This window comes from Scomber japonicus, chromosome 12, assembly GCF_027409825.1.
Source record: "Scomber japonicus isolate fScoJap1 chromosome 12, fScoJap1.pri, whole genome shotgun sequence".
Classification (NCBI taxonomy): domain Eukaryota; kingdom Metazoa; phylum Chordata; class Actinopteri; order Scombriformes; family Scombridae; genus Scomber; species Scomber japonicus.
The window spans coordinates 23,493,392-23,564,249 of record NC_070589.1 but is presented as its reverse complement, the minus strand read 5'-3'; the positions used below and the strand labels follow the sequence as shown (position 1 = coordinate 23,564,249).

Genomic DNA, 70,858 nt, shown 5'->3' with positions numbered 1-70,858 from the left:
CAAGGCCTGATATCCACTCTTCTCAATGATCTTCAGGTAACGCACCTGTCAAACAGTGAAGAATAGAACACTTATTTTGCTGACAATTACAAATAAATGAAAACAGGTTTGCACATGTGCACAAAATAAGAAAAGCTGGAAGGCTGAAGTGTAATATGTAAAGCGATATGCACATCATTCGTTGACATTAACTTGATTTTTAAGGTAAAACTTGTTAATCCTAATCATATAATGCATTATTTAAACATGACATGTATGGTGGTACTCAAAACTGACTCAAAAATAATAGTGATGCAGCTTCAAAAATGATACTTACTTTGCATGTATTGTGTCATTTGCTGGTATTATAAAAACAATAAAGCATGCTCATTTCTTGCATAGAAAACTGTCCAAAAAGTATACTATAAAATATGAGTATACATAATTACATAATTATTTTGAATGGAATTGGGGCAGAGCCTTTGTTTTCTCATTATAGCAAATATACAGTATATCCATGCCATCACCTCTTCATAGCTCCTCTTACAGTTGTTCTACTAGATGAAGCGTATTTAGTGATTTAATTGAAAAGTGAGAGTTGTTTGGAACATACTACGGATGTGAATCAATGGTAGAGGAGTGAATTATGATGCAGGACTGTTTTGAGAAGGTTTCATGAATGTTTTCATACAGTTTTTGCGGTTGCTCTAGATTCGCAGTTAGAATCTATTCTAGGTGCGAAGTGATCACTGTTACACCTTTCGAGCCATTAGATACTACTGAAGATGGTTATTAGTGGAGTGCGCCTTTAAAAGGTGGTAGTGAACTCTAAAGTTATAGTAAGAGTAGTGTTGTTGATGAGGAAGCAGTAGTATGAGTCACACTGAGAAGAGGGAAGCAGCTACAGAACAGCTTTCAAGGGACACTTAAGTTAATTTACATAACTGTATTTTTCAAGGCCCAAAAGGGGAAAAAAGTGCACATCAGCATAATCAAGATACAACTTTCACAAGCCATTAACCGATATATATTTCACCAGACCAGTGTTACCACACGACAGAATTTCGAGAAGACACACTAAAAATACCCTGCCGTACTGAACAGCACCCAACATGATTGCACATAGTTTTTCCCTTCAGGTGGGAGAATTTTTGCACCATAAATTTACTACACCAGAAAAAAAACTCTGTGTTAACTTAAATGTACAGTGTCTTGCTCATAAATGATTGTAGATAAATAACTGTTTCCATCACAGTGTAATTCGACCACAATAAAATCGAGAACTTACTTCTCTGTGGTATGTCATCTCATCTTGTGGTGATAATAAGTATCTGTCAGGGTTTTATATAAAAGGAACTGCACTACAAAAATAACATGCGTCCTTCATGCCTCAATGTGTTTCGGTAGTAATAATTTTAACATGTATGCGTCTTCTTACAATTAACAAGGATGAGTTTTACAATTTTAACACTGACACGACCCTCTCTTTTGGGAGAGAAGACGCCGTGCCATGTCTCCACTATGCCGGTTCCCAGCTGCACGCAGGACAGACAGGGCAGGAATTTGTTGGTCGAGTGGCGGCGGGCCTCGGTAGTGGCCGCCTTGTTATTACCTTCCACTACACAGTGAGGTCAGAGAGAGAGAGAGAGAGCGCCGTGGCCACCAGACTCATGACGACAAACACATAGACGCGGGATCACCGAGTCTGCCGGCGCAGCACTTCTCCTTGAACCCAGGAGCCAAACATGCAGCCAGCCTGACCGTGGGTACGCAGTCAGCAAAAACGGCATCAAAAGCCATCATCCGCAAAATATCATTATGGCTTGTAAGATGAGAAGGGGAAAGGAGGATGTTTGTTGTATCTCGTTTGGTAAGTACAGACTACATGTGTGGTCTGGATTTATCAGGCTTTCGGTAGAAGCTATGGCAGAAAATGCATCTACCGACTTGTTTGGGTTTCCTCGACATCACCTAAGCAAGGGGAAGATGAAAATGTAACTGCAGCTCAGCTCTTCTTGCCACCCGGGCCAAAGTGTGGGGTTTCTGCTTTTCTAGTTACATTTACAAGGTGTAGTTACGTGCATCATACACGCTTCGCATGTGCGCTCCCCTACACTTAGTGGTGGAGTGAAGAGAAACTTTCTCATGCTTTGATATTTACATGTGTCTAATTAAACTTCACGGCCTCTTCTCACACGTAGAGAGTGGTGTTACTGGATGCATTAGAGGCTGAGAACCAGTCTGCTGTGGCCCTGTAATAAGGGAAAGGTTAGGAAAGGCCTGACGCAAGACTTGGATGGGAATATGGCTCTAACTAGTGCGCCTTCGAGAGGGTGGGATCATGAACACTGAGAAAAGTTTCAGTTTAGTCACCAGACTTTGTTATTTGTTGTTTTAGACTTTATTTGACAGACAGCTGTGGTGTGGAGGTCTATAGCAACTCCAGAACTAATGACATGCTGCAATTAAAAGCATTGATCTGATTATTTTAGGGTTGATTATAAATTGTAATGTGTACAGCAAAGCATGCCATTATTTCTAATATCTAGTCAAAACCCTTTAATAGTTTAATATTAACCATTTAATAGTCTTCCTAAACATTTGCTAGAGCACATATCTTGTTGATAAAATGATTGAGCCATCTGTAGCGTTCAGTTTATGTGAATTAGGTCAAAAAATAATCCCCCGGGGTGCAGTGCACTTCTCGGAAATAGGCCCTTTAGGTGGCTTTCTTCCTGGTAGTTACTTAAAGACAAAATGGTTTCACAGGTGGTATTTTGTTTAGTTTCATAAGTCTAACTGAACAGAACGAGGTAAATGCAAAACCCCCCAAAAGATCTGATGGCTTTGTAACATTTTTTTTAAAACTTGCTCACCCAATTGGTTAATATGGTGATTGTGGTTAAGATAATGTTCTTAATAATTTCCATGGAGGTCTGATATAATATATATATATATATATATATATATATATATATATATATATATATTGTGGTTATAAGCTGTCACATCCAGTCAGTATGATAAACTTAATATTGCACTGCGATCCTGCTAAAACTGGTATGAATGATTCAACGAAGTCAAACTTGAGGCACAATGTTTTGAGGATATTTACCGACTCACTCTGATCACAGGGTACATGACACTTCAGCACATCAGGGTGTGTCCAGATTGACTTGAACAGGAAATACTCGGTTTGTTTGTGTTTGAACGCGAGTCAGCAATGGTTTGTAGAAAACCACAAAAAGAGGATCCATCACCCAAACTGTTGTGCAGTTGGTCCACCACACAGATGAGCATGTTTTATCTGCATCTAGACTGCACTGCAAAATATAAAGACTTTTTGTTTTTATATTACTCTTTAAAACATCATTTCATTTTATATAATAAGCTTTAAAATATTTCTTTTTTATGTTATATGTAAAATCTTTACGCATTACTCCTGTTGATAAAAATAGATGCTTTTTTTTTGCCTTGTTGAAAGTAGATCTGAAACTGCGGTCAGTTTAAAGTTAGTCATTTTACATTACATTATACTTTCAGCATTACATACAAAGTTAAAGCCATTTTTAAATCAGATATTATTTAAAAGGATCTTAGCTGTTAACGTCAGCCGACTCAACAGTTTTATCGCTTGACTGTGACTTAATTGCACACGCTCTTATTCGAGCATCTGCTCATTTAAGGATTGGCAAAGATTTGGATGGAAGGAAGGGAAAGGACATTATTTCTTTCAGCTGCCAAATTACCTTGGAAAATGGCAAGCATTCTTATACTGCTGAAACCGCCCCAATTAAAAATATCATATATTTCAATTTGAGCTTCTTGTTTCCGAGTGGGCTGCATAATGTCCATACAACTTAATAATGTTTTATTGACTATCATAGGAAATGTGGAGATGCTGGAAAATATGACCTCTTAGCCCGCTTAATGAAAGTCACACAGAAAGTATTATTAAAAGTTGAGTAAACAAGAGTGTGTTAGCAGGAAACAGTCAGGCACACACCAGTTATTATGAATAAACTTAATGTTGGTTTTATTTAACTAAGATCGGTTTATTTCAAATTTTAGTGCTTATATTGTTAAAAAAATAATTAAGGGCATATTAACAAGCATGGCTGATCTAAAAAAGACATTTACAAATAGAATTCTTCACTAGCCCTTGGGGAATATTGTTTCAGAATCAATCTTGAATCTTTGGTTTCAGAAACAAATGATTACTAAATAAATATCTGCTGCTTTTTTCATACATATGTCTCCACAGTGTGCTGGAGTTCACTACTTTCTCCAAGAAACTGATGATTTGCAATTGTAATAATCAAAAGTTGAAGGGCATGACTCCAATGTTTTATTGTTACTCAGACTTAAACTGTGTGAACCCGCTTTTGAATCTCTTTTCATTTTAAGAAACAGTCTTTGTCTTCTTGAGGCTGCGATCTTTATTACTGGCTGAACGTTCTTACAAAACTAGTATTAAAAAAGGTACTCATGAACATTATGATCATCGAAATCATCATTTCAAATGTAACTACTACTACCTAGTTAAGCTGTATCTTACAACTTCTATGAATGAGTTCTGGTTAAGTTGAAATGATAAATGTACCTGTATCTGGAAAACACTTAATTTCCTTTAGTATGATATATACAATATTTTTAACTAGTTTGTCAAGTTGCCATTGTTTCCTCACATCAAGACATGGTAAAACATCATTTTGTGTTACTGTGGAGCCCTGGTGCTTGTAACAGTCGAATATATGAAATGTGCCTTTAATGTGTGTCGCTCAACAGTGATGTCATCAAGCAGTGTCTATTGGTTATTGAGCTAGTTGAGAGCGCGCACTATGCTGGTCGGATTGTGTATATGCCAGTTCCTGCTTTCTTCTCTATCTCTCAACTCAAGTGACGATAATAAGTCCGTGTGGTAACTATTTTTGTTCATGTATGAAGATATAGTAGCCGTACAACCGGGCTTGGTAAGGTTGGAGTGTTTTAAGTTTGTGTATGAATAAACGACGAGCATTTGTGAAATCCCACACACGTGAGTCCCTCTCACTCCAAGCTACACACAGACCCAAAATCGTCACAAGTGGCGCCCGAACATCTTTTTCCTGGACCTTTCATCGACGACCAGTTAAGTTATACGAAGCAGGTCGAGTTTCATCGAGTTTTTCAAACTTTTTGGACTTAACTACGTTGCCGGCGGCGACATCAAAGTCGTGGACGAGCCAGCGCGGCGTGCTGCAACGCGGACGGAGAGGGAGACACTGCTCTCATCTGAACTTGGAAGCTGGAAGCGACGGTTCGCGGGGTTTCTTCGGGAGGCTGCTGCGGGTGTTTCGGCCGAGACGGATGCGGCTCCCGGTATGTTCAGCTTCGGCTTGCGGCTCCCATGAACTGTGTGTGACAGCTTCTCCGGTTCTTCATAAGGGACTCTCCTCGTCTCTCCTCCTCCCATGTCGCCTGCTGCTCTCACCGCCCGCAGATTTCTTCACGTGCCTGGACTGTCTTTGCTGGAGCAGTGTCAAGTGCGCAGACTGTGAGATTTAACGAATTTATTAAAAAAAAAAAAAAACTGAACTGTACTACTGCTACGGACCCGTCAGGGTTACAACAAAAAAAACAACAACATGCAGACTGTTAGTGGTATGATGTGTTTGTGATTTGCACCTTTTTGTAGCTTTATTCATCACCTACAATTTGAGTATCAGTATTTGGTTGCAAGGGAAGTTATATCGATGCTAATGCTATTTTTCATTTTCTTCTTGCATTAACTGTAGTGGGTATTTTGAATTTCAGGTTTCTCCTTTTGCATAGGATTATTTCTAAATGAGTACTGCTTAGTTGTGCCTCATCACATTATACTACTAGTCTAGGTGGTTATGTAAACCCAAGTTACAGTTATTGATTTACAACAAAAAGTGTATTATGACGACTCATCCTGACTTACCGGACCTTGACATTGACACTGAATATGTGCCCCTCCCACCTCGAGCTGCCCCAAGTCAGCCTACTGCTGGCCTTGAACTGACTGTAAAGACTTTACAAGCTGAGGTGGAGATGCTCCGAATGTGTCTGCGTGACTCTCTTGAGTTACAGGAGAGCATCTTACAGCACTGGGACCAAACCAGCAAGGCAGCCCCCATGGCGCCACCTACTGCTCCTGCTCCGCTTGCTGCTTCTACACCTTATGCACCTGATCCCCCTGCCAAGATGCCTCACTATACTGATTCTATGACACCTGTCCATGCTCCAAATGTGAAAGCTACACCTCGTCCTCAGTCAGATTCCTTCGACCTGAGCAATACATCTAAGGTCCTCGCAGCTGCTCTGCATCAGGCTAAACTGGAGCCCCCTGTGTTCGCTGGAGACGGAAAAATACATCCAGAAGACTGGTTGCATTCTGTTAATACATACAGACTCTCCTTGGACTTAATAGATGCCCAGATAATCAGAGAGCTACCACGTTTCCTAGCTAAAGAACCAAGAAAGTGGTTTGGTGTGCTCAACACTCATGTCGTCACCTGGATTGACTTCTGTGAACTGTTCCGAGTGGTTTTCCTACCTGCTGATAATCAGGAGCAGATCATGAGAGGCATCTTAGACCGCGTCCAGAGGCCTGAAGAGCCCCTCCCTACATTCGTTGCCCATATGCTCAGTGAATTCAAAAAACTGAAAAGTCCACCCTCTGAGCAGGAGCAAATTGAACTAATCTGTAAGCATGCACTCGAAAGATACAGAGTCGCACTCTATGGCACGCCTGTCAAATCTGTCATCGAACTGATGTTGCGAGCACATGAACTTCACTCTGTCCTTGGTCCCAGCACTACACAGCCACCTCGTGCTCACACTAACAGTAAGCCAGACAGAGAGACTTATTGTTTTAAATGCTCCATGCCAGGTTTCACGTCCCGCACCTGCCCTAACTGCTCTACAGCCTCCAGGGGTCCCCAGCATTCTTATGGACCCGCCCCTGAATCATCGTCAGCCCCGCCTTCTGACCAAAGTCCCAACACTGATATGGCGAGGGCAGGTAATGAAAATGCTGTGACACAGGCAGGGCCCTTCAGTAGGAAGCAGGGAAACTTCCCAGGGGGGAGGACATTTCGCAGAGGCAACCCTCCCCCCGGTCACTAATTCCGCCTCCCCCTGTTTCATCCACCACCCACAATCAGCATGAATTGGGTCATGTAGAAGATGAGACTTCAGAGTCATCATGGAATACCCCACTCAAAGCAAAGGTGAACTTTAGGGGCACAGCAATAGAGGCCACATTTGACACAGGTGCCACACTGTCTGCCGTGAGGGCGAGCTTTGTCCCTGAAAGTGCTCATATTCGATCCCCAGCCACCTCATGGTCAGGCCCACCTGTCAGACTCGCTAACAGTGTGCCCTGCACCCCATCAGGAACCACGTGGTTGACTATCGGGTTTAGAGGTAAACGTTTCTATCAGAAGTTTGCCATCATCCCTGACCTCTCTTCACCCTTAGTTATGGGGATGGACTTTATGAAACGTGCGTCGATCGTCATACATGTACCCACTAGAACTGTGCTCATGGACGATGAACCCCCCTACTTTGATGAACTTGAGGAGGACAGTCTAGATGCAACTTACCTGGAAGGGGGAACCATGATGCCTCTCACCGATTCACCATCTGCCCTCCATGACAAGGTGGAGCAGGCAAACTTAGCAGAAGATGAAAAAACAGAACTGTTAAAGCTGATTGATGATTACAGCGACCTGTTCAGTAGTAATCTTGGCCGCACCTCCCTGACTGAGCATGTCATTGTAACTGAAGATGCAAAACCGGTCAACCTTCCCCCTTATCGCACATCTCCTGTCAAAAAACAGATAATTGAGGAGCAGATTGAAAAAATGCTCCAGGATGACATCGTCGAGCCAGCATCAGGGCCCTGGGCCGCCCCAGTGGTCATTGTCAACAGGCCCCCTCGTGACCCCCGCTTCTGTGTTGACTTTCGAGGCCTCAATCAACTAACTGTGAAAGACTCCTATCCTCTTCCTCGAGTTGATGAGTCCCTTGACTTCCTGTCCAGGGGAAAATTTATCACCACTCTGGACCTCGCTCGAGGTTATTGGCAGGTGGCTGTCGCCGAGGAGTCCAGACCAAAGACTGCATTCATCACACACTGTGGGCTGTTCCAATTCAAAGTCCTCCCCTTCGGTCTTTGTAATGCGCCAGCCACTTTTCAGAGGCTCATGAACTCAGTCCTCTCCGGCCTCATATACAAATCCTGTGCTGTCTATCTCGACGACATTGTTGTAGCCTCGCCCACCTTCGAACAACATCTGTCAGACCTGGATGAGGTCTTTGCTAGGCTGAGATCGGCCGGCCTCACCCTAAAGCTCAGCAAGTGCCAGTTCTGCCTCAGCGACCTGACTTTCCTCGGCTACCGTGTCACTCCATCAGGCATACACCCTGACCCCGACAAAGTGAGAGCTGTGACAGAGTTCGAGGTGCCATCCACTGTGAAGCAGGTGCGTCAGTTTCTTGGCCTGACGGGTTATTACCGTCGCTTTGTGCAGAACTATGCTAAACATGCAGAACCACTTTTTGCCCTCACAAAGAAAGACGCCTCATTCAACTGGAACAACGACTGCCAAAAAGCCATGGATCTTCTGAAAAACAGCATAACCTCAGCACCTGTCCTTCGGTTCCCTGATTTCTCTCGGCCTTTCTTCATTCACGCAGACGCATGTGACGCAGGCCTTGGAGCAGCTCTTATGCAGAGAGACGATGAAGGCAGAGATGTAGCTGTAGCATATGCCAGCCGGGCTGTGCACAAGTCTGAGAAACCGTATTCAACTCCGGAGAAGGAGTGTTTGGCCGTCATATGGGCTTTGGAGCACTTCAGGCCGTACGTTGAGGGCCTCCATGTGACAATATTCACAGACCATAGCAGTCTCAAGTGGCTGATGTCTCGTCCAAATCCTTCTGGCAGGCTAGCCCGTTGGTCTCTCCGCCTTCAGGACTTCGACTTCACCATAGTCCACAAGCCTGGTGAGCGTAACAAAGTGCCTGACGCTCTGTCCCGAAACCCTCTCCCTGCAGTTGACTCTCCCATGGATCTCTTACCTGCATATGCTGTGATAGGGGGTCTGGACCTCCGCTCGCTTCCCCCAGTGGTGCTAACAGACCGCCCACAAGTGCGAGCGCTGCAGTTGGAGGACCCAGTGACTGGTGAGCTGCTCCGTCACTTGGAGGATAGCAGTCACAATGCAGACGGCAGCCATGAGTCTCCACAGTATGCAGTCCAGGATGGGCTCCTCTACTTTCAAGACCCCAAAACAAGATGTGGCCTACATCCACTAAAACAGATGAAGCTTTATGCTCCTACAGCCACCCGAGGTTGTCTACTGAAGTACTACCATGATCACCCTACAGCCGGTCATTTAGGGATTGCTAAAACCCTGGCACGCCTACGCCTCAGATTCTTCTGGCCCAACATGGCCTCTGATGTCAAGAACTATGTTGTCTCCTGTGCTGTTTGTCAAACCACTAAGCCATGTCAAAGGAAGCCTGCTGGTCTAATGGTCCCCATTCACCCTCAAAGGCCCTGGGAATACACCGGTGTGGACTATGTTGGCCCGCTTCCCCGCACACCAAGTGGTAACGCTTACATCCTTGTCTTTGTGGACTATTTTTCTAAATGGATTGAGGTGAGCGCAGTGAGAGAAGCAAATGCTCAGGTCGCAGCTAATAGGTTCATCACTGACATCTTTGCCCGCCATGGTGCTCCATCATACCTCATATCAGACAGAGGGACACCATTTGTTAGCGACCTCTTTGAACATGTTGTGTCAACGTTAGGGACTGAGCACAGACTAACTACGGCTTATCACCCGCAGACAAATGCAACTGAACGTGTCAACCGTACTTTGAAAACTGCCATTCGCGCATATGTGGGAGATAAACACACATCATGGGACAAATTCATCCCTCAGATCTGTTTTGCACTGCGCACGGCGCCTCACGAGAGCACAGGCCTCAGCCCCGCCATGATGTTGTACGGACGGGAGCTGGAGACTCCACTTGACATCGTCACCCAGCCCACACAAGAGGGAATGGATGACCCCGGTGTCCCCTACCCTGAATGCTTAAAAGCCTCACTGCAGGATGCACATGATCATGCTCGTGCAGTGCTCTCTGAGAGTCACGATCGTCAGAAACGTTATTATGACCTACGTCGCCGTCAGGTCTCCTTCGACATTGGAGATCTTGTCAGAGTGAAAACCCACCCAAGGTCAGATGCATTGACTAACTTCACAGCTAAACTGGCCCCACTGTTTGCTGGCCCGTACCGTATCTCCCGGAGACTCTCAGATGTGAATTACAGCCTCACTAAAGCAGACACTGGAGAAGAAGCTGGAGTTTTTCATGTGGTCAACCTGCAGCCGTTTCATACCTGGGCCACAGCTTCAGCCAATAAACGCAAGAGACATACTCATCCTGATGGACAACTCCCTGAATCGTCAGAGAACACTCTCGAGCCTGCTGTCGGACATGTCCATGATTCTGAACCTGGCTCCAGCCATCCTGCTCAGCACTCTGCTCAGGAGACTGATGACATGATTGTGACTGACGACATGATTGTGACTGATGAACTGATTGAGACTGAAATGAACACTGATCTTGACCCACCACCGACCGGCCCTGGCTTTTCTAGTCACTACAGCCTGAGGCCCAGACAAAACCCCAGAGTAACCTCAGGATGGTCAGACAACAGGTGGACCAATCCTTTTCATACTGCCAGATTTGACTTTAAGTAAACTCAGTTTTTGTGTTCATGTGATTGTTAAACAGTTGTTACAGTGTTAGATGCCGCCCTTCTGTGGTTAGGGTTTTGCAGTATTCTGCTCAACAAAAGCAGTTGTCTTATTTTATGAGACATTAATGGGTTAATTTTATTACTATGTTCTTTAAAAGAAAATTTAAATAAGGGAATTTCATAAGGTACTTGTCTTTAAAATTTGAGTTTAGTTTTTGACTAACTGTGGCCTTTCATTTTACTTGGTACTGACATGTATGCCAGTTATCTAAATGATTCACTGTATCTCACTCTGGTCCCGACAGCTTAGTTGCATTGTCATGTATGACAAGTATACTTAGTCCAGACTGTATCTCAGTACGTACGGCTGGGGACAGCCTTTGTCTTACCAGGGGGGAATATGTAACAGTCGAATATATGAAATGTGCCTTTAATGTGTGTCGCTCAACAGTGATGTCATCAAGCAGTGTCTATTGGTTATTGAGCTAGTTGAGAGCGCGCACTATGCTGGTCGGATTGTGTATATGCCAGTTCCTGCTTTCTTCTCTATCTCTCAACTCAAGTGACGATAATAAGTCCGTGTGGTAACTATTTTTGTTCATGTATGAAGATATAGTAGCCGTACAACCGGGCTTGGTAAGGTTGGAGTGTTTTAAGTTTGTGTATGAATAAACGACGAGCATTTGTGAAATCCCACACACGTGAGTCCCTCTCACTCCAAGCTACACACAGACCCAAAATCGTCACATGCTACACATATAATCACAAGACAACTGTGATTATACACTGTGTGCAGCACATCTGTGGAAGTCTGAAGTCAGCAAGAATTTCCATTCAAACATGAAGGGAAAAAAATCATTCCCATCTTTTTTGATGTCATGGGATCACAGTTGAAACTCTGTGAATCTACTTACCTGACACTAGATAAAAATATATCATATTACTGTGATTAAGATAAAGGCAGATGGCCAAGTCCATATTGATAAGCAGTTACTTTCTGCTTTGTTCAACAGCAGAAATTTTCTCTACCACAAAAGGAATCTAACAGTCTTAACAGTGCTGCCTTACTGCCCCCTCTGGCCAAAAATGGGAACAAATATGAATTGTTCAAATTCCTGCTGTGGAGGGCAGACAGATGAGCAACACTACTACATACCATACAGCCTAAATCCAGGATGACAGGGAAACAACAGAAAACCACAAGTTATTTGAACTATGCATGCATGTGCACTGGACGTTAATCAAACAGCAGGTGCAAATTAACTGCAGCATTTGTTTGTCTCTGCTTGCAGACAGCTTACTAAAAAAAAATGTGTATACAAATTCTCCTGTGATTAACCCTTTATTCTTTATTAAACGTTTCCTGCTGCTGCATGAGAGATAAACAAATTACTTGTAGAACTACTTGCAAATACTGTTTGACAGAGGTCATGAGCTTCCATGTGTGGGACGTACCTGAATGCCTGAGGTGGTGAAGTACGGAATCTCAAATTTGACACTAATTGGTGGCTTCCCCTCTTTATCTTCAGCCTCTACACTTGGCAACCCAAAGTGGGCTCTCATCAAATACTCTTTTCCACCCTGTGACAAGTCAGGACACAAACAGTTAAGTACAAAACCAAAAGTCTGAATGTTTTGTAACCATATGTGTGATACTCATGAATCATAATTTCTGCTCACAGGGAAGGACTTGATCGACCAGACGATCTCACTGTTCTCAGGCACCCACTTCACGCTGCCTACTGTGGTCTTGAATTTAGGTGAGTCAGCGTCCGTTGGCACAGGAATGTGGATCTCCACATTGTTGGCTGTGGAACGCCTCTTGAACTGACTTTTCGCCTGCGATGCAAAACAAGCAGGTCAAGTTTAACACGATGTCCCGCCTAAACAGGATATCAAACCAGATCTGAATGAAAGTTTTGAATACATAGTTTGAGGTTGCCACGTGTTACAACAAGACACACAATGTAAACTACAAAAAAGCCTGTGAAAATCCTTACAGCGATGACTGCACTACAAAAATGATTAAACCTATGTTATATATTTTGTTCAGTTTTGTACTTGAATGATCAGAATTGTTTCCATCAGGTTTTGAACCCAGAGAAGTCTGTAGTCAAGGTAACAACTATTTCATTTGGTTGCCTGTCAATGGCGTCATATCCCATTTACCCCCTCGACCAGAGACTATGTATTGATGTTGCGGTCATCTGTCAGAACCTAAATGGATTTATTGATCCAGTTTTAAGCCACATTTATGTAATACACTTTTTAGACTACATCTTTGAATAGGATCAAGAGTTTCAGTCATAAGTTATCAGAGAAACAAGCTGAGCAAATGCTAGCAGCAGCTTGGCTCGTAGACCCTCCGGATGCCAGAACACTAATTTTTAACATGAAACTGCTTTATTCACTATTTTTACTGGCTTTAATCACCAGGTCCATTTGTTTCGGAGAGGTGGAGACCTCTGTGGATAATGAATAGCATATAACTTAATGTGGGGTAGTGTGAGGAAATACATATAAGAGAAACACTAATCCAATCTTCATCCTTCAAAAGAGAGCCATAAGAATAGTAAACACTTAAAGAGAACCAATAAACCCGCTCTTTATTAAATTAAAGGCTCTAAAATGTAAAGATTTGGTTGACTTTAAAAATACCTCATATCATGTACAAAGTTAAAAATCCATTATTAACTAAAAGCATCTAAAAGTTGTTTCAAATAAGAGAAAGTCCACATGGTTTGAAAGGAATTTGTATGTTAAAAAAGGACTTATGTAAAATATCTTTGTATGACAGTCAAAGGAGTTAATTTATGGAGCAACTGTAGTGAGGAACTGAAAATATGTATAAAAATAAAACAATTTCAAAATATGCTATTTTTAAAACAGAAAATGAAATGGGCGATCAGAAAGAAAGACAGGCATAGAAGGATGGGGGGACAGGATATGCCAGTTGCTATTGATTTGTATTGTTTTGTTTGTTTTGTCTCCATTGTTTTATTTTGGTTTTGATTGTTTTGTTTTTGTGTGTATAAAAAATTGAATTTGTATAAGCTCGCCAGAAAAGAAATTCTAAATAATTTGACTCCTGAGCGATGAACAATGAAGGAATCCTAACCAGACTGACTGAAATGACGGCAACGGTGGTTATTTAACTCCCATAATCCCACATTGTGACATCATCAGAGTTTGTCTTTGGTTACTGTTTTGATTGAGAAACCCCTAGCAGCAAAAATTACATATTGTGTGTTTAAGGTAATTTGAGATACATTACATATCAATCATTTGTTACTCTCTCTGTCTACCTTTTTAACAATAACTATGGAAACCACATGATAACAATGATGCAGCTATAATTGATACCAGCTGAAGACGTGACCTACCTTGATCATGTACTCAATCCGACTGTGAGAGTGCTTCTCGATTACAGATTCAATCCAGATCAAGGGCTTCACCTAAAACATAGGAAAAACACTTTATACCACAAGCAAATTCATTGTATCACATATCACATACATGTTAGTATAAACATGTGAGACTATCACCCTCTAGTGGACAACAGACATTACTACAACAAGAAAAGTTCATGTTCATTGTTGAGTGATATAAAAATTTAAGAGGAAAATATGAAAAACACAGAATAACAGAGGTCAGAGTTCAGTCATAGTAAATGATAATGAGTCTTATACATTCAGAAACATTTCAAACTGGATGTCAAAAGTAGACCAAATCTTTTAAATCACTTTTTAGTCACTTCACATTTTTCAGGACCTCACATTTATCTTATCATCATAAAACCAGACAGTTCAACTTAATGAAAATTTAGCAGACACATATTATATGGACTAGGTTGGTAATTCTGCATCAAATGAACAGAATTCAGACTGTGATAAGTTAGTTGAGGCTAAATTGTTTCCTGAACAGCAAAGTTGATGTAAATTTGTGGTAGAAGTAGCTGCGACTGCAAAAACCTCTGCTCCACTTGTACTTCCCTTCCCACAAGATTACTGGCAACCCTGTTGTGAAACATTTATTGAGAATTTGATCGCAGTTTAAACTTTCTTAACCTAAAGTCCTTGCCTAAAGCCTTCCCCATTACACGTTTTATATGATTTTCCACTTGCTTTCATGGGTCTGCTTTCGGTTTTAGAAATATTTTGCCTAGTTGATGACTTAAAGAACATTTACTTCCTCTGACCGTATCCAAGAAAGGTTTTTTCAACAGTCATTTCTGGGTTAGGAGTTCAGTATAAATATTTACAGAGTGTACTGACTGTGCCTCTCAAAACAGTCGTAAACATACTTTCTAAATGTAAGCTTCTCAAGAGGACAATCTTTGGGATTTACAGTTACTATTAACCAGAAATCGGGGTGAGATTTTCTGTCAGGCATACCAGGTGTTAAACATATGGCTGTGAGTCATGATCATGTATGCTCACATAACACTCTGTGTAATTGAAGGAGGTTAAAACTCCTTAATATTCATTCATGGTGCTGATGAAGTTAGTGTTACGAAGCACTTCACAGTAAATAATAGTCCAGAGGCCTGTACTACGAAGCTGGATTTTCTCCTATAGAGGTAACTTCAGGGTTAACTCTGGGTTTTCCGTCCTACAACGCTGGTTCACCTCTTACCAGAGTAAATCACCATGGTAACTTATGTTGAATGGCTAACCTGCTCTGGAGTAGGTTATGTTCTGGATAAGACCAATCAGTTCTCTTGGAAAATGGCCTGCCCATTCTAAGAAGATCCTGTCGACATTGGTGCGCAGATCGTGAGAGGAATTTTTTTACAATTACAATAAATAAATAACCTTACCACCACTCCAACTTGTGTCAGGAAAACCTGACAAAAAGTCTCAATAAGAACATCTTGAGAGTGTTCGCTGCAAAAGTGCAGAAAAGCAGAATTCTATTTATATTTTTTAACTGACCAAAATATATATATTTAAAAAATAATCCTTGAGGCACATGAGAGATATTATTGTGTATGTTATGCAGTTAGTTTGACATCACTCACTCAAATGGTTGAAGCGCATAATAGGTTTGTATTTTGAATGTCAAATGAATGTTGAATATTAAACTAACTTAATGTCTCTATGAAAGGAAGGGCACTGAGGAAGCACTCTGCCCCAAACGTCTGTGCCGTGATAAAGTGCCATTGTGTGATCAGAGTGCTGTCCGCTGTCCGTTTATATTGTCTGATAAATTAATATTGTATAATCTACAGAATTTACGCATTAACTGAGTCAGCACTTTTCTGCCAGCATTCCTTCCTGGCTTCTGCTGCAGCATCAGTGTTGCTTTTGGCCTGGATGATGCGTTTGAATTCTTCATATTGTTGAAGAATAATTGTCTGCTCCTCCATGGTAAAGTAGTCGGCTCTGCAGGGTTTCTCCATGCTTGCGATTGGTCAGACGCTGCAAACACCTCCCCTTTTAAGTGAGCGTGCAGTGATCCAGATTGGAAAACCCTGGGTTCAATTACCAAGTTGATAACCAGCTTCGTAGTACCGCTTATCAGGATTGCGAATATCTGAGTAAATCAACCCAGGTAACAGAGAGATATCCTGGGTATGTTAATCCAGCTTCGTAGTACAGGCCTCTGGACTTATAACAGAAACTCGAACAAGATATATGAAGCTATTATTATTATTATCATTTCATTCACATTCTCTGCCAGAGTGATTTTATTTATTTATTTGAATCCCTATTAGCTGTCACCAGAGCAGCTGCTTCTCTTCCTGGGATCCACAGGAATAAACATTAAGGCCATTAAGAATCACAGGAAGGTGAAAAGGATATGATGTTTGGTGAGAGGCTTCTGGACTCAGCTGTTGGCTGTTACTATGGCCTGTGCGGACAATGTTTGCAAAGTCAAAAGTGCTCTGTGGAACTGAACTGGTGTCATCTCTGAAAATGAACAGTGAGTATGTTGGGATATGGTGAAATACAGGTGATTTTTGGTCTGTCTACGTTACTACGACAATGTTTTTCATGAGGGTGTTGAGATGGCAGTACTCACGTGAGTGTTGAGGCGATAGGACATGAGCTCAAACTCTCCATCAGGAGGAATAAAGGAGATAGTGCGGTCGTTCTCAAAGCGAGACAGACGGACACACTGGTGAAACTTGACATCCTCCAGCTCTACTGATTTACTCTTCCCTCCTGAATGAAGCAACATAAGAAACAATTTTAAAGACACAAACATGAGTTTACATCTGGTATAAATGAGGCCCAACTCAAATAGCATGCAATCATTTTTATGGTTTTCCAATCAGCTTTAAAAATACCAGAAGGATGTGGTGTATGATACAGGACAGTGCCAGGAAAAAAAATGCAGATTGCCATTTATGTATACTTTGAAAACCTAATTTATTATCATCAAAACTTCTGTCAGACTCCTCATCTAGCTCAAATCATTTGTAATCACGATTTAACCCAAGTCGGTTATTAGAAGGAACTCACGTCCAGTGTTTTCAAACAGAACCTTGTCGTTAAGGCCCAACCGCAACTCAGGCATCCCAGACAGGAAGACACGCATCTTAATGGAGCCCACGATCTCACTACGTAGAACGTTACCATTGGCACTAACCTAGAAATAGAGGGAGTAAAACTGTCAATGGGTGACAAAGACATAGTGACACGTCAATAATAGATTTCATAACTTAAAAAAAGCCCATAACAGCAAGATCAACTAGTTAGACACAGAGAATGTGACGCACAGAGGAGGGAAGTTTACAAACAGTATGTCTGTCATTCCTGAAGCAACACTGCACTTCTAAAAGAAGCAGTTCCTACCAGGAGATTGACTGACTCAATGACGTCCAGGAAGACTTCGTTCTTCCTGTACTTAATGCCCTCTGACCTCCAGGAGACAGCGTTGGTGACTGTTGCTGGGGGGCGGGGGGCTCCGGTGTCTAGTTTGTGCCCCTCCTGGGTTATGTATCTGAGAGACAAAAACATCAACACTCAGGAGAAAACAGAGAAAAGGGGAAACGAACTGTCTGTTGTGGTGAGTTTCCAGAAAGCATCAAAGACAAACCCGTGGTTACCGACAGATGATTTCCTGACTTATTGCTGTAGTCAGACAGAAGAAGGGGGGGGGGGGGAATCCAGATATAGCTAACTTGTCTGTGTCATGTTCATTTACTTTAAGCTTAGGAATACAAATAAACACAAACACAAATATATGTATGAGAAATTTAAATTATAGGACTGTCAAAAAGCTGCAGTTTGCAACATCATGAGTATCATCAATGAAAGAAACCCTTCATTGTATGATTAGCTGAATTAATGACAACAACTGTCTCCATTCATTAAAAGGTACCCTGTGGGGGCTTTCAACCTCTGGCAGTTTTCTCATGAGAGGGAGACGCGACTAAAGTTCATTATTATGAATTAAAGTGTGTCTATAAAATGTCTCTGATCATTTCTTGGAACACAAAGTGACGTCTTCAAATTCATTTTACTATCATATGAGACACAGAAAAGCTTCAAATCTTCAGTACCCTGTTAATATTTAGGATTTTTGATCAATCATCAAAATATTTGGCAATTAATAGCAGTGTGACGAGATCTCATGTCGCGAGCTCTCACGAGATTAAAATGTGCCGATATTTCTCGTCAAGGTCAATGTTGTCTCACAAGGCAATATTAAGGGTGTGCACCAAAAAACAATAAAAAAGAAAAAGACGATCGGTTTTCTATCGCTCATTTGCACGTCATGTCATGAGCCTGAGGAAGGAGGAGCGGAGGAATCTAGCTGAGCTATGGAAGCCTAATGATGCCAAAAGTTAAATGAGTCACCAAATTATGACACTATTTATATATTGTTCTACTTGTGTATGTGTGTGATATAGAATTTGTGCAATTTACTTTTATTTCTGTTTTTTATTAGCAATATGTTATATGATCATTTGACTCTTCATTTATATACTAGGATTGTTTCTATTCTTTATAATCCACTTTTTGGTATTTGTGGATGTATATAATTTAGGTATTTATGGTTGTTATTCCCATAAATATCAAAATGATCTATCTATAAAATATCTATGGGGAAACCTTTCACAGTGCTTCCATATTGCTTACTGCGTATGATCATTCATAGTTAGAAAGTAGAACTGAAGTGATTCATAACAAGATGATTAGTTGAAACATTTCAAGATGCATTTTGTGACTTTCAAATAAAAGAACAGTCATATATTTCCTCATTGAAGTTTTCTTGTTAAAATCCTGTCTCGTCTCGGTCTCGTGAACCCAATATTGTGTCTCGTCTCGTGAGCTGAGCGTATCGTCACACCCCTACCAATTAACTCTCTGTGGATTGACTAATCGACTGATCCGCTAATCATTGTAGCTGTGGTTTTGTTTGTTTTGTGCAAGACGATGCACATGCATGCAACTGATGCAATGCACATCCTGCCAGTGGTTTCACAATCTTACAGTAATCCACAGGTGGTAGTAATATGCCAGCAGAAGTAGGGGTGAAGATTACTGCTATGTGGATGTAAACAACACAGGTGTCAAAATCTTTAAAGAAAAAAAAAAAATCAAATCTCTGGAAATGTTTGATGAAGGAAACGCATTCAACATGTTTGTTAGACCTCGAGGAAACAACACATTTAAGTTGGTGTTTTATCAGGTTAAAAACAGCAAATGTGTGCTCACTTCCTGCTTTTCACTATTTCAAAGTGTTATCAAGTGAATGCATCAGTTTGAGTGTTTTTGTGGCTAATTAGTTATATAAAAACAAATATGACATCAAATTGGACTCTGGGTTTTAGTGTTGATCATTTGTTGCATTTTGTGGAATGATCAACCTGATATTAAATTATTGATACTGACATGAAGTTATTTAATCACTCTTTATCATATCATTATATCCCTCAGGGTCATGCTGCTGTAATGCCTCTCAATCTGTGAGATCTAATAGTACACTGCACTGCTCACTTTACTACTTATCTTACTTTATTTCATTTATCTAACTTCTGACTCATTATGCCTATTGTGTAGATGTTCTTTACTTTATTTTTATTTTTTTACTATAATCACCAGGACCTGAGTACAGTATTTTGTTATCTTTCGTGTATCTACATGGCTGGGAGGACAATAAAAATATTTGACTCCTTGAATCCAGTGAGACAAGACGATACTCACTCTTGCAGAATCTTGCTGTCGGTGGTCTGAGGGTAACCGAAGTCCATCAGCTCGTCCATCAGCTCGTATATGATGACAAAGTTATCTCTGATGCTTTCTTCCTCCAATTCTTTGAAATACTCTGAAAAAACCTGAAGAAGACAAACACAGTTTGATAAACCACAATAAAGCTGTTGTTGGTGTTGCTTATAAACCAAAAGCAAGGGAAGTATTCAAACCTACCTGGACTATTTTGTACAAAAAGGAGAACACCAAGGAGACACTGGAATTTTTCTTGGATGTTGCAACCACTGAGGTGATGTGTGTTAAGATATTTAGCAATAAGTGTCAGAACAGCACAAAAACAATTTTGAAAAAGCATACTGACAAGAGTGCTTGAGTACAAACACCACACGCAAAACAGTAAGGATACAGTAGAGGTTATTGTGTTTGATCCACATGAAACGAACACCCCCATGGGCCAGGATTGGAGAGAGCGTCCCCTCCTCCTCTTTGTCCATCAGAAGGCTCATGAAGTGCTCAATCTCTGACATGTCCACATCTCCACGGTAGTTTCGGCACACCAGGACCTGAAAGGAACAGAGAGTATGTCACAGTGTCTATGCATCTCCAGCAAGCAATAGCAATCAGAAACACCTGAAAACTTGCTGGCTGTCATAAATAACGATAAAATGATTATCAAAATGCTGGCAGTAATGTTAACAATATAAGAAAATACATTTTATTTTCATGCATTTAATTCTAAGTAAAGTTAAATTTTGTGCTCCCATCTTTGGACGTTTGGCTTCACTGTGCAGAATGATGTATGTGCCACATGCGTGACACTAGAAAGCTGTTTTCACTCTTTTAACACTTGTTTGTTCAAACATGATGTTGTGACATCACAACTACTTTGTAAGCTAATCCTGGTTTCAGTACACAGCTTACACAAGTGTGATGTGGAAACTTGAAGCCTCTGGTAAACACACACTAAGAATGGACATTTCGGTGAATTAGGAGACTAGAGCCGCAATGATTAGTCAGTTGACAGAAAATTCATCACTGATCATTTTGATAATTCATTCATATTTTTTTATAGTATTTATTATAAGGGGTGGATGTAATTTTAATCAGGGTAACTAGGTAATTGCACTTTGTGGAAAACCATATTAGGCAATCATTATTATTCAAAGCAGAGTGCTTTTCTGAAAGTATGTCTGGAGGGGATCTTTAAATACTACACATTTACAACAGTACTTCAAATGTTTTATAATTAATAGGATTCTACAATTCAGTGTACATTAAACAGCAGTGTTACACTATGTCAATGATGCATGTGGTACAAAAAGGGGCGGGGGGCAGTAGCAAGAAAGACATGTTAAAGATCCCCTCACATATCATATTAAGACATAACTATACCCCTGACAATAATGTGTATCAGATATTTTCCCCACAAAAACGACATCATTAACACTTGAAAACCCTTAAATTTACATCTGGACCCCTCTCTTAAAAAATCATATTATTATTATTTATCATATTTATATACTATATTTCATTTAAGAAGTTTAACTACTTTATAGAAGATATGTTGTACTTCACCAGGGGTATGGGTACTCAATACCTTTAAGGTACCAACCTATGAATAGACACCAAGTAGTATCAAAACCTTTTTGCACCTAGAGCTAGATTTGTATGGACTTGTATGGACAGCCAATCAACGCAAACGTTCTTTGATTTAATGTGAGGTGTGATTGGCCCACTGTATTTAATAAACATGAATAGTTTGACGACTTTCAAAATGCATTTGTGTGAAAATCAAATCATGTAGATGTGGAGGAGTGGTGGCATTTAATGTAATTTAATGCTTCTATTCACATGATGGGTATTGAATGAAGTACTCAGTTGGTATCAGTATCATTTTAAGGGTACTTGGATTTGTACTGTTATCATTTTTTTTTTTAAACGATACCCACACCTATACTTCACTGTAGAGGTCATCATCAGTTTGTATGAGCACTGAATGATTCAACTTTCCAAATCACACTTCTGTAAACTGAATATTGAACAAGGATCTATTTACTAATTAACAACGTGATTACTTCTGATGTCACAAATCATGCTGGCAGACCCTTCACCTAAAAACTGGATTATCAGTGAGTGCAGACAAACTTTACACTTTTCAGCAGATGAATATCCTTCTAGTGTCAAACTTTGCACAGACACTATATTTCCGCTAAAGACATGAAACTGAAGTAACAAGGAAGGAAAACTGGATGTTTCCTGAATGTAATGTATCACTATTATTATTATCATTATTATTAACATGTACGGCTTATTGATAATAATTGACTCTATATGCAAGGAGACGTGAACATGTAGAGGTTTACAGGGATGTTTTGTCATCACCTTTGACACTCAGTGCTGATGTGTGAAACAGCTGTCCACCTGTCTGTCTGTCATTGTGTCTTTAGTACATTTGTCATAACGCTACGTGGACTTACACGTCTTCACCTTCACCTTCGTTTGATCAACTGATAACCTAATTTGCCTTAGTGGTCATCGTGAGTTAAGATTCGAGCCAAACCTCATTGCTGCATATCAACCGGTTTATAAGCCACATCATAATCTGTCAGTGAGGAATGTGTTAGCAAAGCCGCTAGCTAGGCTAATGTTAGCTTAGCAGCGTCGCGGCTCGTCCCGTTATCTCACCTTTCCTTTTAAATCCAAGACATACACGGCGCTCGCAGACATCTTGAACTAATTTTGAGCTTAGTTCAGCTCCTTTTCCGCACCTCGTTGATTATGTTGTTGTTGATGATAAAGCTCTAATGTTACAGGGCTAAAATCAAAGAACAGACACTCATTCATAATACCAAGAAGAGAAAAAGCCACCCTTCCCTGTTTGTCAAAGCAGGCAGTTATCGTACGAGCGCCCCCTTCTGGCCGGGAGGAGGTACTACAGTCAGGAGCGTGACAGGCCTGTTTTCTCTCATTTAAACTGACTTGAGTGCTATTTATTTGTAAATGGCTGTAAAAGTGCGTGTCTGTAATGTTTTGACTCTAGAAGGAGTAAGGGAATAGTTACAGAGCCTGAGAAAAATTTGCACTCTCAGTGCTCTCAGCAGTTTCCATTAGAGCTCGACCAATACTGGATTTTTGGGGCAGATGCCGATACCAATATTAGACAGTAAAAAATCTAAATTTCAATATCCATATATTGGCTGATGATCTTAGTCATATAGAATACATATATATAAACACACTTTTCCCCCCAAACACTTGTTATTAAGATAATGGAGCTTCACTGGGAATTTAACAATTATAAATAACCAAAATAACAAACAAAAGACACACACACAAACAAAAGGAAGAAAATAATGCAAATATTTACATGTATATTAAACTATAATTAATGAAAAGATATACATGAAATGCTGCCTTTGTAACTTTAAATTTAAAAAAAAACAGACACAACATATGCACTGATACCGATATATCTGTAAAAGGCCAATATTGGCAGATAATATTGGTTTCCATACCAAAGATATACAAGTGAGAAACAAAAAGAAAACATTTAAATAATATAATCAATCACTGAGCTTTAATCACTTATATTTGTCAGCATAGTGATTTCTGAATACGCTGATTTACTGCTGTTATGTCCACTGACTTTTGTCTCTTTTCCTTTCAGGTCGGTCTATCCCTCTCTGACTGTTGGGATTGTTACATCTGACTCTCATCTCATCTCTGGAGCTGTATCAACCCTCTGGTGCCAGTATTCCTTGCCATTTGACCACTGAGCTGCCTGTTGAGCTTTGACACTTTGTCTTTTAATGCTTTGATATTTGGCTGGTGCAGCTCAGATTAGTTTCTGGAAAACTGTTAAGGAAGCTTTGTAGGGGTTCTCTGCTGTTTAATTTTCTTCCATTTTTTCTTCTGTTTTGTGGTTAGTAAGGGAACCTAGTTTTGTGTTTTTATCTTCAGTAGTAACTGTATTAGTGATCCTTTATTTTCCTGTTAATAAACACAATATTGGAATATTTGAAGGTGTTTCAGCTGTCTTTTTCTTTGAGGTCATTTTTCTCCTGTGATCACAACTTAATAAACTTTAGTATGTTAGTTCTTGTGTTCCTCTAGACTAGTAAACATTGTAACAACTGTGACATAAAAGAGAGAGCCTGGCATTCCTTTCACACAATGATGTGGTCAAGGATAAACGGTATTATCTGAATACACACATGCGCACAAAACACACACTCCCTCCCTGCACTGTAAATGGACTGTGAATTATCCACATCTGGCGAACAAACATCTAGCTTGTTTTATTTAGACAAAACCCTTATTTATATAACATGCTGCTACACTCTGGTGCAATATCCATACTTTGCCTGTTTTTCTAATGTGCAATAGCTCCCTCTAACTGCTGCTCCAGTTCTTCATGGGAAGTCCTGTTGATATATTGTTGGACAGCTGTTCATAACTCTCTCAGACCTCGCAACTCTTTTCATTTTCTTTTCAGCTTCATTTTTTAATTCACTGTAAAATACTTGACCGATTGATCTACACAAGAACTCCAGTGTGCTTGTATCCTGTGCCTATGCAAATGGCAATAAAGTCTCTTGAACTTTGAATGTGGAGTTTAATTGTCTTTGTCAATGCATCAATCATAGATATTGTTCATTCATCTCACTGTTAAAATGAAATGAACAACTCCAATATGTTTTCCTGCTTATAGTGAGTTGTGCACTGTAGCACCACACAGATTAATAAAGAACTTTTACATTACATTTCTGACATGAACAAAACAAATGGCAATCCTATCAGCATGTTTGATAGTAAATCCCATCAGATATCCACTGTGTTGTTCACTGTACTGCCTGAACTTTCCAGTGCTGCATGACTAAGTGCACACATGTGGACTGTACTGATAGATGGATAAACATCACCTAATTAATCACCTTTTTATATCAACAGCCCAAAAAGTTGTTTTATGTTTCATTTCTCATCTTTAGATATGAGATTGTTGTGTAGACTGTAACAATCAGTTTCAATATTCATATTATGTAATGTTTTTGTAATAAAGCTCACATTTCATTGTGCTAAATTATGAGTTCACGGGTTTATGATCAGCATTGCAAAATTTACAATGCTCATTTGTTCTCAGTTTCAAAACACAAGATACAGATCAGAAATAAACACACATTTCAATGATCTCAAATGATCTCATGGTTTATGAGTTGTGTTGCTTCTCTCTGTGTTCATCTTGTCGCTCCCCCTACTGGAAGAATGGTTAACCTGCAGTTATGAATTTTTAGGTAAGACTTGCCACCTGGTGATCACCACAAGATAGCACCATTTCCAACTGTTTAGATACCTGACGCATCAAACTGCAATACAGCTGATGTCTCTGACATGCCTTAATACAAAATATTAATAGAACATTATATATACATTATCATACACACTAAACATTAATATTTCTACATTGTAAACCAGCCTAATGATTAAAACCCATCATCATTTGGTCATTCCTTTATTTCTATGTTTCTGAATGTCTATTCACTAGTAATTTTCTTTCTTTGACCCTTTTTTAAAATTGTATGTGTGGTTCCACTCTTCAACTAATCACATGCTCACCACAGGCTTAGTAGGTGTACACAACAAAGTCACGTGGACAACCAAAGATTGCATGCAGACACCTGAATATTTGGTTTTAATGTGGGCTTTCCAGGAGATTATGGACCCTGGCTGCGGGGATTTGCTCTTATTAAGACACCACAAAACAGAAAAGATTTAATGCAGCCAATAATGATTATGGTCAAATAGTTGAGATTGTTGATGATTTTTAAATACCTTGTTACATATATCAACAGTAGTCTTACCTTCAAGGAAATTACTGACCACATTAAAAAAAAAAACATTCACAATGCCTTACCTTACTATGTAATATTCTGGACACTGTGCATAAGAGCCTGGTGGAAAGCACCCTATCTTTTAAAATGATCAACATGGTCATGTGGTGCGGTAATCTGAACATCGAGAGGAGGAACAAGCTACAACAAATAGTGAGCATGGCCTCCAAAACCTTAGGAAAGCTGCCAAAGTAGCTGAGTAGTATGTATGAGGAAATCTGAAGAAGTAAAGCTGACAGCAATTATTAACTACCCATCTCCCCACCATATAGTGAACATGAGCTTTTACCAGCATGGAAATGATATCAATAGCTAACAGAAATATGTTTTAGAGATCTTTTTCCCCAAGTACTGTCAAGCAATTAAACAAGGGTTCGGTAAACTAGGACACAGGGTGGTCCTCCTTTTTATGAATATGTTTGCTTAGGTAATGTATTGTATGTATCTTTTTATGATATGTCATTTGATAAAATCGAGGGCAAATTTCCACATTGTGGTCAATGGGTGTTTCGCATTCGTATTCGTATGTGTGAGTTTGGGCACTGATGTTGGGTGATGAGGTCGCAGTCGTAGTCATCCAAAAGTGTTGGATGATGAATTGAGGTCAGGGAAACTTGTAAACTGTTTGTTTACGGACCGTTACTTGTGCACAGTGGAATAGCCAAGAGTCATCAGTTTAAAAATAGGGTCTAATATAGTTTTGTATAGCATTAAAATTCCCCTTAACTGGAACTAAGAGGCCAAGCCAAACCATGAAAAATAATTTCTATTGGTCAACAGTGAAAATGTGTGTCAACTTTACTGACGTTGAAATCAGATTTCTATTCTCCTGCAGTGGATTTGTGCAAATCCACTGCCAAAATGCTGATGTGCCTAAACTCAATACTGAACCTCAATAAACTGGATCATCCTCGGTATTATAGGTGCTGATGTGTGAGGCTCAAATGGCAGCCAAGCAACAAATACTGACTTCATAGGAGGTGAAAATACTCCTGAGACATAAACTCCTACTGCTTCTTATACCTAAAAATACACCACTTATGAAGATGCTACTTGTGGTAGCAGGGGCTTAACATTAAAATAACTCTAACAGATGGTACTGCTGTATTGTGACGCAGAGATTGAGATGTGAATTGATGAAAGACAACTACTGACAGGAGTGCTGTGGATGTGCATGTGGAGGAGGCACAGTGAAATGAGTCTTATAAGTTAAAATGTGATGTCCATGCAAGTCTTTTTCTTGAGGAACACCATACCCTTTAGGTGTGAAAAGCCTTTCAGCACTGGGCTTGACCAAGACAACTGTGTCTCATCAAGTTGACAGATCTCTGATCCCTTGGCTGTCAAGATGGAGTTTAGACATTGTCAGAAGTCACAGATACAACTGGACTGAGTTACAGAGCCAAATATAACAAATTACCACTTCCCTCAGCCACTTCCATACACTATACTCTGTGTTTGTATGTGAGACTGTTGTTCACTGCATGTTATTGCGTAGTTAACGGACATGTTTGTGCAGCTCAGCACTGCTGACGTGTTTACTCTGGTTGACAAATGGGTTTGTCTCAGTAAATATGAGTCATTGCATCACACAAGTGTTACATATTTGATTAGTCAGATGGGCAGGTACTGCCACAGCCAGCCTGGGAGTATTAAATGTTCACTGTTCGCTTCTGTAATAATTCAACTACGGTATGGAGCTGCATGGAAATGATGCTCTGTGTTGACCCAACTCTACTATCACTGGCTACATTTCCTTTGCATGACATCAAGCACTTAAGACTAAAATTGTACTAGTTTGTATTCTTCATGGTAGGATTCATATACACTCTAATCTGTTCCACCATTCCCATGGCTTTGTGATTTATACTTAGCAGGACTTTGACTCTACTCCCAAGGCGATCCTGTGGCTTTTGGGGGAGTTTTTACCATACAAGGAGAAGAGGAGTTTAGCTCGGTTTCCTGTGGGAGGGTTCTGATTTCTCTCACTCTGCATATGATTCACTCTGCCTCTATTTCTCTCTCCCTTACCCCCCTCTCCCTTTCTCCCTTTCTCTTTCTGTTCCCCTGTCTTGGCTTCAGACTCCTGTCTGTTTACTATACTACCTGAACAACTAAAATCATTTTATTAAATGAAAATATTCGATTTCCAGAATCAATATTTCCTGCATGAAATTGTCAGAATTGTATCCAAGCAATCTGTTATCATAACATTTTGAGCAGCCAGCATCCTGACAGACCAAATAAGGCATCCACTGCTCTTTTCCTTACAGGTCATGATGTAAGTTTGTATTAACTTTCATAAACATTTGCAAAAAAGGCTGCAGATTCTCTGACGCGTTGAAAAAATTCATACAACACATTCTCTGTATGTGGTGGTCTCTGTGTTGGGGTCTTTCTCTTAAAGGGAAGAGTGAAAATTTCTGGTTTTACACAATTGTTCTTGTTCAGTTAAGTTTCCTCAGATAATAGTATTTATATTACACACAGTGTAACTTGCATTTCTTTATACAATTGGAATGTGATGCGTCACACCTAATGATCTTAAATAATTTAACATTTTGTGTCTTCAAAACATCTACTTTTCATAATAAGCTTTGTGACTATGCATTTTCCAGATGATTCATAGCTAATTTGTCTTAAAAGGAGGTGAATTGTCTCTACCTATACAGAAACATTTAATCCTTTAATTTACCAAGAAAAATATAAATTATTAGCATATTAGTATAGACGCAATTATTATACTGATGACTCTCTCCTCATAAATGCAGAAAACTTAGCTGTGGTGTCAAGTCAGTCTTTGTACACAGTGATCTAGTAATTAAAAAAGGTAAAATGTGTGAATAAAGACAGAAATGGGGGCATGTCTACATAATCTGTGTCAACGCAACATAAAATGGAAAACAAATGCATTCGTTCAAGTTTATCTTCAGATGTTGCTTAAATAGCCACTGTACGCATCACTGTTCTTTGACTTTCCTTGTAATCTTTATTTTTAGCCGGAGCAGCTGGCACATGTGAGTTAAGAGCAAGAAGACAGGTCCATCGGTGCTAATGTCACCAACACACACACACACACACACACACACACACACACACACACACACACACACACACACACACACACACACACACACAATACTCAAGAAGTCAATACTACACATGAACCGTTTTCTAACATCTCATAGGTTGTATAATATCATATTCCTGGAAACCATCTCAGTAAGTTGTTGTATTCCTCGTGCTTTTTATATTGCATGCCTTACAAATTATGGAAAACAGATCTAAATAAAGGTCTGTCAAACCAGTAGCAATTAAGAGGATCTTAATTGCAGTAGACCTTTGGTTTATGTCTGTGCAGCTCCACTATAAAGCTCCTGCTGCCTGGTGTAGATCACATGCAGACGGCTCTTTCCCCAAATTTTCTTTGGCTGGATCATTTTCCATGCAGCCTTTTTTCATTCAGCGGTAGAATGAAAACTATGTCCTTTCTAACCAACTCTGGTATTAACATCAATTTGAGCATTCCTAAGTAAGAACACAGGCATATAGATATGCAGCCCAAAGGGGAAAAAGTGAACCTTGAGTTACTCATATTACTAATGTGAACAATGCCCTTTTGATGTCTGAGAGCTTGATCTTTCTTCTTATCTGCTGTTCCTCCCCTGTTCTGTCCAAAACAAAAAGACTGTGATCCAAATAAGGAGACAGGCTGGATACTGCCAAAACATCGACACCACATCATTCCTCTAGGAGCCTTTGAGAGGTGAAGTTTATATTAGGGAGGGGGGCACAGTGAGCTCTTGAGTAGCCAAGGCGGGGAGTGGCGGAAAGGGGTAAACGGTGGGAAAGGGCTGTCACTGGGGACTGGGGCTGTCTCCAAACCTCCAGTCAAGTTTAAATCACACAGAGCTCTACCGACTCTCAGTTTGCATCCTCCTCTCCTTTGCTCACTCGCTCTCAGCTCCCTCTGTCTCTCTCCTCCTCTCTGCATCTACCAGTTGCTTCCTCTATCAACCTTGCAAGGACTCTCGTGACGGGTCTTCGTCTGAACATCTGCAACAGCTTTTTACCTACAAAGAAATAAAACCTTTTTTTTTCCTTTCCAAAACCTGCAAGACACTAAAACCCAACTGTCACCATGGAGGCCATCAAGAAGAAGATGCAGATGCTGAAGTTGGATAAGGAGAATGCCATCGACAGGGCAGAACAAGCTGAATCCGACCAGAAGGCAGCAGAGGATAAGTGCAAGCAGGTGAGACATGGCTGATGGTTTTTAAGGGGAACAAAGGATGGATGCCATGGATGACAATGTGTGCTCTTATATAGCACAAGTCGTACTGAATCTGGAGTTAGCTGGGCAATATTTTAATACTATCTCAATATTTCTATGGATAAAAAGATAAGACAACATAAACTTTATTGATCCCACATGAAGTGATGAAATACAAAATACATTAATAACCACGAAGGGAGAGCTGCTACAACAACAGTTACAATCCATTGTCCCAATAAATGAATCCTGAGAAATTGTCAGTTTTAAAGAAACAAAAATATATATATTTTTGTTTTACATTTAATTGGTTTTATGTAATGTATGCATATGGAAACTCTTGTGGATTATTATATGAGTAAATGTATGTACATTTTGCACAGTGTAATATCAGAAAGTATTTTAAAAATGTTGTTTCCAGCAATATCTGGAAAAAATTATTTGATTGATTGATTTTTAGTCCAACAATGGCTTAAATTGAATTCATATTCATCATCTTTTGGACAAAGAAGCGAATATAAGATTAACATACTGGTGTTCTTTTTTATACTGGTGATTATACTGGTTATTGAATGGTCTCAAACAAAAACCTTCGATACTAAAACACTTGTGTTGACTGGCGAAGGGCTCAACACAAAATGTCAACTATTTCCCAGAGTACCAACTGCTGAAGTACAGAGAGCAGCTGATCCTGAACCCTAGGGGCTTGTCTTCTTGTGAAGAAGGTGGTTTATCCCTTCAGGGAGGCACAAAGAGAATACCAGAGTGAAGACTACTAGATATATAATCCATAATGAACCTGAGGAATTAATTGAAGCTATCAAGTGGTACTGCAGGACTTAAAACAACCCATCTAAAGCAGCTGTTGCTCTGAATCTATGGGGACTGCATTACCCAGCATCCTTATCTGATGTTTTTCTGTACCATTTCAGAGGAAACCTCACAAATTCTCTACATCCATATTTGGTGCTGGAGTGCTAGAGCCTCTGGCAGCTTGATATTTCAAGGGCTAACTTGATGACAGCGTACTTGTACCACTTGATACGAGCAAAGTAGAATCTAGAGATGTAATAGGATATTTGAGGTTTCTAAAAGAGCTAATTATTGCACAGTGGGAGGTGGTGTCTTCATCTTGGTGGAACGAGTGGAATGCCAGAGAGCAGCAAGTTGGAGAGGCACGGACAAAGCTAGGATCTACATTAAAGCAAGTGAAAAGAATCCTGTCTTGGGTGGCTAATGCCCTAATCATACCCCCAGAGAGTACAGGGAGTGGCAGTTGTCAGTGGCACTGAACATATGGACCCTCAGTATGTCTTCCACATCAAGAACAGTCAGCAATCCTAGAAGATTATTCAGAGCTCTTTAGTTTGTTTGGGTGGCAGAGATACAAGCTGTCCGAAGAGATGCTGTTGTTGTTGGCATGACTAAATTAACATCGGAGTGTATTTAGGCTGACTGACGGCACTGAAAATACACAAAAACCAATACTCATGTATCAACATCTATTAAACATAACACCAGGTACAGACCACAGCTGCAATTAAAGGGCTAGTTTATCCAAATTATAAAAGAATTTAAACATTCGGCAGCAATGAGTAGTTTCAGAAACAGTGTCCTGGTTAGTCTCAATAATCCACAGTCTTCATCATGAAGGATTTACTTTGGAACTACTTTCTACAGAGGAAATGGTCCTGATGAAAGCCATTGACAGCATGTTCTGTGGATCATCAAGAGTAACAGAAAACATCTCTTTGAATTTCTTAGCCACGCTAAAACGTTTTACTCCAGGGATGAAAGTGAACATTGGTGGAACAGTTTGGTCCAGACTCAAATATCTGAAGTGCTGGATGTATTGCCATGAAGCCTAAAGACTTTGGTGATCTTCATTGGCCTCTAGTGCCAACATGACTATAATATTTGTGACTCTTAGTGAAATGTCTCAACTATTTGATGGTTTGTCGTGACATTTGGTACAGACATTCATGTTCTTCTCAGGATGATTTATTATACCTTTGGTGATCCCTTAACCTCACATCTAGTGCTATTATCAGCTCCAAATATTTCATCCAATATCCTCCAAAATGTATCCAAAACTAATGACATTCACATCAGCTGTGTAGCAAAATCTAGCATGTAAATAAGCTAAACTTCAATGATGAACATAGTAGACATTGTACCACTAAACATCAGCATGTTATCATTGTCATTGTCAGCATTCAAGATTCCTTTATTGTCATTTTCATGATGCACTTTCTTACATAAGGAAACAAAACGTTTCCCTTAAAAGACCAGGAAGAAATTGCATCTAAAAATGTTAGCATGTTGATTCTTACTTTACATTCTTATACATTTCCACAAAGTTGGTTTGGCTTTGCTGTCTGCTTTCTGACTATCCTTCATAATTCTCTTGTTTCAGCTTGAGGATGAGCTGCTCGCTCTGCAGAAGAAACTGAAGGGAACAGAAGATGAGCTGGACAAGTACTCGGAGGCCCTGAAGGATGCTCAGGAGAAACTGGAACTGTCGGAGAAGAAGGCCACAGATGTGAGTTCACCACAAAGACGCCATCTGAAACACATTATCCACATTACAGTGGAACACCACAACCAAAGTTTCAGTCGTATAAAGTATCAATATCCACTCTCTCAGATGGACTGAAATATCGCTGCATGAGTAAAACCAAAATAAGCAGAAATAAGTTATTTTCTATCAAATTAGAGTGAAAAAAACTAACAGTATTCAGTTCAGTATTCAGACATGAGTGTTGCTTTCACTGCTAACATTCCCAGAACAGGCCATGTCTGGACTCGCCTTAATAGCTCAGTTTGGTTGTTCCCACATAGCAACAGAGTGATTAAAACATTAACCCTCAGAAAAGATAATAGTTTAATACAAAGATGAAAAATGTAATCACTGAAATGAAGAAAATTTTCTTTAATAGTTTTCTTTGATAGCAACGAAACAAAGGAATGATAAAAAAATAATAATAATATGACCAAAATTATACCAAAGGTTTATCATTAGATTGAAGGTAAATAAGCCGGATGGGTCATTCAAGCCCAAATCCCTTTTTTGTGTATCAAACACAGAGTGGCACTGTTCAGTATATTTGTCAGTAACTTAACTTTCAAGCCCCTCCTGAGCACCTTAGAATCACTGTATGAAAGAAACGATCGTCCAGGCACGGTATGAATAACTTGCATCTTCTAACCCGTTCAGTCAGTGTTGGGAGCAACTGAGTTTTTGGTGGCTTTCTGAAGTCTGAAACAGAGCTATTTCTCAAGCACAGACAAAACTTGGCCAGCCTGTAGTCGACCTGGAATCTCAGGAATGCAGCTTAAGCAAACAGAGAACCCCATACTGCAGTGTCTAATGAAATCAATGCTCTGGCCTTTTTTTGGGCGGAGATATCACACTTCCCTCTGTCTGGCCTTACAGTACATACCTTGTTGGTGTACAACAAGATGACCATTCACCTTCAAAGAGCATCTATTTGATTTATGGTCTTTTCTTTTGGTTTCTTGGTTCTCTTCTGTCTCATCTTTTATCTAAAGCAGTAAAAGGTTCAACAAAAGAAATGTGGAGACAGACACTGACTCAATTTAGATTGTTCTTCTGGGCAGTCATGTCCAATATTGTTGACATGACACACAAGAAACTTTTCCACAATGTTTTAAAAGACGCATTAAACGTCTTTTTTACTTTTAGGAAGAAGCCTGTTTTGTTGTACACACATATGACTACTAAAGGGGTGACTAATGATTGTTTTCACTAGCTTATTACTTTATTTTTCTCGATGAATTATCTGGTCTAAAAAATGTCAGAAAATATAAAAGGAACCCACAATTACTGTTTTCTTACATGACGTCTATTGTCTGACTAACAATCAAAACTTAATCAAAATAGCTGCTGATTAACCTTCTAATAATCCATTCATCAACTAATTGATTCAGCTCTAACAATGGCTGTGAATTTGAATTGAATGAATGGTGTCAAAAGAAAGCAGTCAGTGAAGTCATCATAGCTCTTAAACTACCAGTGAAACGAGGTTAAGATAAGGCCCTCAAAGGTTAAAGGTCAGATTTCTGTCTCAGATGGCTTATCAAATGCTTTTGGCATCCACTACTTCTTCTTCTAATGTGTTTCACACTGGTTTTACAGACCACTGATACATCACATACATTGTGTAATACAGGAACGCAAGAGAAAATAAACCCAGGAATTGCTATGAAAAACGGGGAAGAGGAGGAGGGGGGTGAGGAGGAGGAGAAGGAGAAGGAGAAGGGGGGCGTAAAAGGAATGTGTCGCCACCCGATGGCTGCGGGTCATGTATGCAACCAAATCAATTTACATTCCTAGCCACTGCAGGTCAACAACCCTTGTTGGAGAGGATTATTACGGCCCCACCCCACCCTTTACCCTACCTCCTCCCGTACGCAGAGGCAGATCGTTGGACCTTTGATTTCCATAAAGTTTACAACAAGACTCCCTCGTTCAAATCTTTACTTATCTATCTAGCTCCTCACACCAGTAATATGTTATGATCTACGTTAGATATGATTCATACATTTATATATGAATCAGATAGATGACTCACATGAGACAACTGCTCTCTCTAATCACAGCAGAAAAATGCAGCCTAAGCAACACCTTATTTGCCATATAAGTCCACAATAGAAAATCCAGACACACTTACATACACACACACACACGCACACACAAACACACCTCTTTTGTGAAGGAAAAGAGCAATGCCTTCCCCCTCCTAAATCCTGTGATGTCATCTGAGACAGGCTTCTTCACAGGATTGGAGGATCTCGCCATAAATTTCCTGAAAACTCCCAGCCCTTTTTTTCCCCATCCCTACACTGCACGTCCCTTATTTCCTGCCCCGAGAAAAAGTTTCCTCGGTGCCTGCAACTTTTGACGCCAATTAGTAACTTTTTTCAAGGATACATACTGCTCTATACGGGTTTACATTTTTACCTTTTGTGAGAAAACAAAGTAATCGACATAATGGAGATGGTCAAGAAGAAAATCCAAGCCCTCCAACAGCAAGTTGATGAGGCAGAAGATCGAGCATTGGCAGTACAAAGGGACTTGGACACTGAACGGGAACTGCGCGAAAAAGTGAGATTATTCAACATTTATCCAATTTAAGAATCAGATCTGCGGAGTATCTTTAACCTCGTGCTCATGTTAATTGGTGACTATAAATAATTGACGCGAACACCGTCAGCGTTCGACTCCAGGTAGCGATAATAATAGTCATATAACACTCCCAGAAGAACTTCAAACCCAACCTCCAAAAGTACATTTGATACTTTTGTGCTCTCGTGTTTCCATAAAGTCATTTTAGAGGCTTATCGGAAAATGAGGAAACATTGTGGCGACATTCCTTCGCAGACTTTTGTTCGGTTGCGTTATCTAATTTAAACACGCCCTATATCGTGTTAAACTGTTTTCAAAGTGGGGTCCGGGGACTCTCAGGGGGTCCTTGAGGGGGCCCCCAGCAAATGAGGGAATATATAATGCCCATTTTAATCATGATTTCATCCATAAGTAACCTAGTGACTGAATGTATGACTATGCTGGTCAGGGGTTTCATACATTTTATACATCTAAAAGCCAAAAGCTTATCAAATTGGGGTCTGTGGTCTAATTTTCAGTTTCTTTATGTGAAAAAGTTTGACAACCAGTGGTGTAAAACACCCAGAAGTACTCCCGGCACTTTAAGTATCCAATATAATGTCAGTGTGGTTGTATGAATACAGATTTATAATGTTTTATAAGCTTGGATTAGTTCCATTAGCTGTTTCAGACATTTGGAAATGCCAGTTTTGTCCAAAGTATTTGTTCTGCTCACCCTTTTAGCTGTTTGCCCTACTAAAAATGGGCACAACTCTTAAATGAGGAGCGGCAATCCACCCTGCTCCTCCTTGGCCTCTTGCTACACAGGAAGAAGAGAGCAGAGGTGGTTATCTGTGACATCAGTCCCACAGGAAACAGGCAGAGAAGAAGCAGTCTGTCGTCTCCTAAGACATACACAGGCTAACAGTACAATAGTCAAGCTAGCTGTGCCACTTAAAATGTGTCACAGGGTTTAAACGTTGCCAGACCATGAGTCTACATCAGCATGTTTTTATTTTAGGCCATCTGGTCAAAGTACAGTGTCTGGTCAAGCTGCAAAGTTCAGAACATCATCAAATTCATCACGGTTGTTAAGAGTGAAATGGATTACACTTAAGAAATCTGTAGCAGGGGGGAAAGAAAACAGGAACACATGCGATATCAGTGTGTTGCACATGATTCCTGACAGTAAGTAGGGATAAAATAAAAAAAACAGCATTTAGGTAATTTCACTGCAAGGAATGAGTATGCATGACTGAACAAGGAACTTACATCTGCTCCAAATCTTCCAAACAGACACGAAACATTTTTGAAGCTTTAACAATACTAAACCGCATCCTTCCTCTTGAAGCAAAAACATGTTTCCTGGCTGACCTATGACCTCTCCTGCTGTACTGCTATAGGCCGAGGGCGATGTGGCATCCTTGAACCGCAGGATCCAGCTGGTGGAGGAGGAGCTGGACCGTGCTCAGGAGAGACTGGCTACAGCCCTGCAGAAGCTGGAGGAGGCTGAGAAGGCTGCAGATGAGAGTGAAAGGTGACCATCAACACAGACCACATGAGAGGAGATTTATCTTCACTCAGCAACGGAGATTAAAGTTTAGAATTGATTGCCACCATAGATGTTTTATTAGTAGTCATAATGTAGTAACTACAACATGTAGATCAACAGTTCATTAACTGCTTATGGCTGTGGAAGTTATAAATTAGCACTTTGTCTACATAAAATACTACACTACAGTCAAAGACATAGCTGTAACTATTAACAGTTTAGTAACATAACACAAGTAAGTGAAGGTAACATAGTTTCCTTGAATACTGTAACATCCTTTTTAAAATTCTTTAAAAATGTTTGTGACTAAAAACACCAAAATCTTGATTATATAGAAGAACTGAAGAAGTTCATCCAATCTTAGTGTTCATCACAGTTTTGTCCTTGCATGATGTCTTTTTTTAGTGTTTTCTTTAGTATAAGTTTTGAAATATGTAATGACAAAAATGGGAAATGTAATCTGTCAGTCAAGATCAATGACTGTTGAGTTTCTGGTTCTGAAAATATTGAACCTCAAACAGCCCAGGATATAATGTTTGGACCAAAGCAGGATGATTTACCACATGAACTGTGTATGTCATTAAATAAATGGTATGTTGAATTGAAATTGACACCTCATACTGATGAAATGTAAATGTCTGATAATCCTTTGTTGCATCAGTAATGTTAGAAATGTGTTGCACTAAAACGTGTGTATATTTCCTGTCATTAGAGGCATGAAGGTGATTGAGAACAGAGCCATGAAAGACGAGGAGAAGATGGAGATTCAGGAGATGCAGCTCAAAGAGGCCAAGCACATCGCTGAGGAGGCCGACCGCAAATACGAGGAGGTGGGGCGGAACAGAGATCACATTTCAACTTAGTTTCGTTTTTTAGATGAAGATGACGCTGATGTTGTATTTTTTGTTTTTCCCTGATCGTGATTTTGTGTTTCTTCTACGTCAGGTTGCCCGTAAACTGGTCATCCTCGAGGGTGAGCTGGAGAGAGCAGAGGAGAGGGCAGAAATTGCTGAACTGTAAGTTTCAGACAAGATTTAAACATACTAAATACCAGAAAGCGTTATTGAAAAGGGTTTATAATGTTTTCCTCTGTTCCTACAGCAAGTGTGGTGACCTGGAGGAAGAGTTGAAGAATGTCACCAACAACCTGAAGTCTCTAGAGGCTCAGTCTGATAAGGCGAGTTGTTTATCTATACTAGCTTCTTTCATATCAGCTTGCTGCTTGACCTGACAACTTCTCACATTAACACTCATAGTTTTAACCCAGTGCAAGCACTCAGCAGTTCACTTGAATATTATATTTTCTAAAAGTAGAAAAATCGTTACTTATTCATTTAACCTGTCCATACCTGTCCAGAATGAGCTTCAAGACTGTAAAACTAGCATCTAATTAAAAAAAAAAGACAAATGTAATGTAAAATCTGTATTAATAAATTCACAACATAACTACTGAGCATGAAAAGTAAACATCATAATGTTACTGTTTTTGATATTAACTGATTTCCTTTATCTATCTCTCTGTTCATACAGTACTCTGAGAAAGAAGACAAATATGAGGAGGAGATCAAAGTCCTGAATGACAGACTTAAGGAGGTAGGTGGATCTGCTCGAGCTACACTTTCTGAAGTGAGTGAAGCTGTTTCTGTACGATTAACATGTGTGTTGTCTTTCCAAAGGCGGAGACCCGTGCAGAATTTGCAGAAAGGACAGTGGCTAAGCTGGAAAAGTCCATAGATGACTTAGAAGGTACACTTTTAATCATACTTTTAGTTTCTCTTTACTTTCATTGATGTTCATTTCCTCTTATACTCTGATCTGACCTTTCTGATTTCTCTCTTTTCTTCTCCTTGTTTCCCTGCACAACTTTGCATTTTCCTCTGAACCTGCTTTCCTTTTCTGCCCTGCCTGACCTTTGACCTGCAGACGAACTGTATACTCAGAAGCTGAAATACAAGGCTATCAGTGAGGAGCTGGATAATGCCCTCAATGATATGAACACCTTGTAAACCTTGCATTTGGCTCATGATGTTTTCACTTTCCCTGTTGTCTCCTTGCCACCTGATTGGAAGCACTTTGTCTTTTCTGCCTTTCCTTTTGTTTCTTGTTTTCCACTAAACTAAAAAGCTCAATAAAGATATTTTCTCTTTTACCTTGTCTTCTGTCTTTTCAACTGAGCCTGCTTTTCACAGCTCTGCCACTGTACTTTTCCTCATTTATGGTTGAAGGTTAAACACTATGCCTTAGTTATACAGTCAGTAACACACTTATACAGCATAAAGTTTTTATATTTATTGACCACAATAGAAAGGTCAAATTTATTGGTTTCCATATTGTGCACCAGTGAGTTCCTTTCGATTTACCTTCAATAAAATCATTCATGTTTTTTTTACTGCTCTATACTACTGCATTTTATATCTGCTGTCACTTCTTTTATTGCAGAGAACCTATCGCATGCTAAAGAGGAAAACATAGGAATGCACCAAGTCCTGGACCAAACACTGCAGGAGCTCAATAGCTTGTAAAATGCGAAGAAGAACACCAAACGATCAAAAAAAGCCCCATTGTTTTGTTAAAAGATATTTTCTAAATGCCATCCATCTTCTGTAATGTCACTCTTATCCCTGGTTGATAAAACACATGTACCCCTTTTATATATTTATGTGTCTTTTGTTCCTTTCCCCCTTTTTATAACATTTTTGGGTCCACATGATTTTCAATTGTGTTATTGACCAAACTGAGAACAAATAAAACTGATGATGATGATGACGGTGTCCATGTTGCTGCTGCTTCAACTAATTTGATGAGTTGACCGCGTGTGTGTGTGTGTGTGTGTGTGTGTGTGTGTGTGTGTGTGTGTGTGTGTGTGTGTGTGTGTATCTATGTGATGCTACAGACGGGTGACAAATTAAAGGAAAACTTTTAAGTGCCTTAGTAAAGTGTTGGGCCACCACGTGCTACTTCAGTGCTCCTTGGCATCAATTCTACAAGTATCGGACGCTACTGGAGGGATGAACAACATTCTTCTAAAAGATATTCCATCATTTGGTGTTTTGATGATGGTGTTTATTTGGATTGAGAAAAAATGGATTGTGACTGTGAAGGCCAAAACATGTGATTCACATAATTTTCATACTCAAGCCATTCAGTGAGCCCTCGTGCCCTATGGATGGGGGCCACTCCCATCAGGATAGAAATGTATCATCATAGGATAAAGGTGATCACTCAGACTTTGTATTGATTTGAAGTAGTCAAACGATGCCAACAGAATGCCCCCCACAACATAACAGAGCCACTGAATGTCCTCACTGTAGGGGTCAAGTATTCATGCCTGTACCTGCTTTTTTATTTAACTTGTCATCCATCTGTATGTACTATCTGTGTTTGTGTATGTCTGTAAGGCAATTTCAAAACAAAGCCAAAGATTCGTAGCCTGAGAGGAGCTCACCCTTTAGTTTACATGTGCTGACATGTAGTGTTTTCAGTGCACTCTGCACAGAAGGTGAATTCTTCAAATGCAAGACTGGAGATATGGCTCAGCTGCCGACCCCTTGGCTGCACATAACAGTAGTGTCAATGAGTATAGAGATTGTATGTTTTCTTAAGATATATGGAACTTATAATTATCTCCTTATTAACCAGCAATTGAATTCATCTTTATATAAGCACTCTACAATTAAAATGTATTATTACAATGGAAACACAAATACTTTTTACGAGCCTTGTTAATACATAATATGAATAATCTATGTAGGATGGCATATTGAAAATTGGTACCACTTTTAAATATCATGTAATCAATTAGTTAACGGAGACATTGCCACGTAGATGACGATAATGTTCATCAGCTTTTCTGGTTTCTGTTTCTAACTGAAGAAATAACCCCTTGAATTGAATTGAAGACCACAATGTGAAAACACTCTTGTTATAAGCAGGGTCATAAGAACTGAGGACACTAAGGGATAGTCAGGTGCCCAAATGAACACTGAAATAGGTTTTCTGTAATAGTTCATCTGAAGTTTATATGAGGCTTCAGCAGTCTAAGTTATCATATCAAGTGGATATCTTACACATTTACTGTCTAGCAATGGCTATATTGGAAAGTAGATTTTTGTTAACATTTGTCTGGAAACCTGTGAAGACAAACACCATGGCTCCACTGTAGTAGGCTGTCGTGATTTTTCGGAAATGCTGTATCCCTGAAAAACACATTCACATCTCATAGTTGTCCGTAGATATTTACAAACTGAAGAACAAACATGAAAGGCCCTTAAGATTGTTTTTGGCATGTGGGAAAATTTTTGTCATTTCCTCTTTTTTTAGGAGTATGAAAGGCATGTACAGGAAGTTGATTTATCTGATTTTAGCTTTTGGCCAACAGGCTGGTGTAGGCCAAAAAAAAGAAGACATTTTGAACCAGAATAAAGTAAATTTCTTAGGAGAAAATAATGGCTGTGGTATTATAGTCGCAGAAGACAGTATTTCACCTTGTTTCCTTAATCTCTGATAACATATTTAGGTTATTTTAGGATACAGTTTAGTAGCCTAAATATAGTACATACTGGTTCTTTAACCGTAAATCTAATTATGGGTCATCATGGCTCATCTGATGTGAAGCATTGGGTTGCGTTTCAATCAAATTTGTGATCTGGCTGCTGAAAACAAACTGAAATGAATTGAGAAAAAATAGATTACATGATAGCTTCACAATTTTCAAATATGTCATAAAACAACAGTCAGGTGCCCAGATGACAGTGAAAGAGGTTTAACCCCATGATATCACTCCTGCTATTCATACTGAACATTAAAAGATCCCCATCAAATGTACTTTCAATTTAAGTGACAAAATACACAGCGTGTCCACACAGTAATTTTGTGTAAAAATGCTTTTAAAAGTTTATCTGTAGCTGGTATGAGGCTTCGGCAGTCTGAGTTAGTCACATCAAGTGGTGGCTTCTAGTAATCAGTGAACAGGAAGAATGATTATGGCATGTAAACCTGTGTCAGTACTGTACTTCAGTATAATTTCAATGTACTTGTGCAGTGTGAAGTGTGCAGGGTCACATTTCAGATGTCTATGAGTTGTTCACAGCTCCACAAAATAGTGATTTTCCCTCTAAACTTCTCACATGGTTTCATTGTTCACATGATCCAATATTTCAACAAATATCAAACAATAGAGAAAAAGTAAAAAAAACTGACAACAGATTTGTGTACGAGAAAAGTGTCAGAACCACCCCTCAAGTATATCTGATGACCCTTTGGAGGGTTTTATAAAAATATTTTGTAAATAAATCATGACCTGGACTTATTTGGAGCACACATCGGCTTAAATGGTGTCACAATACCAATACCATGCCAGATTTTTGACTTTTTTCCATCAAATATCTTTATTTTACATTCCAAAATCTACATGAACTAATGAATACATTTCCAAATAGGGGATAAATCTTTCTTCATAAGAAATGATCTCCCTTATAAGTCATGTCAGTATCCATGAAAAAGAACTGAACATGGATTTAGGTGGGCTTAATGGGTACACTTACCCTAACACTGAAAACATTTGAAAATTAGAAAAGTAATCAAAAAGTAATCAAATGTAATAAATTACATTACTTTGACTAAGTAATTGAAATAGTTCCATTACTTATTACATTTTAAATATGATAACTAGTAATCTGTAATCTATTACATTTCCAGAGTAACATTCCCAACCCTGGTTATATAATACTTTAACTACATTTGGCTGCTAATCCTTACTTCAACATTGCTGTATTGGTTCTTTCATTTGAGTAAAAGCTCTGAATACTTCATCCACCACTAATAGTTTCTAAAATGTAGTTGTTAGAGCAGGAGTGTCAAACATACGGCCCGTGGTCCAGAACCGGCCTGGCAAAGGGTCCACTCCGGCCCACTGGATAACTAAGTATGAAAATTGCAGAATACTTAAGTCCAAATTTTCAACAAAACACATTGCTGTTCTCGCTTATTTTTGCACACCATTCTCAGTCAAGTCTTCTGATCTTTCTGTAGATGTTAAACTTGAGATAAAGGCCTTGCAACATGATTCAGATTTTAAGGACACATTTTATCAGTATCTCTTTCCAGGGTAACCCCAAACTGACAGGCCTGTCTGCAAAAATAATGTACACATTTGGGACGACTTATCTAATCTTTTTAAGGCATCTTAAGGCCTGTTCATCTGCTTAGTGAAAATATGTTTTATTATAGAAAAGTCATAATATATTTTATATACATTACTTATTATTCATCTATAAATAATAGTTGGCTCTCAACTCTGTCATTGAGAAGTCACCTCGGTCAGATGGATATTTTCTGTTATATTCATCAAATATATGTTCAGAATGGATTTATAAATGAGTTTATGTCAATAAAAAGTTAAAAAGGTACACCTAATGTTTGTTCTTTGTGTTACAGACAATATTAGATGTGGTTTATCACAAACACAAATTACTTTTTCAACAGAAGTTTACATTATGATGGAGTTGAAAAAAATCAAGCCCTCAGCTGCAAAAAGTGCAATTTAAGTAAAAGAAAAAAAATAACTGGTAAATTTGCCCATTACAGGATTTAATAGCCAAGACTTTAATCTTTTAAAATATATTTTCCCAGCAAAATTAAATAATAAAAATCAGAATCCCCAAAAAATAAGGTTTTGTCCCAATTCTAAAGAATCACTGAACACAGTTATTATGCAGTGGATTTTAATGGTTTGGCCCAAGTGAGGTCAAATATGTCTGTAGTCCTTGAACTAAAATGAGTCTGACACCCCTGTTAGAGGAAGTGAACGCCCTCTGGTCCCAGACATAAACCTGCTGACCAGCAGGCGGCGCCTCTCTGATCAGCAGCTCGCTGCTCCGCCGCGCGGGATTTCCGCAATAATATCAACTATGGCGAAGACATACGACTATTTGTTTAAATTGCTGTTAATCGGGGACTCCGGTGTCGGCAAGACATGTGTCCTGTTCAGATTTTCGGAAGACGCCTTCAACTCGACCTTCATCTCCACTATAGGTGTGTTTTTATTATTTAGGTGATGTGAAACTGTGTCTGTTTACAGTATTGTAAATGGGCTCTGCGGTCCCGTCTAATTGCTGGTTTTGCTATGCTACGTTGGGTCTTTATTTAAGAGTATTTTCTCTTTTCTCAATAATACAGTTCGTTGTGCGTTAATGTATAAGTACTATGAAACGCATGTATCTTGGATTACACATGGGGATAATTGTTTCTTGTGTGTTTTTTGTATGAGGCTAATTTCTGGAGAGCAGGAAGTAGTCATGCCGGTAGCATTAGCTGTTAGCCGCTAGGCCCCGTCTACAGCCTGGGAAAGAACCGGAAAGTCATATGTAACACGCAATTGCTGATTCATTTCAACATTTAAAAAAGCGCTGATGTTCTTTTATGACTTTATTATTGCTGTCTGCCGTGACAAGCAAACTGACCGCCGTATATTTCCAGCATAAGTGTCATTATCGTGTCATACCAAGCTAGGAAGCTACGGTTATGATTGACATGTATGATCCTCTTTTATCCCTCCAGGCATCGATTTCAAGATTAGGACAATAGAGCTTGACGGCAAGAAGATAAAGTTACAGATATGGTGAGTTCCTCTTAATGATAATGATAATGCTGCATGACGTGGCGTTTTGCTGTGTTTTTGCTAAAAAGCATAGATAGCACTCTAGTTTTATTGAGTCCTTGATGTGCCATTTGACAGGATGTGATCCAGAAATAAATATCCACACATCTTAAATTCAGTTGAGCAGAAGGACAGGCTCACATTTTTAAAGCCTATTTTAAAACAGTCATGTCCCTAAATTAACATATAGGTTTTTCATGCCATAATCATACCTCTTGTTCATAATGGCCATTAAAAAGATCCATTCATAATGCACTTACAATGTAAATGATGGGGTGCTAAAATCCACTAGGATGTGTTTAAACGTTTATCTAAAGCTAACAAAGCTTCAGCCATCCAAATGAGTCAAATTAAGTAGATATCTTTTAAACAGTCTTTTTAGTGCTACAGCCCCTCTTTTTGTTACTGTACTTCCGCCACAGCTCAACAGGAAAACACAAAGAGGAAATTTGATGCTAAAAAAAACTAAGTGTGACAGATATCCACTTGACGTGACTAACTCAGACTGCTGAAGCCTCATATCAGCTACAGATAAACATTTAAATGTAAATGTGTGTGTGTGTGTATATTTTATGACTTAAACTTTTATTGAACATTTTCAATACCACACCACAATACCACCAAAAACAATTAACTAAAGAAACAGAGAAAAAGAAAAAGAAAATCGATCTACACACCAGCAAATACCAATATACATCATGCACACACAAAGTGGGGAAAAAAAGGAAACAAACAACAACAACAACACCAGACCAAAGCAAAAAACGAAATGAGAACATGCAGGTCGGAGCAATTCCAGAGATCAGAAGATGTTGGATATATATCTGCAACCAAAACCCCTTCCATCCCCCTCCACACTGCGAATTATAACACCCAGTCCCTCGCCATGGCGCCAAGAATAAGTACCCCTGCGCCTGACATCATGCCCTACGCCGAAAATTACAAATAAATAAATTCTAAATATTTGCTCCACTTATATGATATTTTCCACTTCTTTCTGTCTGGTTAAAAGAAATCTTACCCCATCATTATCTGCCTGCTGATCATGATACTAGTTTGTATCCAGTCTGCTACTGGTTTTGAGATATGCTTGAGGGGGCGAGGATTCCTGAGAACGTATAACCCTGGACCAAATTCGTATTTGGTCTCCGTGATCGTGCATTAAAGAGCCCTCCCCTGCCCTACACTCTTTCAGACCCAGCCTGAACGGAGTTCAATAGAAACGATGGAATATCTTAAATTGTATCAGCCTTGTTTTAATATCCCTAGATACCTGCCTGGGAATCCCCGAGATAACATCCTATTCCTTTCCTAGTGAGTCCTAGGTCCCTTTCCCAAACAGTTTTAAGAGCCAAACTATCCTGTTACGATCAACATCGTTATCCATGAGTAAGGAGTAGTAAATAGAGGCCTCATGACCCCACCCGAAAATGGCCAAGATGTGCTTTAGCAGATCCATACCCTAGGGCTGCTCGATTATGGAAAAAATCATAATCACGATTATTTGGGTCAAAATTGAAATCACGAATATTAAAACGATTTTTTTTAACTTTAGAAACATGCTGCATTTATTTAGTTTTTTTAAATATTAGTTTATTTATTAGTTCTTGTCCATTCGGCTTAATTAATTTTCTCTCCCAGCAGCAGTCTTTTATCTGCCGCTTAACGCAACACACATCAGAAAATGTGCGGAGATATTAGTGCTGAGCGAGTTAAGATGACGATAGTTCACACATCACATCCTGCTTTTTAATAATTAGTCAGCATTGTCTGACGCAGGCTAGAAACTCTGCACTTTCATTTACAGTTAAAACATTTCGCCGTGTGTTTCAGCTTCTGTCAAACTAACAGTGCTACGGCGGCTTCCGGTGGCTTCTGATCTAAGCTTTTCAAAATAAAACCTTTTGTTATTGAGCGCTATCTCATTATTATTAAAAATCATTTCCCCCCCGATTGTATTATTTTTCAGATCTTTTTAAACATTTCCTCCAAGTGTTACATATTTCTTCTTTAAACTTCCCTTTACACTTCTCTACACCAGCCTGCTGGCCACAGCTGATGTCAGATAAACCAACTTCCTGTATGTGCCTTTCATACTCCTAAAATAGAGGAAATGACAAAAACTTTGCTACATGCCAAAAATCAATCTTAAGGGCCTTTCATGTTTATTCTTCAGTTTGTAAATATCTACGGACACTTTTGAGATGTGAATTTGTTGGTGTTTCTTCAGGGATACAGCTGGCCAGGAGCGTTTCCGAACAATCACGACAGCCTACTACAGAGGAGCCATGGTGTGTGTCTTCACAGGTTTCCAGAGAAATGTTAACAAAAATCTTCTTTACAACGTAGCCATTGCTGATGAGCTCTATTAACACAGAGGCATTTGATTTACTGTCCTCTACAGGGAATCATGCTTGTCTACGACATCACGAACGAGAAGTCTTTTGAAAATATCAAGAACTGGATAAGGAACATTGAGGAGGTACAGCGTGCATATATGTATACCGGCACCGATATAACCTCCTTTCCTTGATGAGCATGTTTTTAAATGAAGTTTCTCTCCTCCTCATCCAGCATGCATCATCTGATGTGGAGAAGATGGTCCTCGGGAACAAATGTGACATCAATGACAAGCGGCAGGTGTCCAAAGACCGGGGAGAGAAGGTGAGAAGTTTAATTGAAGTTATATCTGCTCTGACGGATGTCTTGTTTAATATATTCAGGAGGCCATGGCCAGATGGTACCAGTGCACAGTTATTTTAATTGGATGTCAACAAACTTGGTAAAATGTACCTGGTTGTAATTTTCTCTGACTCTCTTTTTAGCTTGCTTTAGAGTATGGGATCAAGTTCATGGAAACCAGCGCAAAGGCTAACATCAATGTGGAAAATGTAAGGGGCCACTCTTCCTTGACATATAATATGTTTTAAAAGATGCATCAGAAATGTGACGCGTGTATTTGCTCTGCTCACAGGCATTTTTGACACTTGCCAGAGACATCAAATCAAAAATGGACACAAAATTGGTAAGATGAACGCTTTGATCATACAAATGAATATTATGTACTGTGGGAAATAGAAAAAAGCAGCTCTTAAATCAACAGCATGGTGCCTCCGGTTGTAGAAAAGTACATGAGCATTGAAACCAGATTAAAGCCTCCACACAAATCACTCCAAATGTAAGAGCGGTGACATGTTTTTTTGTTGTTTCCCTTCAGGAGGGCAACACGCCGCAGGGGAGCAGTCATGGAGTCAAGATCTCAGAGCCTCAGAAAAAGACTAGCTTCTTCCGCTGTAGCCTACTCTGAGGACAGAGGCCTACGATACTGGCTGCCAGCTGGCTGGACATAAATGGACTGTGCTTGCTTTTAGCACTCCCCCCCTCCTCCTTTCTCCCATCCATGGCCAGTCCACACAAACCATGATACTCCCATAAGTGGAGGACTCTCCCTCCTTTCTTCCTCTTCTGAAAGCTTCCAGTGGTGCATCTCTTCCATCTTAAGGAGAAAAGCTATCTTCAGGGGTCAGACCACTTGACTGGTGAAGAACGCAACCAGGAGCACATCTTCAGATGTTCCATATCACACAGATAACAGGCTCGTACTTCTGATGTTAGTCTCTTTGTATTACACGCTCATATTTCACACAGCCGGTAGCACAACTGTTAAAAGTTCCACATTGGAGGGAGAAATCGTTTAATTAATGTCAAGAGTTTGGGATTGAAATACAAATGTGATATTTAGATCTATTTTTATTAGTGCTCTTTCCCTTTTTATGTGATAAATGTCAGCCAGAGACTGATGGGCTTGAACTCCAGTTAAACAGAGTTGCGCACTTTCATTTCAGCAGTTGAGAATCATACCGAGTCTAATGAGCATAACGCAGTCAAGGGATCAGAGAGGAATTGGATTACAAGGTTTTCCATTTGATTTTTGCTCCTTTTCTTTGTGTGTAATCATTGACAATCATTTGCTGTGACCACAAATGGGCATTTCATCTAGCCTTAATCATCACTGTTTATGTCACAGATAAACTGCCTCCAATTCTTCGTAGCCTTTTCGTCTAAGCTTTCAAAAGCAGTTTAGCTCTTAAAAGATCAGCAGAGCATTGATTCGGTGACATTTCCCTGCCTAGTCTTTCTCCATGAGAAAGTATTCAACATTCATTGTTAACTATTTAGTTGTAAGTACACATTTTGGGAATATTTCCAGAAGTACTTCCTGTATAATTTCAGTTAACATCTACAATATAAAAACATCCGTCACTGGCTTTCTTGATTAATCACTTAACTGTTTGGTCTATAAAATCCAAATTTCATCTGACCAACATCCCAAAACTGCCAAAATATTCGGTTCACTATCAGAGAAAGAAAGGCAACAAATCCTCACATTTGAGTAGGTGGAACTAGCGAATGTTTGGCAATTTTGCTTGAAAAAAAATTAACAAAGTAGTTGTTTCGTAGTTTGTCTCGAATGACTTTAAATTGTTGCCTTTTGATTTGAGTGAAAGTTTTGTAGCAGCTCTGGTCGACTGTCAAGCTAAATGATGTCTCTGGTGATTTGATCAGCAATTAAAATCACTGTAAGCTCCTTGCCCCCTTACCTCCGGCCCCCTCTGCTCTTATGCAGCTCTCCTTGCACTTTACCAGTAACTCGTGTTTTGTGTGTAGTCTGTGCCAAGTGATAGTTTTGCAATACAAAAATACAATTACTTTATTGATTTATTGAGTCTTGGTAATATAAGGGGCATAATTCAAAAATTTTACTACACCTACTTATTAATGAATATCTCTTTTGATATTTCACTGCTGGTGATCCACTGTCTTGGTAATAGTTCACTGATAAGCATTGCCCTGATTTACTTCAACAGCCCTCTATATTTATGAAAACAAGAAGAAGAAGAAGAAGAAGAAAAAAAAAAAGCTCTTTCTATGCTACTGCCCTGCCAAACTTTAAAAAGTGATATTTTCTTGGCTGAATACAGGCTTGACTGAAGCTTAAAAATGGTCCCATTTGTAGTATTGTTTATTTTCTTGTGTGTGTGTGTGTGTGTGTGTGTCATTGTGGCTCTTTAGTTTGACAGCTAGGTGGCACCAGAGGCACGGTATGCATTGTGGATGTCCACCCAAACTCCAAATTTTAATCAGTATTTTTAAGAACAACACGGTTGATTACACATTTGTGATGCAAATGTCTACACTGTCTACTCGTATTGAACATTTGATGTTGAGTCTTGATCTGGTTCCATTGTTCCTCGTCTTTTCCTCCATTTGTCACTAGTCTGAAAATCAAACTCCTACATGCACAACATTGAGGGGGGAATCACTTTTTGCTTGCCTGCACCGTTTTTCAAATAGCTAATAATTTGGGACCTCACGACTACCATGACCATTTGTCTTAACCGCTAATACTTGTTTCTGTCATAGGTGAGCTATGCATTGTGAATCTTGGACCTGTGCATATGTAATGTGTAATTTTCAGACATATTTGTAGGCTCATACAGTTGAATGTATGGGCTTTTGTTAAGTGGGTTTTTTTGTTGATTTTTCTTTCTTTTCTTTTTTTTTTGTTCACTGAGCCAAAAACAGGACATACTCTGTTTTGTAGAAGTGGCATTGCTACATCAATGCAGATAACATTTAGCATGATGGAAGATTGTTCAGAAATGTGGAGAAAGAGCTGTAGTCTCATTAGAGTGATACTGTAGCTTTTCTGTAGCTTTAAGTCGTATACAGAAAAACATTTGGGAGCAGACTTTTGTGGGACTCAAGCTGTGTCATTTTTCAGCTGAAATGATACTTTTTTTTTTTTTGTAACACTTTAAGGCCCCTTATTTATCATTTTATAAGCAGCATACAAATATTAAATAAATAGTTTGTAGTTATAAGCAGATAGAATGACATTAAGTGTATTTTAATGCAATTATAACTTCTATAATGACATATTTTATACTCTTCCAGCTGTTTTGCTATATTATCAATCATTATCTGTTTATACACCAGCGTCAACTAATGTGTGTCCACAGGAGGAGTTACAGTTGTTAACAAATACACTTCTATCTGCTTACAGCCACATTATAATGTGCTTATAAACATTTATTAAAAGTTTACATACTGCTTATAACTGCTAAATAGGAGGACTTGAAGTAAAGTGTTTACTCTTTTTGTTTCTAAGTCATATCCTTTTTCTTAAGACACCTATCACATGTCATATACTGTACATCCCTTTTTACAGCCATATTTCCATCAAGTGTGACATACAGGGAGAGTAATGAAAATAAATGCATTTTGGGAATAAAAAAAAAAAAAAAGTGGGGAAAAAACCATTGTAAATATCACATTGAACAAAGAGATCTTAAATTGTACTGTACTTTCTAAACCCATATAAAAATGTATCTACAATTTGTAGATATGTGTACTTTTGATTTAATAAAATAAGATTATAAAACTCAACTTTGATCTGTTTTTTTATTGGCCGGCTGCATATAGGAAACTGCTGTCAGTTGAGCCCACAGTCCCACAATGGAGCTTGACTGCTTTCATGACAACTGCCTCTCCCTTCATTGACACGCTCTGACCCAGTGGAATATTCTGGCATGCGTTCCCTTTATAATAGGGTGTAACTGAATCCTTTTATATTCAAAACCCAAATCTACTGTTGATGGTCACAAGTAATGAGCCTTGATATTGATGGATCGGCTGGTGTGCCGACCTGATGACAGACCAGCAGCTGCACTGTGACTCTTATTATTTCTGCAGCTGACATAATAGAAGATAAATAGGATGTGGACTGGATATGCAGTAATGCTTCATTGAAATATTGGTGTTTTTGTGTTTTTATTACAAGTTAAACAAATCCAACCTGTCAACAGTAATGTTAAAGACGTGATGTATCTACTGTTAAACTGTCTGGATGCTAAATGTCAACGTCTGATAAACTATGAGTAAGATCATAATCTTGTTTGCAGTTTTGTTTTTACAAAATGAAATAGGTCAGCAAAAATAGATGTAGATGTCCTCAGTAGGAGGACTGTTGCTTTTTAGTGGAGATGTCAGAATTCCTCCACTTTCCACACAGTCTGCATTATTATAAGTCCATCTCCAGGTGCTCTTCTGATTAAGAAAGGCACAAGATTGCTTCATTTCTTTATATCCTTATGTGGAAGGTGCTGTGAACAAAAAAAAGGTATAGTTTGAGTTCTTCATTAGTGGTAAAAACACAGAAAAAAAGGAGTTAAAAGGAGTTCTGTATTGTGTGTAGGTGAGTTAAACCTTCTTTATGGTTTGATAAGTAGTTTCTACCTGAGGAAGTCTGGCGCTCGCACAATCATGTGCTGGAAGTCCTCCAGTGACAGTTGTCCATCGTTGTCCAGGTCGGCTTCGTCGATCACCTTCTCACACACCATCCTCACCTCGTCCTCCGTCAGCTCGTTTCGTGTCAGCTTGTTGAGCGTCTTCTCCAAGTCTGATTTGCAGATGAAGTCATCATTGTTGAAATCTTCAAAAAGAACCGGAAATATTAGAAGATATCTAGACAGGAAATGATCGATTTGTCTACAACTTTTTAAAGGCAAAAATAGCGATTTTTCTCTTTTTCCTGCCCTTTTAAAATGTTTATTTGCCTGTCTTCTTTTTCTTATATGATGTCCATTTTGGCTTGAGGACATTTTGATTGACATGCCACGGATTAAACGATTATTTAAGAAAAGAATCCTAAAAAAAATAATTTTAATTGATAATCAAGTAATCTAAAATTGCCGTAGCCTTACAGATATCCATCAAATTAACACAATTCTCACTTAAGCTTACGTCAGTTTACATCTCAGTTGACATTTTGTTACAATATTCAGTGTATTCAAATTCAAAATGTAAAAGAAATTATGAAGATGACTTTTTCCCTTCGTATTTAAATGTAAATTAAATGAATATAATCATGTTTAGACAGTGATTAAACATATTTGTCTTGACTTACATTTTCACCCAGCACCCCGTACATCATTAACAAGTATCTTGAGTCTTGTTCACCATAAAGCACCTATACGTTTACAGTATGTCACCCTCCTATGTTGAGCTGAATAATGAATGAAAAGTTTCCTTGACCCATGACCCATGTCTTTGACCAGCTCTTTGCCTCCATAATAGGCTGGTTAATCATTTATAGCATCCCATGCACCATCCGTCATGCTTTAAGCTCCATAATCCTTCACCATGCCCCCCTTTCAGATGCTTGCATAACATTAAAACACAAGATTCCCTTATTTCATAAACTTATTGGGGAAATGTTAGTTGACAGTTAAAGTTTATACAAGAGATTGAATAATTTGCCCAAAATTGAGGTCTATTTTTGGTTGATCTGTGTGTTCAGTTCAGTTCAGTTCAAAGTATCAAAAACATAATCACATGTAAAAACAAGACCAGAAGAAATCACAAGCAACAATCAAGTCAGGCTGAATTGAAACCACTAAGGAAATAATTTAAAACTGTGATTCGGTGTAGCAGGGTTATTGCTCTGGGGACAAAGGAGTTTCTGGTCCTGTTACATTTGTGAAATGGAACTCTAAATCTCCAGCCAGGGAGGAGAGTCTCAAAGTAGCAGTGGAGGGGGTGGCTTACACAGTCTAGTATGCACCTAGCTTTATTGAGGACCTGCTTCTCAAAGATGGCTATGAGAGAAGTCTGCGGAGGTTCCACTAAGCTTACCAGCGACCTTCACAATGTGGCCCTTTTGGTTTTTATCCCTGACACAAATGCTATCAAACCAGGCGATAAAAGAAAAAGTAAACAGATTCAGTAAAAGACTTAAAATGAAACATCAGTTTCTTGTCCACATTAAAATAATTCAGTTTTCTCAAGAAGTACAAATGTTGTTGTCCCTTCCTACAGACAGCCTGAGAGTTAACATCAAATTTTAACTTATTGTCAATCACTGTTCCCAAATACTTATATTATATATGGTCAGTGAATTCTATTTGACTCCATTTAATATATGTGTGTAGGGTTGAGCAGGTTTGGGATCTTCCAAGGTCAATAACCATGTCCTTAGTCTTAGAGGGGGTACCACTGTACAAACTCATCTACCACTGCCCATGTTGAGACCCGTTTTTATGGAGAAGACAATAACAGTATATTTAATTTTTACATGTTATGGGACAAAACTAGGAAGCTATTTTTGAACTCCTTGATGTGATTTTAAAAGTTGTACCACTTCTTCAGACGTTACCATAAATCTTGAAAGCGTAGTAGGCCTTGAGGTCACGTGGTGCCATCTCACTCAGGACTGAGAACATGTCCAAGAAGTCGTCCAGAGTCATGTTTCCCTCTCCGTCCTCGGAGAAAACCTCAGCGATCCTCTGACGAAAGGGGTTGTCCTGGACAGCAGAGAGCCAAAACAGGTGTGACAAAACCCTCTGTGAGCAATTCATACAGACTTGTGAACTGGTGCATGGTGAGACAGGATTTGATGGCTCCCATTTGTTCATTTGAATTTATATCTCATATTCTTGTCTGATTTTTGTTTTTTGTGTGCAGTGCTCTTTATTTTATTTAAAATAGGCTGTAATGATGTCACAATTTAAAATAACAAATGACTACAAGGAGGAAGAATAATGCTCACAGTCTCACTCTCCCTTTCTCAGGACATGTCAGTGACCAATGTGTTAACACACTTGTTTACCATGCTGTCATTGTGTAAAGAGGCATATAATTGACCCATTTCCAACAAGTGTGCCCTGAGGGACCCACTAGCATTCTTCAAGTTTAAAGGAGTCGGGTAACATATAACCTTTCAAAGAATTCTGTCGATTAGTTGGCCATCAATTATGGATTGGGAACACAGGGAGAGCGGGTCTGCAGGGTGTGCGTGGAGCAGTGGGTCTACCTTCAGCTCTGGCATGCTGCCAATCAGTTCATATGGCAACTTCACATCTGGGTGGTTGGTGTAGTCAAGGGGAACAAGCTGAGGTGCCAAATCCCGATAACGATAGAACAGTCTGGAGTAGGGAAAGGTTTAAAAAATTTACTTTCAATATTGGATTACAAGATATCTTCTGTATTATATAGTGGCGTATTAATGAGGACCGGTTGTCATTAAAGAAACTTTGTGTTAGTAGTAATTATCGGTAATAAAAGCTTGTTTTTCCAACAAACACAGAAACATGTATACATTCACTACAGTAAAGTTCCCTTAATATTTTTTCTAAAAGCATATTTACAAGCAATACTGTAAACATCATATGATCTCAGTGGTAGTCCCCACTGAAGGACAGGTCTCCTGATACTGTAGTTTAGAGTTACAGTACAGTATTGTGCAGATGTTACACTAACAATGACTCATGATTCTGTACTATTTCCACATCAGTGTAAACAAAATCTTCTCACCTGAGAATTTCTTTTCTTGTAAAATATGTGCAGTCCTGCAAATCCAATCACATCATGGTGAAAAAGTGCAGTTATTGCAAAGACTACTAGGATGCAGCTGTTATACAGCATGATGCAAAACTATATGCTTAGTACAGTGGTGGAAGAAGTATTCAAGAAGTAATAGTAGACATGTCAAACTATAAAAATACTTCAGTACAAGAAAAATACTTGTATGTATAGTAAAAGTACAGAGTATACAAAGTAATAGTACTACTTTTTACATCATCGTATCATTGGTTTATTATTATTGATGCATTAACATGTAAGCAGTACTTTAATCTGTACTAATGCATGGATTCTATGCTGATCATGTTTTGTATATCAAATCTGAGTATGGAGAGTAACTTTATCTTCTACCACTGGTTTTATATGCAAATAGAATTCATAATTAAACATTTTAACAATTAAATAAAAAGAAGACAGTAATTCTGTATGTTCACTAACTTTATACTTCAAATTGTCTCATAATATTATGTCAACAGTTACTGTCAGGAAAGGTTTGTGCTAGTTCAACACCATCCTGAAGGAGGCACAACATGACCCTGGATCCTCATTTCAAACATAGAAAGTTCGTTAGAGCCTCTTTTGTATATCTACCTTTGTTTACCTTTGACCTATGGATAATAATGATAAGAGAAACATCATTTAAACTGAGTGAGGATAATGTTCTCTTTCAGTAAGAAACTGGAGTGACACCAACCTGATAAGCATCTAGCTGTTGTGCTGTAAAGATGGTCTGTTTATTTCCCATGTCTGAGCTCGCAAACACCGAGGCTCAGGTCCATCGCTGATCCTGCATCAAGTGCTTTTTAGGGTGTGTGGATATGTCAGATATGAAATACTGGGACAAAAGGAAGCCAGAGCCAAAGAGGAGATCAGGTGTCGGGCTGCCACAGGGCCCTTTGGTCCCCATTATAATGGCAGCATTTCATCGTTTTCTCCATTGTGAATAGCAGCCCCTTTGACAATGAACAAGGGCTGTCGTCCAGCATCATGCCAAGTGCTATCAACCCTCTTTAGTGCCATTCGATGGCCAACGCCTTGGTCACTGCTCAGGTTACACTCTTTGGAGACAGGGTTTTGTCGTGGGCAAATAGAGTTTTTGATGGGACACAAGTTCAGTTTTTAGCTGGGAACTTCATTATTTGACATTTATGCAATGATCTACTACATTTTCAAGTTCAGCTTTAGAAGCAGACAGTAAATATATGCCCTAAACTGACTGAATGTGAAAAGGATGTACTTTGCACAAGAACTGAGCATTCAGACCCAAGGCACTAAAATAAAATATTGCCTTTGATCCTGCAATCATAAATCTTTGATCCTGCAATCATAAATCATGATAGCCGACGTACAGTTGCAGTCCAGGACACATGCACGTATATGCATGTACTCTGCTGATGATTTATAGTCCCACAAAGACAGCTTAATTTTGCCCATTGATTTATACATTTCATTTGAAAACTACATATGAATTACTTTTGTCAAGGCACTCTATGATCAGGACTCCTTGAGAGGTCCTAAAACAAAAGACGCTCTGCGGTCTGGTAACACGACTTCTAAAGAAATTGAATACTTCACAGTTTCTGGAGAGGTGCAGATGAGGTGCTGCAGATTTTGGTGTGTCCTCTCATCACATCTAGTCTGATTGCAGGTAACATCTACGGATGTTACCACATATGGCACAAAAAACATAACATTACAGTGAATTAAAAAGGCAATATCAAAAGTAACAAAATATTAGAAACCATCAAAATATAAGCAACACCACCAACTACAGCCTAAATCTACTTGTTATAAGCTTCACAGATGTAGGATTCATTGTAGTGATGTTAGGACTGCACATACAAATGTACAAGTGTGTTGGTTACTCAGTATGTCTTTGTTTTAGTTTTCTATCTAATCATCAATCATGAAACCATTGTACATGTGTGTTCAATAAGAGGGTGTTTACCATGACAAATGTTCCCCTTGAATTAGCAAAGTTCTTTTCATATAGCCTACTGTAAAAACTGAAAAGCTTGTTCAATTTTTATAACACAACAGTGTTTCAGGAAACACATGAAGCAACTGCAAAATTAAATGAAAAAATTGTGTTTTTGGTTTTGCTGTTGTGTTTTCTGAAATGTAGTGTTTTGCACCTCAGGGCCACCATATTTATAGTGCAATTATAGTAATTCAATCGGTATCAATGGGATTACATTTTTAAGTTACAACATGTTATTATTTCACTTTTGCTATCTGTAGACAGAAAGGCTTATGGAAAAATTAGGTTTCAGACTCTTTGCTAATACTCGATGACCACCCTCCTGACTGTGTTCACTGGTATTGTCTTAATTGCTCTAATTCAGCTGGGGAGATTACCTGGGAACTCCTCGCTGACCTCTGGTGGTAAAGTGGAGTCTGTGCAGACTGTGGATGCATTTCTGGATCTTATCAGGTGGGCTGAGAGAGTATCATGACTTGTAATGGCTTTACTGCGAATATAATAGATGACAGTACCAATGGCAGGCACCTCAGATGGGGCCAATATTTTGGGTTTATTGGTTTTCCTCATCCTCTTCAGCCTCATCACTATGGAGAATGAAGGAAAGCCTCTGAGGGACTTCTTTGGCTGCCTGAATATAGCCACCATTCATCTGGTAAACATTGTCATCCGGTAAGAGCAACACAAATAATAGGTGGTATTGAAATGTCACTGAAGTTAAAATATACCCTTGCTTTTGCCCCATACAATGATTTTTTCTTACTAAAGCATCTTTTCTGTATCTCACCTTTCTACAACATGGACTCTATTACTCATTTACAAATAGAAATAATAATATCAGGCCAAAAGGATCCAATCTATTCTGGCCTTGAGACAATACAAACAAACAGCAAACACTACAGAAGTCAGATTAAGGAGTTTTTATTGTGTATTCAGTATAAATGAAAAAAGTGACTTTTTCACCATTTTATAGGCAAGGCAAGGCAAGCAAAGCAGATTTATTTATATAGCGCACCCCCCCCCCCCCCCCCCCCCCCAGCCCCCACATGCTAATACATCTCAAATATGTCATTCTTTCCCTTATGTGTCTTCAGGCTTAAAAATAATCACATTTCACTGAACTGAAACAGTGCAATTAATTATGATCAACACTATTTTCACCCTGAATGTATCCGGAGACATGGTGGTTTTGGTCAAGTCATGCTTACAAGTTCCTAACCTCAGAAGTTCCTGTGTGCTTGTCGACAAAGATCATCTGAGGACAACTGCCAACTTGATGAATGATTGTATCAGTGTGGGTGTAGGGCAGCATCTGTGTAGACATGAACTGTAGAGTTCAAGTCCTGCTGAATGATGTTTTGTGGGAAAAAAACAGATACCTGCTGACTCAGAGGCAATACTGACCTTCATTCTTTTCAAGCAACAGGTCATATGTTTATTTAAGCACAGAGAGTGCTTCAATATACATTTTGAATCTGAATCTAATTTTTATTATAGAAAATAATGATGTGTTTTTTTTTTTTTCATTTCAGCTTTCAAATAGAAATACTGCAGGGATTTTGCAGAATTGTTCCAGCATGTGTTTGACTAATTTTGGACCATCTTTGACTAATTGTTGCACCATTTTGTCAGTCAAGTAGTTCAACAATCAGGAAATAATCAATCAGGAATAATGTAACATTTTTCGGTGAAAACAAATCTGCGAAATAAATCTACTCTGTCATGTTTTGTTTACACCATTTATTCTGACTGCGTAATCATTCACAACAGAAAACATAAAATATACATATTTACATCTTTCACATGATATCACTTTTATCACTGTCATATATTATAATTTTTTTTCCATATTTACATATATTACAATGCAGCATGTGGGCCTCAGCACATCACACATTATTTGAGTTTTAAAGGGCAGCTTGAACCAAAACCTGATTTACATTATATTTTTAATCTATGCAGCCCAACACCAGTAACCAGTTGAGAGATGTCAGTGGCAGCCGCAGCTTCCAGCCACCATGTCGTTATACTGTTTAAGCACAACATTCTCATCATCATCGAAGTATAGCAAGTTGATAGAGAAGAGCTTGTCGGGCACGCAGCATGGTGTCTCGATGCCTTTGATCAGCTTCAGGGCGTTGATGATGGACTGGACAGTGGCGTGGTTGGTTGGCCTCATGTTCTGACCCAGAGGGAAGGGGCAGGAGCCTTTGCAGTGGTATGCATTGTAACCACGGGGAGACACAATCCAGCCAGACCAGCCGATTTCCTCGAAATCCACGTAGAGGGGCAGGCGCTGGCAAGGCATAGACATACCTTCCTCCTCGCTGTAGTCCAGGGAGCGGGCACTGCGAGACGGGCCGGACATGGGGGCCTGGAGCAGGCTGGAAGTGGCTTCAGTATTGTTTGGGTCTGGTGGAGGAAAGGAGAGGCTTTTCATTAGAAATCACAGTATTTTATATCTTCTAGAGTTACAGAAGGTTCCCAGAATGCAAATTTAAGCTATGTTGTGGAATTACAGAGAACACAATCAACAAGTCTCACCTGTGCTCTCAAGAGTGGTGGAGCGGCGGCCATCATCAGTGAAGAGGACCAACATGGGCTGCTTGCTCTGGTGGTGGTTGCGTCCTGAAGCGAAGCGGATCAGTTTCATTTCCATTGGGCTTCCTCCCAAGGTCCGGACCACCACATGGAGCCCCAGGTTACTGCCTTCATCTACCATCCAGGAACGGACCTTCATAAATAAGTTCATATAAGTTATTTAAAACACATTTAGGCAGCTGCAATCAGAATTCAACTACAGTAGTTAATGCAGACATTGAAGAGAAGTAGATACTTACAGCTTGTGTAATGGTGAACACCTCCCAACCAGTAGAGTGGACTGGGATGAGTCGAGAAGACAGCAACTTCCTCTCCTGTGTGTTGTTGTTTTTGGTGGTGTCAAGCAGCTGATAAACACTAACCTGAGTAAAACAGAGTTAATGTAGCCAAAGTTAGTCACAACCCAGGTTGAAATTTGCATTAAATCATTCATTTATCCAGATTTGATCATTTAACTTTGTGCTTTACATACCTGACAGAAATGATGTCTGTTGAATGTCAGTGTTGCCTGAGGTCGCAGCTTGAAAAGATGGAGCTCTGCAGTGAGAATCTTCTCGGTTCTTGCAACTGTGGATAAATTGAACCTGAACTCCACCTGTTCACTGCGCACTGCAATAGAAATCATACATCATTAGAAACGAGGGCCAACGCGATTACATTTCATTTGTCTACTATTGCAAGCTTCAAACGCATGCATGCTCAACTCTGATCTTACATTTGTCAAAGAAACTGCGGACAGTATTCCCCTCCAGAAGATAAGGGTCCTTGGTCACGCCGTCCACATCAGCTACCGTGTTGTACAGATCGAGCATATACTGAGGTGGCTGCTTGTGTCCATGGATAGCAGGGGGGTCCTCCATCCCAAAAACCTCCAAAAGTCTCTTTATGGCAGCTGAGCGGACTTCCTCTGGTTCATTCTCGGCGGTGAAATGATTCTCCAGGTAATTGAGTGAAGGCCGTGCAGCGGTGCACACCAAGGTAGCAAAGGTGACCACAAACATCAACATCTTTGAGCCGCGAGTAGTTTCCTTGTGCATCGGTGTCCTGAAACCTCACAGTCAGCCAGCAGCTTGGAGTTGGAGTGACTGCCGTGTCCTGGAAACTCGACTTTTTATATCAAATACCCCCATTCCCTCTTCAGTGCCCCCAAACTCTTGGTAAACAGCAGTAAAGATGCTATTTGGTCGCAAATGTAAATCACCAATCAGCGAATGTAAAGGGAGACTAATGGCGGTGTTAACAAGGTGTGAACCCGATTGTAGATTTCATAAAAGCCCATTGTCCCCACGTCTGGCAATAAAGCCTCAAATAAACTAAATTCAGCTCGACACTTAACGACGAGTGAGTTTGCCTGTCTTGGAACACAGGTTTTTTCTGATATATCAATTTATAGTGGAAGAAAATGTAAAAAAAAGTGAAGCGAATAAACTTTGAGCTGATCTCATGAGGAAGTGCTGTCGCCGTGGGAGGTTAACTGTGCCCAAATGAATCCATTAATTAAGAATAATGGGCACAGTGTCTTAGGTGGAAACCAATTACTCCGATAAAGAGAGGGGTGTCATAGGCTACACGTCTTGAGATTTACATAACTGCTTATTCAGTTACAGCTGGATAATCAGCAAATTTCAACGTTTTTTATATGTAAAAGCCCATTAACTCCAGCTGGACTGATCGTGCATGGCACTTGAGCGGCAGTAAAAAAGTTGCCCATCACCTCTCCATGTGCAGAAATAATTAAAAGCTTCTCAAAATTCCACAAAACAGCTCTGAATTCAGAGGTCAGTTATTCTTTAAAACTGCTCGTTTTCATTTATTCTTCAAAGCCAACCTAGATGATTTATAGGAAACTCAGAAATGGCGCACTGTGCCATTTGGCGCCTTTGATCTTTACGCACAATTACGCACGAGCAAATGACAGATTGAGACAGAAAAAAGCTTCCCCCACTGTAGTAAACGTTTAAGGCATCAAAGTATTTGTGTGCATGGCACCTTGCAAGCAAGCCATAAAACTAAATCTCTTTAGATGACACAGAAAACTGTGACACAAACGTGTTGTTTCACACGTTTATATCAAAATACGGACCTATTGACTCATTGCACGTGTGTTTTTTCAAAGGGACATTTGCAAAATTGGTTGGCTTTTCATGATGTCCCTTCTAGTTTCTTCAAAGCTTCACCTTCACTTCGCAACTACAAAGTCTTGATGCTGATTAAAATTTCAGATTTCAGAAAGTCTTACAGTTTTTCATTATTTAAATGGTAATCTATACAGTCAATACTTGCTTCAATTAACTTTTCTGCACTGACCAGAATTTCACATACTGATTACATTTTATAGTAGTGTCTATAGTAATTTGAGGGTGGGTAACACAGACAATTTGTTCTGTGGGAGAATGTCTTAGGTACAGTTTTCTTTGTAATATTCCTGGGATAACTTTCCAAACACATTTTTTTGTTTTATTTGCAGTTTGTGTTGTACAATAAAAAGTCTTCACAGATTGTTATGGTATTAAATTTATTTACAAAATTAGCATTTTACATATATTACATATAATACAATAATACTTTAGGGTAGCAAATTCTTGAACAAATGTCCCAATGATTTGAAGGGGTTATGCAGGGTTATCCACTGTCACAGCTTTGGAGCACAGTAGATATTAAGAGTTGTTTTCCAATAGAGGGCGCTGTGTTCAGTTTTGGCAAAGACAGGAAGTGATGGAGAGGACAGTGCGCATCTGCCCATGCTGGTTGAGGAAGCTGTGACTCTCATAGCCCTGAGGAACGCAGGAGTTGGATTTTCTTTCAGCCCACAAGTGGCAAATTTCTGGATCAGATGGACTCCTGCAACAGAAAAATGTCAACTTCATATGTGAAGCTCTTCTGTCCTTGTATAATGTTATATGACTCAGTCCACTGACATTTTTATAGTTTTTACTGTTTGTTCCAAACAGGAGGATTCCTTTCCAAACTTTACATGAACTTATTATGATTGTGTTCAATAATATCTTGACAATAACATACAACAATGCAATACATTAGATATTGAATTATTAAAGAAAAGAAAAATTAGTCCCAATTACATCCACATTAAAAAACTCAAATACTTTTTATACCTTTTTTAAAAAAAATACTTTTCCTCCTTAAAATGTAACTATAGTTATATAATGAAGAAATTTTAGCTATGTTTGGAATGTGAACCTCTTCCTATGTTCATGTATTTAAGACAAAGTTGCACTGTTAGAAGTCTGCTACAATCACAAAGTAAAGCAGAAGTTACAAATGGAACATATGGTGTAGGAATTAACCTTAAAAAGCCAACATGCTGAGTGCAGAAGGTGTTAGAGCTCACAGGCAATTGTTATGAGAGGTGTAGAGGAGGTGTGTGTGCGTGTGTGTGTGTGTGTGTGTGTGTGTGTGTGTGTGAGAGAGAGAGAGAGAGAGAGAGAGAGAGAGTGTGTGTGTGTGTGTGTGTGTGTGTGTGTGTGTGTGTGTGTTTGTGTGTAGCAGCTGTGTTCGTACTTACCTGAGAAGGCATCGGTTTCCTGTAGTGCAGCCTCCCATACATCTGCCCACATCTATTTCCTGTGGAAAATTAGCAACACAGAGAGAGAGCAATCAGCTCACAGCTGGTCACAAATATTGACCCAGTGGATTTGGTGGCCAGCTGCTGTTTAGCATGTTAACTGCTTTGATTCAACACCTGCAGGAACCATTTGTGTTTGCACCTTTGGTGCTGAGCCAGAGCAGACGACTGAGACTAAATAGTGTCTCCAAGAATTAAGCTTCAGCTGCCTCCATCAAACCATTCATTTCATTTCTGTTAAAATCACAAATAATGACTTTCACTTTTGTGGCACTCTGAGGGTTGTGAATGCACTTTGTAAGATGTTCCTTAATTTTGCATGTTGACTGGTGCAAGCTGCTGAGAGTAGATGAATCCATTTGTTTCTCTGTTTGCTTCACGGAGAGACCCATAATATAACACTATGACCCATAAAACAGTTTAAATCAAGTTTTTAATGTTTTCCTGCAGAAAACAAGAGCCTGGACTCTTTTTAAATCTCTCAGTCTATCATGTGTATTGTGCATGAACTTCACATCCTAAAGTTTCCTCAGAACAGGATGTGTGGTGCCAGCCACTTGTCAGTGGATTAGCTTGATTAAGTGCTGTCTTCCACACATGTGTCTGATGAATAAAGATGCTTCATTACTGTCTGGCACCCCAACTACTCCTCTCATCTCATTTCCTCTCATCTTGATCACAAAAGGTAGTGTGAAACCAGCATTACAAATGAATCACTCTCCTAGTGTTACTTATACCATGCTACTCAAAGAAAAAATGACCTCATGTTTAAAGGCTGGATTCAAATATAAAACTGAAGTAGGGTATGTTGTGGGTGAATGTGGATAATAAAATAATAATATTTTTCAGGGTTACAAAAGGAGGAGCCTTTGTTTTAGTGACTTACTTTGAGTCTCTCCTCTTTGACTCCGTCCGCATGGTGGACTATTTCATAGTAATACTCCACATATGGGACCCTGTAGCAGCTCTCCTTCAGCTCACAGGCTGCCACTGTCTGGATGAGGTCCACTTTGTTGGGTGTTTCCACCAAGGCTGAGTCAAACTTAGTGGGGACACAGGAGAATCCCTCTGTGAGTGAAAGAAAAGTGAAAAGTTAGAGCTATATAGGAGGAAGATGATCCAAATTATAATCCAAATGTAAACAAGAGTTGTCACACCTCAGGAAAATTCAAACCACAGGATTAGCTCTTTAAATCCCCAATTGATTGAAATGATTGTCTTTTAACACACCAGAAAACAATTTCATGTAAAACTGTTTTTTTCTCTCTGATGCTGTTAAATGTTTGTTTACATCAGTTATGTTTGAACACAGCAGAAAAAAAGTGGCCTATATCTTTAATAATGCATACAAGTATTTTTTCATTCCTAAATCAAAGTCTTCAAGGATGAATTTGGTTAAGATGTATAAATGATTAACTCTGACTAACTGTAAGTTCAGTAAATTATGGTGAAACCAATGTTAACAGTGCTGACTTTCAGCCTCCAGTGAATATCAATCAGTGCTGTTTTAATCTTGAACTCAGTCCACAAACTATAAATGATGTAGTTCAACATGTAGAAATGCATCAACAGACACTGTTCCCTTATTATCAAGGTAGTTAAAAAAAGATATGTACAAGCAGTTAAAATGCTTAATTTTATCTGGATGTAAAGTTTAATTCCCTTGAAAGCCAAAAAAATTTAATTACTTAATTTTCCTTTTCCAATCACACTTGCTTAAATATTTTTTGCATAATTTAAAATGCACTTAAACCACTGAAAGTCGACAAACTAATTTAATTCAAACATTACATTTTGTTTAAAATAGGTTCATATGGAACTAACTGAATATATGAGCTATATGGGAACTGCATTATCTTCATCACTCATTTCATTCACATTTAATGAGCGGATCTTCAGTTCAGCATCCCTTCCTGTTCTCTCTCACACACACACACAGACACACACACACACACACACACACACACACACATACACACACCTGGAGAGCCCTTGGACCTTGAGCATCCTCCCACGTCGATGACTGTCTCATAAGGCGTCTCAGAGTTATAGGTCCTCAGTGCGGGGACGCGGATGCACTGGCTTAGTTTGATCTCACAGTGGCACTCCTCGATGACCTCCACTTCCCGGGATCCCTCAAACAGAAGCACCCGGTCCACGCGCATCCCGGTCGGCTCACACACCTGGTTGAGCCCGCAGGAAGGCAGCTGACCCAGCGAATCAGAGCTCTCTGCAACTGCCGGTCCGCCCGTCCTAAGCTTTTTGTGAGGAGAGGGAAATGATTAGTTGGGCATGTCAAAACATGTTTTTTTGCCTTAATTAGTGCAAATGATAAAAAGGCAGTAAATCGGTATGTTTAGACTTTTATTGAATGGTTTATACAGAGTGTAATAAATGACCTTGCAAAATACGTATTTTAGTTATTTCACAGCTTTGCATGAATACTGATATTTCTCAAAAAGAAAAAGATGCTTAATGATACCACACTGACAACATTTAAGGCAGCAGAGTAACCTGACAATCACAAAGTTGCAGCGCGCCCCTGTGGTGGTTTGGGGTAATTGCATCAGCCTCCTGCACCTACTTTTTTGCTCCTGAGAAATTCCAGCATTGAGGAATGTTTTGAGGATTCCTGTTGTCCTGCTTCATGTGATGGCCTGGGTGACCCCCCACAGTGAGACCTGCACATTCCCACATCCACACTGACGGGACTCCCAGAGATGTCTGAGGACAGAAAGAAACATAATTTGCTTTGATTTGATTTGAGACAAGAACGATTATTATAATGGTTATTATTTACTTTTAAATTCCCATAACACATGCATTTGATGGCAAATTGAAACCCCTGTGTTGACTGGTGGTGAAAGGTTATCCTGAACATGAAGAGGAATGTGGGGTTTTACCTTGGCCGATGTAGACAAAGTGGCTCTGTCTTTTGCAGCACACTCTCTGTGTGAACAGGTTTCTGTGATCTCTGATGTGTTTGCTCAGTGCTCCCGTAACTAGAAAAACATAACACAAACACTCATCACTGTTGTTATCATATTACTTGATATTGGAGTAAGTATACTTTATCCTTAAAAATGTAAAACTTTTTTTTTTCAAAAGTCAATCACAGTTTTTGATTACAAGAACACAACAGTGCAGGAATCCAACTACTTTCACATCATTGACTGATAATGAAAAGCATTCAAAATACACAAGGATATGAACATTACCAGGAAAATATTTCTAAGAAAATCTCAATTAATATATTTTAGAAAATCTTAGTAATGTACATATTTAATTGAAATATTTGTTCTGGATGTGCAAGAATAAACAGATATAAAGTAATTTGACTGTGTCACTGTGCACATGCAGTTATGCATGAGAACAAATTACCATCACTTCTAGCACTTATGCCAGCCACATAACAAGGGATTATTAAGTATATTTGAGAAGACTGATGTCAGTCAAGTTAGTACATGCTTCTGTATCAATGTCACAGCAACAGAAGAATAGAGCAAACAGTACTTACAGGTCAGGTGGAGGACACACAGGAGAAGAAGGACCAGTCTGAGTACATCCATGGCTTTAGTCCGAATCTGCTCCTCAGCTGCCAAATCCTGAGTGTCCCTCTGCTCGCTGACGCCTCTGATATTTATACGGGATCAAGCTTCAGCCCCAAATGTCACCCAAAAACAAGGTCTCAAAGTGTTGTTGAGTCAAAAAAAAGGAGCTAATCAAATTTCCATGCTGAATGCTTTGTGGGATGGTGTTCTTGCAGGCAGGAGCCACTTCAAAGTAAAGCATTGAGTTTTCACCTCTTGTCTGTTTCTACAGCAGAGAGGATACAGTGGCTCGAGTGTGTCGACCAGGCCCGAGCTCACCCTAATGAAGTGCTTAAGTAGCCGTGAGCCATTAAAGCGGTGCTCATTCAAAGGCATTAATCATCTTTTATCTCAGGGGGAAGGTGTTTAGCACCTCTGACTTAAAACAAAACCTGGCCCAAACACATAAACAGGATCAGCGTGGGGGCCTGAGCCTCCCCTTCAGAAAACTCCAGCACCTTTGTGTTTATTCAACATGACACCAAATGGCCAGACCTCGCAGAACTGCCCTTCAAATCTCTGCCTCTCTTTCTCTCCAGAGGAAAGGAAAAGAATAAGAACTAGAATAAAATACTCTTTATTAATCCTGCTTTTGCACAGGCAACGTTCCAAGATAGAAACTTAAGTAAGAATACAGTTTAATAACGAAAAGACCAAGAATACACCCCATGTTGTGTCAATTATACATCTAAAAGAAGAGACCTAAATACTTTATTTTGTGTCTTTCCCAGACATCTTACATCATGCTTTTAAAAATGCAACTTTAATCACAGGAAAAAGAAGTTTACCTACAAAATAATCTTAGTATTTTACTGGTTTCCATTCATATCTTAATAAGGTGTTAGTTAATCCTTCTTTGATGTGTTGATGTGATCCCCTCATTTTCACCAGGATCAACGGATCATCGTTGGGATAGTCGTCAGCACTCAGACACCTTGATTAAGGTAACGCCTCAATGCGGTTTCAATTGTTGATTCCTTTCTTGAAGTGCAAACAAATCACGCTGCAATTCTATCATAATCCCAGTAAAACCCAGATTCTTAGTAATGAGTTGATTTAATTATCTAGATTATACAACTATAATAAAACAGTAAAAACTGTAAAGTTGGCTTGAGTTGGTTAAGTTTCAGGCCTTTAAGGGGGAGGGAAGTTAAAAATGTGTTATTATTTATAATGTGAATATATTGTATTTCTTTTGTTTCTGTCTGTATGCAACCATATTTTAGAGGTTATCAGAGGTCACAAGCTACTAAGTTTGAGACCTAATAAAAAAAGTGAGTTTGATAAGACTTGCAACTGAAATCAAGTTAAATGCTGCTATGTTTGCAAAGCAGTCTCACAATAAAGTCCATTAGTAGCATATCACATGACCTTCCTCAGCAGATGGAGTTTGCACAGTTGTTATGAAAGTATGGTTGTTCAAATGTATGGCTGAAAGCTCCAGAACAATCTCACCATAAAGTATGTTAGTACCTTAGTACTTAATGGTGGGAGATAGTTTTCCCAAGGTCAAGAATGAACTTTTTGATCTCAAAAGGCTGTGTGTTTGCTAATTTTTAAGAGTCTACAACAGTGATTAAAAAAAAATTTATTGGCTGTGTGAAACAGGTGTCAAAATGATGTTGCTTGTGAATCTTCCCTAGCCATTAAACTTTCTTAGAATATAGGCCCATTATATGTTTCCTCTTGACAGCTTTATTGAATATTTGTGTTTACTTAAATCTGTCAAAATCTCAGATAATACATTCAGTAAGTAACTTTAATTATATAGCATCTTTCAGGAGACATGACAAAGTGCTTCACAGAGGAAATAAAACAAACATAAATACAGACATTAAACAATAAAGAACTGAACTAAATTGAAAATTAAGGTTAATGAGCAAAAGTTAAGGAGCTACAACCTCAAAAATGCAGCAGTCTCCTTTATTTTTAAGCCTAGATTGAGGAACAACCAGCAAAACCTAATGAGAGGACCTCAGAGACCTGTTGGTGATGTAGGGCTGCAGTAGACCTTGACTGTAGGAAGGAGCCTGGCCGTGCAGAGCTCTACAGGTGACACAATCATGTTGATTTTTGCAGTGTTTCTTAGTTGAAAAAACAAGAGCGAATCAGATACTTGTTCCAGAGTCAGAGCCTGGTTCATAGTGACATTTAGATTTCTTACACAGAACCAACAAGGTAAAAGACCCGTATCTTTGGAACTAGACAAGGAAGGGCAGAAATAAGGATTTCAGTTTTGTCTGCATAAACTGTAAGAAATTATCTTTCATCCAATTTTTACAGTGTTTGGACAAAACTGACAGTTTAGCTACATTTTGAGGTTTAAATGAGATGTATAACTGAATATAACTGAAAATTGTGTCTTCAAAAATCTTTTCCTTCTTATTTCTCTACTGGACGAGGCTTGTCAGAACCTACAGCTAATATTACAGGGTTTTATTTTTGTCCTGAAAAATAATTTGAATTTTTTGTCATTAAATGTCGTTTCACATTTACAATCATACCTGCTCATATGCGGCCACTCTTCCCTTTTCAGTAAAGCTCTCCTCATTACATTCAGTTCAATAGTACACGTGCTGAGATGATCACTGGGGCTTTGATTGGATTATACTCGTAACGTGAGCATGAAGCTTATGCATGATGAGTACTAGACAATCCCTTTGTCCAGCAGAGATTGACTTGAATGACATGAAGCAGACATTATGCCTGTGCAGACTGTCTGGCCTTGTGTCTGTCTTGTGTCATGACTACTTTTTGGATCACTCCACAGTCAGGTCACTCGGTCACAATTACAAGAGGTAGCCCACCTTTTGTGTTCACTTCTCTTAGCTTTGAGATAGGTTTACAATTTTTCAAGTATGTCTTGCCCAAACACTGACACAGGTTTTCCCTGCTGTACTCATATTTTCCTGTTGATACTGGTTATGAGATCCTTTCACAATGCACGTATAATGTAAGTGAAAGTTTATCTGCCGGTCAGATGTCTAAAACAGTCAAATCGAGCAGATAGCTTTCAAAGTTAATATCTTTTAAGTGTCAAAGTCCCTTTGTTTGTTACCTCCTCCACTCCTTTATACTAAAAAGGACTGTAAATGTAGCAGCTATGCACTTGAATTGACTAACTCGGTTGCCTGAATCCTCACATCAGCTTCAGAGAAAATGTTAAACACAGACTGTGGATTTTGGCCTCCTTCACTTACAATGTAAGAACCTTTGAAAGGCTTTTTAATGGCCAGTATAAACTGGAGGAATGATCACAGTGAGCAAAAACTGTTCAATTGAATTGGTATTTTGCTATCAGTGCAGCAACACCATGCATATGACAAAGTAGACCAATTAGATAATCCTGTTTAAATAATAATGTAAAAGGTAAACTACTACCACTCTTACTGCCATTATAACCTTGCCCCAGCTCCTTGACCCCAAACAATAATAATGGTCATATGCAGCAAATTTAAATGTAATCCCATCAGTGTCCTTTTCAAGCACCTGCATTCGGCCGCAGATTCATGTCTAGGGGTTAAAGTAGCCTCTGTAAAGCTTGTCTATTGTCTGGCCTGTCTGGGAGGAGTTTGACCCTCAAGGATTATAGGTTGACATGTAATAGTTCTGGATTATACACCAGGAGACAATACCGCAGCATAGGGACAGAGCAGTGGCACTATAGCAGCACCTTGACACACGGTCGGTTTTCGGAGCGATATTTTCCTGATGCATACAGATGCTTTTGAATTCACTTCATGCAGCTCACGTCTGTTCAGGTCACTTTTTTCGTTCAGTTTTTGGTTTGTGGAAATCTGTTTTCTCTGTAATCTACCACCTTCTTGTTTTTTAAATTTTTCAAGATTTCAAATAACAAAGAAAAACAGAGTTTCTTCCAGTGCCTGGGAAAGGAATAATGTATTTAAACAACAGAAACAATGCTATCAACAATGAAAGGACTAAGAAGAAAATAAAAGGGAAAACATGTGAGTATAGACACACCACTAAATTTAAATGCTGCCTTTTATGGTTTGGATCAACTTTGATTAAACATTATGATGCTTTAAATATGTAAATAAATTAACATTGCTGTTTGCATCCCAAACTTTAACATCAATCCAATTCCTCTTTCCTTCTCAGGGGCTCAACAGAAAACAGCTCCAGAGCAGGACATCATCCCCCTGACGTCACCAAAAGTTAGGGAAAGGAATAAAAATGTGGATGCAAAGGAGAACATGCCGGAGGAGCAGGGGGCGGTGCAGCACACCACGT

General features: G+C 39.2%; 7 protein-coding genes across 10 annotated transcripts in view; 3 read left to right on the top strand and 4 right to left on the bottom strand.

Moving 5' to 3' along the window:
• ap1m1 (adaptor related protein complex 1 subunit mu 1) overlaps nt 1–22,781 on the bottom strand; it is a 23,809-nt gene extending 1,028 nt beyond the window's left edge. Inside the window, exons 1-11 of the mRNA XM_053329951.1 lie at nt 22,615–22,781; nt 20,336–20,492; nt 20,146–20,213; nt 19,924–20,054; nt 17,566–17,713; nt 17,233–17,359; nt 16,790–16,932; nt 14,149–14,220; nt 12,446–12,604; nt 12,221–12,346; nt 1–45 (exon numbers count right to left, since the gene is read on the bottom strand). The exon at nt 1–45 is cut by the window's left edge and continues 31 nt beyond it. Of these exons, the coding sequence (XP_053185926.1) occupies nt 1–45; nt 12,221–12,346; nt 12,446–12,604; nt 14,149–14,220; nt 16,790–16,932; nt 17,233–17,359; nt 17,566–17,713; nt 19,924–20,054; nt 20,146–20,213; nt 20,336–20,492; nt 22,615–22,656 (1,218 nt within the window). The 5' untranslated portion in view covers nt 22,657–22,781. The remainder of the gene's footprint in view (nt 46–12,220; nt 12,347–12,445; nt 12,605–14,148; nt 14,221–16,789; nt 16,933–17,232; nt 17,360–17,565; nt 17,714–19,923; nt 20,055–20,145; nt 20,214–20,335; nt 20,493–22,614) is intronic.
• Nucleotides 22,782–29,747: 6,966 nt separating this feature from the next.
• LOC128368594 (tropomyosin alpha-1 chain-like) lies at nt 29,748–39,421 on the top strand. Of its 3 annotated transcripts, none has more exons than XM_053329442.1 (9): nt 29,748–30,072; nt 32,507–32,632; nt 36,622–36,755; nt 37,483–37,600; nt 37,716–37,786; nt 37,872–37,947; nt 38,301–38,363; nt 38,447–38,516; nt 39,210–39,421. In XM_053329442.1, exons 1-9 carry the CDS (start codon nt 29,959–29,961, stop codon nt 39,290–39,292), a joined length of 855 nt encoding a protein of 284 aa, XP_053185417.1. In that variant the 5' UTR covers nt 29,748–29,958; the 3' UTR covers nt 39,293–39,421. The 3 variants fall into 3 exon arrangements, with proteins under 3 accessions (XP_053185417.1, XP_053185419.1, XP_053185418.1); XM_053329444.1 differs by lacking the exon at nt 39,210–39,421 and adding an exon at nt 38,694–38,909; XM_053329443.1 differs by lacking the exons at nt 29,748–30,072; nt 32,507–32,632 and adding an exon at nt 34,934–35,218.
• Nucleotides 39,422–43,642: 4,221 nt separating this feature from the next.
• On the top strand, nt 43,643–48,870 carry LOC128368612 (ras-related protein Rab-8A-like). Its single transcript, XM_053329465.1, has 8 exons — nt 43,643–43,802; nt 44,328–44,388; nt 46,658–46,718; nt 46,832–46,909; nt 47,002–47,091; nt 47,253–47,318; nt 47,402–47,452; nt 47,645–48,870. Exons 1-8 carry the CDS (start codon nt 43,679–43,681, stop codon nt 47,732–47,734), a joined length of 621 nt encoding a protein of 206 aa, XP_053185440.1. The 5' UTR covers nt 43,643–43,678; the 3' UTR covers nt 47,735–48,870.
• A 2,701-nt stretch (nt 48,871–51,571) lies between these two features.
• Nucleotides 51,572–55,594, bottom strand: cib3 (calcium and integrin binding family member 3). Of its 2 annotated transcripts, XM_053330039.1 has the most exons (6): nt 55,544–55,594; nt 54,802–54,836; nt 54,302–54,413; nt 53,645–53,792; nt 51,727–51,922; nt 51,572–51,593 (listed from the first exon to the last, which is right to left on the bottom strand). In XM_053330039.1, exons 1-6 carry the CDS (start codon nt 55,592–55,594, stop codon nt 51,572–51,574), a joined length of 564 nt encoding a protein of 187 aa, XP_053186014.1. The 2 variants fall into 2 exon arrangements, with proteins under 2 accessions (XP_053186014.1, XP_053186015.1); XM_053330040.1 differs by lacking the exons at nt 54,302–54,413; nt 54,802–54,836.
• A 3,116-nt stretch (nt 55,595–58,710) lies between these two features.
• On the bottom strand, nt 58,711–60,495 carry admp (anti-dorsalizing morphogenic protein). Its single transcript, XM_053330144.1, is given in 5 exon segments — nt 58,711–59,224; nt 59,357–59,564; nt 59,671–59,793; nt 59,904–60,040; nt 60,147–60,495. Coding segments are annotated over 5 exon segments (1,194 nt in total). The 5' UTR covers nt 60,469–60,495; the 3' UTR covers nt 58,711–58,820.
• A 1,626-nt stretch (nt 60,496–62,121) lies between these two features.
• Nucleotides 62,122–66,583, bottom strand: pnhd (pinhead). Its single transcript, XM_053330761.1, has 7 exons — nt 66,532–66,583; nt 65,918–66,016; nt 65,599–65,738; nt 64,996–65,272; nt 63,901–64,082; nt 62,955–63,013; nt 62,122–62,272 (listed from the first exon to the last, which is right to left on the bottom strand). The coding sequence occupies exons 1-7, from the start codon at nt 66,581–66,583 to the stop codon at nt 62,122–62,124; spliced, it is 960 nt and encodes a 319-aa protein (XP_053186736.1).
• A 4,238-nt stretch (nt 66,584–70,821) lies between these two features.
• LOC128369681 (serine/threonine-protein kinase NIM1-like) overlaps nt 70,822–70,858 on the top strand; it is a 2,518-nt gene continuing 2,481 nt past the window's right edge. The window contains exon 1 of the mRNA XM_053330759.1: nt 70,822–70,858. This exon is cut by the window's right edge and continues 150 nt beyond it. Within this exon, the coding sequence (XP_053186734.1) occupies nt 70,822–70,858 (37 nt within the window).

Excerpts from the sequence above, each read along its gene's own strand:
- pnhd (XM_053330761.1), bottom strand. The coding sequence starts at position 66,583 with ATGGATGTACTCAGACTGGTCCTTCTTCTCCTGTGTGTCCTCCACCTG. Across the intron at positions 66,017-66,531 it reads GTGTGTCCTCCACCTGACCT|TTACGGGAGCACTGAGCAAA; the intron begins GTAAGTACTGTT and ends ATGTTTTTCTAG. Across the intron at positions 62,273-62,954 it reads GGAAACCGATGCCTTCTCAG|GAGTCCATCTGATCCAGAAA; the intron begins GTAAGTACGAAC and ends TTTCTGTTGCAG.
- cib3 (XM_053330039.1), bottom strand. The coding sequence starts at position 55,594 with ATGGGAAATAAACAGACCATCTTTACAGCACAACAGCTAGATGCTTAT. Across the intron at positions 53,793-54,301 it reads GCAGCATGCCAGAGCTGAAG|GACAACCCCTTTCGTCAGAG; the intron begins GTAGACCCACTG and ends TCTGCTGTCCAG. Across the intron at positions 51,923-53,644 it reads CTACGCTTTCAAGATTTATG|ATTTCAACAATGATGACTTC; the intron begins GTAACGTCTGAA and ends TTCTTTTTGAAG.
- LOC128368594 (XM_053329442.1), top strand. The coding sequence starts at position 29,959 with ATGGAGGCCATCAAGAAGAAGATGCAGATGCTGAAGTTGGATAAGGAG. Across the intron at positions 36,756-37,482 it reads GCTGCAGATGAGAGTGAAAG|AGGCATGAAGGTGATTGAGA; the intron begins GTGACCATCAAC and ends TCCTGTCATTAG. Across the intron at positions 37,787-37,871 it reads AGGGCAGAAATTGCTGAACT|CAAGTGTGGTGACCTGGAGG; the intron begins GTAAGTTTCAGA and ends CTGTTCCTACAG.
- LOC128368612 (XM_053329465.1), top strand. The coding sequence starts at position 43,679 with ATGGCGAAGACATACGACTATTTGTTTAAATTGCTGTTAATCGGGGAC. Across the intron at positions 44,389-46,657 it reads AAGATAAAGTTACAGATATG|GGATACAGCTGGCCAGGAGC; the intron begins GTGAGTTCCTCT and ends GTGTTTCTTCAG. Across the intron at positions 47,092-47,252 it reads CCAAAGACCGGGGAGAGAAG|CTTGCTTTAGAGTATGGGAT; the intron begins GTGAGAAGTTTA and ends CTCTCTTTTTAG.